Source organism: Molothrus ater, chromosome 2 (genome assembly GCF_012460135.2).
Source record: "Molothrus ater isolate BHLD 08-10-18 breed brown headed cowbird chromosome 2, BPBGC_Mater_1.1, whole genome shotgun sequence".
Taxonomy (NCBI): domain Eukaryota; kingdom Metazoa; phylum Chordata; class Aves; order Passeriformes; family Icteridae; genus Molothrus; species Molothrus ater.
The window spans coordinates 76076178-76147305 of record NC_050479.2 but is presented as its reverse complement, the minus strand read 5'-3'; the positions used below and the strand labels follow the sequence as shown (position 1 = coordinate 76147305).

The 71128-nt window shown below is 41.3% G+C and overlaps 3 protein-coding genes across 3 annotated transcripts; 1 reads left to right on the top strand and 2 right to left on the bottom strand.

Annotated features, from left to right (window-relative positions):
- The first annotated feature begins 17561 nt into the window (after positions 1 to 17561).
- On the top strand, positions 17562 to 27665 carry LOC118687325 (inhibitor of apoptosis protein-like). The gene is made up of 9 exons (XM_036384252.2): positions 17562 to 17658; positions 18982 to 21062; positions 21173 to 21272; positions 22489 to 22567; positions 23121 to 23169; positions 24110 to 24352; positions 25493 to 25747; positions 25901 to 25942; positions 26769 to 27665. Exons 2-9 carry the CDS (start codon positions 20189 to 20191, stop codon positions 26960 to 26962), a joined length of 1836 nt encoding a protein of 611 aa, XP_036240145.1. The 5' UTR covers positions 17562 to 17658; positions 18982 to 20188; the 3' UTR covers positions 26963 to 27665.
- A 3287-nt stretch (positions 27666 to 30952) lies between these two features.
- Positions 30953 to 47430, bottom strand: TMEM123 (transmembrane protein 123). Its single transcript, XM_036392835.1, has 6 exons — positions 47328 to 47430; positions 42407 to 42475; positions 40299 to 40361; positions 35441 to 35635; positions 33886 to 34039; positions 30953 to 32797 (listed from the first exon to the last, which is right to left on the bottom strand). The coding sequence occupies exons 1-6, from the start codon at positions 47389 to 47391 to the stop codon at positions 32773 to 32775; spliced, it is 570 nt and encodes a 189-aa protein (XP_036248728.1). The 5' UTR covers positions 47392 to 47430; the 3' UTR covers positions 30953 to 32772.
- An 11894-nt stretch (positions 47431 to 59324) lies between these two features.
- Positions 59325 to 63867, bottom strand: MMP7 (matrix metallopeptidase 7). Its single transcript, XM_036389021.1, has 6 exons — positions 63760 to 63867; positions 63010 to 63233; positions 62755 to 62903; positions 60964 to 61089; positions 59885 to 60046; positions 59325 to 59347 (listed from the first exon to the last, which is right to left on the bottom strand). Exons 1-6 carry the CDS (start codon positions 63865 to 63867, stop codon positions 59325 to 59327), a joined length of 792 nt encoding a protein of 263 aa, XP_036244914.1.
- Positions 63868 to 71128: the final 7261 nt, after the last annotated feature.

Here is a 71128-nt window from a genome sequence, read left to right as displayed (position 1 = left end):
CCTGGGCCTGGCCTTAGGGCCTTTTGTCACCTCTGTGCAGCCCAGCTGAGGGACAGCTGCTCTTCTCTCCTCACCCAGCAGCAAAGAAGGGAGCACAGACAGCGAGTCTGGCTCTGTACCACTTCTCACTCCTCATCCCCTCTGCAGCATTAGGGGAGAGTGGGCATGACAGATGGCAGAGATGTTTGCCCTGATCCCAAGCTGAGGTGCTCCAATGAGAAGTGCTAATCCATCTCTCTGCTGGAGAATTGAAGCTTTAGACCTAAAAGCCTACAGGTTTTCAGCCAGTGCAGAAGACCCTGCGAGCAAGCAGGAAAAATCACCCATGCCAGTTGGCTTCCAGATTTCTGTTGGAGGTGACCTCAGCTCTGCTCTGGGCTCTGGAATAGACAGGGTAGCTATCACAGAGATGTCTTTCCTCCTCATCCTCCTGCCCACCCTGCACCCCTTGTCCCACCAGTCACCCTGCTTCAGGTGCTGGGCTCTTTGCTAGGCTGGGTCATTAGTAGTTACCATTCCAGTTCCTTGTCTCATCACAGTCTGATTCTCCATGGTTTGTTATCCAAGTGCCTTCTTACCTTGGTACCTCAGCCCCACTTCCCTGCTCACACCCACCTCCAGCCTTGAGCCCCCCAAGGCAGGGGCAGAGGCAGTTCCTGCCCTGCTCAGGGCCTGTGGCTGCACTGGAGGCAGGCATCATCTGTGTCTGCTGGGGACAGTCCTGTGAGGGCCTGGAAATTGGCAGGGGACCCACTGTGCCCTGTGCTGACACAACCCTCTGAAAATTCATCTGCCAAGCTGACAAGTCTCTGCTAAACTACATGACTGGAGACTTTTTGAAAATGCATTTATGACTTGGCTACATCTTCTGGCATCGGGGCGACCTACCCCCATTTTGCCAAATTTCAAGCTCTTGCTCAAATAAACAGTTGCCTAATCTTGCCCTGGAAACTACATAACCATTTTTACTGAAACTGCCTTCCCCTTTCCTCCTCCCAAAAGAAAATGGAAAGAGAAAGAATCAGCCCGAGGCCAAGCCTTGGCAGAAGACATTTCAGCCTGGATGGGTAACATCGAACAACTGAAAGCAGGAGCTCGTAACAAGAACTGCCAGGCAGCGGTAATTGCAAGCACTGCTACCAGCTCTATCTGCAATGTGCAGCACTCAGAAAAGGAGGGAAGTGCATAAATGGTAAAAATAATTTTATATAACCTGAAGAATTGGATGCATGTCTTGGAGTGGCTGGTTCTGATCCTCCTTCATCTATCACTGGCTTCCCTTCATCACTTCCCGCAGCGGTGCTCTTCCTCCTCTGCAGCTCCTTGTACTCTCCTATCAGCTCTCAAATGCCAGCTTTGGGTGGCATTTGTATCTCAGATCTCTTGTCTTTTGCTCTTTTCTCCTCATTCTGCTAATATTCATCTCTGAAAAGATGAAAGATGAAAAAGTTTGCTTAACTCAGCTGAGAATATTTGGGGTTCATTTTAAAAAAGGGTTATGAAAAGGAGGCAAATCTACAAATTCATGTGATCCTGACTACATTAGCAATTATGATACTGAGTTTCATTGGGCAATTTATGTAAAGCTGCTTCCAGATTATGAACTATTATTTAAAGGAAGAAGGCAAAAAATCAGTGAGGAAGCCATGGACATTTTAGATTAGAGTAGCTCTATTTTAATGATGCACTATTAGTAAAATCCAGTTTCTTCCCAAAATCAGAAATATTAATGGATGCTTCATTTCAGTCCCTGCCTATTTTGTAATGATTTTTTAAATTCCTAATGCTGAGAAAAATCTGCATGTGAGAAGCAAGGAAGAAATATTGACTTACAATTTTGCACATGAATGAGCTTCAGATAAAGGCAACTAAAAAACTTGATAGTCTATAACACCCATCGACAGATGCTGTTTGAATCTCTTTTGTATCATCTTCAGATACAAGCTCAAAAATAAGATACAAGTGGCATATTTAGGAGATTTGTTGCTCACCAATGACACAGGATAAACTATCTACAGGACAACTTGGTTAGCCAGCTCTACTTTGGATTCCCAGAGGGTTGAGTCTGCCCAGTCAGTTGTAGAAAGGATTCAGCCATTTCACAGCTGCAAATCCAGGAGACATATTCATTGTTATCTGATCTGATATCTAGCATAACACAGGTGGGGCTTCCCTGGATTGATGTTTACTCAACTAGACCATCATGTTCATGAAAAAGCAACACCCAGGCACTGTTTTATGGTAGCTCTAAGTACTTCTCACACTGAGCCCCAGATATGAGCCCCCAGGTTTTGCATCTATAATGCTCTCAGATTAACTGTGAAGGTAACTTGGGAGTTACCTAAATCATTGATGCCTGCTTAATGGTGATGAATCCTTGTGATGTGGAGCTACCCAGATGCTGGGTAACCCCAGCAGTTTAATCATTGTGGTACAAATGGACATCTCCGTTGGGATGAGGACCTTTCCACCAGCTGCAATGGTGGAACAAGAACGTTTGATTCAAAAATAGCCAATTACATTTCAGTAGCATGTTCCTTTACACTATTTGCTGTTAAACTAATCTTCAGTCTGTGCTAATCAATGCAAGTCCCTGGGTTTTCTGTGAGTGCAAACCTCCTTTCCCACTCACTTGGAGCAAAGGGAGCACACTGCATTGATGATGTGACTGCTTTGCACAGCTGCTGGATCCTGCTCTGAAGATGTTTGCAGACATTGTCAGAAAGGAGACCAAGACAGAAAATCAGAACTGGGTTCTATGATTTCAGCCTCTATTTACATGCTTTGCCTTTCTGGTTTCTTCCTTCACTGTCTTCTGGAAAAGGAGCATGTAATCGGATGGTTTGGTAGGTGGCACCACGGACCAGAGGGATGTGGTGCAGTGTGGCACAGTGTGTGGGGTGTGAGAACTTGTGGCTGGGTTTTGTCCTGTTTCCTTTCCATGTTTGTTTTCTGTTACCCCATTATGGAATGGTGTTTGTGAGAAACAAGCTCAGAATGAGAACGTCAATTGCTTACTGATGCCTCCTGGGGAGGATCAGATGGTCGGGGTGGGCGACAGAGTGAGAAACTGGTTGGTCTCCAGGAAGGGAAGAGGCAGGGAAATGGTGAGTGCTGTTAAGTCAGGCCCAGGTCTCTGGGTTGCATTTCCATGGAAGTTCAGTTGGGAAATAAAACACGTTGCCACAGCTCTGCAGAAAGTGAGAGAGCCTGAGGGTTTGTGCCAGCCACGTGGCAAGAGGGGTAAGAGAGACCTGACTCATATACTCTATCTGTGCTTTTTAAAGCCCTTGTACTCCTAGTGTGAAAATCAGGGCACAAAGTCTTTGCTTTCCAAAGTCATTGCCACAGCTGGGTGAGCAGGAACAATAATGTCATTGTATTCAAATGCATTTGTGGTCCATTCATATCTTTTCCTATTTCTGTGAGGTACCAGGACAGTTGTGAGAGAGCACAATTCCCTCTTTAATCAGCCTCGTTCCAAAGGAGGCCTGGGAACTGCAAGGTCACAGATGCTGGCCTGTGAAACTGCTGAGTGAACCTGGCAGCAGCAGCCCTGTTTACACAGAAAGCTGGTACACAAACAGCTGGGCAGTGCGCGGTGAGGAGAGACAAAATCCAGGCCCTCTGCTCCAGCCAGAACCAAGATCAAGTGTGCTTTCTAAAAAGCTCTATAATAGATCTCCCAGATGTTGAGAGTCAGATGTTTAAGGATCTTCCTATTCCAAACGGAGGTTGGACCCTATGTAGGCACCCACCTTCCCTGTAGGCAACATTTAGGAGGACTCAAATGATCCAAAAATGCCAACATTTAAAGCAAAGCCAAGCAAGAGTAGGGAAGTTTCTTGGAATAAACTGGCAAGAAGTTCTAGGGACACATATTTGTTAAAATACTACCTTTGAGGGATTTCATTGCCTTGTTTTACTTAAGTCCATAGCTCAGAGGCTTCCCTTCAGCCCAGCTCTTTGCAACTTACTTGTTTCAGAAGAGAAAATGTGGTTGATGTTGTCGTGATAGGGGATATTGCACAGGCTCTAATACACTGATTGCCCATCCCTGCTGATTTTGAGTAATTTCAGAGTCCCAGTGTGTTCAGGTCTCCAGCCCCCTGAGTTGTGCAGTGCCCAGGAGCAGGTGAGGACTGGTGCTCTAGTGGCTGCATTTGTGTGCCATCAGCTGAGAGGATGAGCCAGCCCTGGCACCTGGGCCACCAGGCTGAGCCCCCCTGGCCTGGTAGCCTGCTGCACAGCCCATGTGCCCTGGCTGCAGAGGAGCTGCTGTGAATTCCCTCCTTACTCTGAAATGTTAAACGAGTACAACCAACATGTCTGGGTAGCAGATAACTTGCAATAATGCCACGATTTGCCAGTCTTCCTACAGATGCTTCGACTGTCAAGCAGCCAAGGATTATAGAGTGCTGAGGCTGAAGATGTAAATGCCATGTCTGGTATGGTACAGTGGCAGGTAGGTAGGAGGTGGATTTTCTTGCACCAAACTACCTCGACATACAAAATACTAGTCAGAGTCCTCACTTTCTTTAGGCACATGACTAGTTGTCTTTGGCTGCATTGTTTTGGATTCAAGTATTCTGATGTCTTATAAAGAAATCTACCTGACCTGACTGAGCGGTTCACTTGACGCTCAGAGCTGTGTGAGCAGGACAGAGGAGAAGTACATGACACAGATTAGCAAGAACTACAATTTGTACACTTTGAATCCCTGAAGGGGATTTTTTTTCCTCCTTCATTCAAAGCTGAGAGGACCTGAGGCGTCAGCTCAAATGCTTCTATTTTAAGCAGGCGGGCTGTGTGTGATAAGCAAGCAGCAAACGTGCTGTTAAATGTGGAATTTGCAGAAAGGGTGTGTGCAGTATGCCCTGGAGCTGCTGCCAGGAGAGATCTCCTGGCTACAGCACTGAGGTCAAGTACCCCAAAGGATACTCACCAGTCACCAAACTGTTACCCTTTTATAGGATGCATTTTGGGAGCTTTGCAACTCCTTGTCTCCCGCATCAACTTGAAGATCCCCTCTTGGAAAGGAGCCATTTCTGCCTGCTTTCCACCAGCCTGGTGAGGCGGCACAGGGCCAGGGTGGGGGTCCTGCTGCCAGAATGCCCCGTGCTTTCACTTCCTCCCTGGCTCTTGTCAGCCAAAGGTAAGTGCCCCATACAGAGACAGCATGTGCTTTCCTGGAGTGGCACAAAGGGCTCTCTGGGCTGCAGTGTAATCCAAAGAACAGGTCCATAACAGATAAGTCACAGGGCACAGAGCTAGCCAAAGCTTTCGGCAGAAGTGTGCCAGTAAAGCACATGGGATATAGGTGGGAGGGTGAGAGCGCTTTTCCACTTAATTCAACAAACTGTCTTATCTGGTGCCAGGGGAAAGCAGTTCCTACCTGGCTACAGCTGCTACATGTCTTCATATATCTGCTGTGAGCAGCATTCAAAGCTGTCCAAGGCCAGCCACCCACAACAATTACTGTCCAAAAGCCCAGAGAACAGTCAAGGTGTAAGAAGCACTTTGAAACACTACATAAAGCGGGGTTTTTTCCTGTGATTTAAAGGAATTTATCTACCAGGCACAGATTTCAAGGCAGAAACAAAACTGGCAGAAAACACTGGAGAAGTATCTGAGCAATATCTGAGCTATTTCTGAGGTAACTGAAATTCTGAATTAAAAATTATAGTTGTGTTTGTTTTCTATTGCGGTCATATTTATTACAGATACTATGTTTGTATTTGCAAATCTGATGTTTTCTGGGAAGACTTTCCAGACTGTGGGATCACATACAGTGTGACAGAAATGCCTAGTTTGGTGAAGGGATGTGGGAGAACTTCCTGAGATACTTGTCAATCAGAAGAACAGCACAGGTGAGGTTGGAACACTGCTCAGGGCTCCTGCTTCGAGGTGGGACTATTGCCTGCCAGGACACCCATGCATTCAGTCTCAAAAATGAACTTTTTTTCCCTTATTTGTCCACCCGGTGGTGCTAAAACACCACCAGCCCCCTTTTGGCATTTCCTCATCCTGTGGCAGGCAGACTGTCTGTGCTCTGTGTGATGTTCAAGTCACTGCTTTAGCAAGATACCTCTGCAAATCCGAGGTCAGGAAACAAAATTAGCTCCCTGGGTCTCTGCTTTGTACCCGTTGCTACGTTTCCAATGGAACAGAGGTAAGACTTGTCATACCTAATTACATAGGATAAGATTAGCAAATGCATGATATTTTTCTCTAATGTTTATCATAATTTAATTAATTTGGGATTTTGTGTTAATTTTAGAGAGAGTGAATGAAGCATGGTCACTACTTTTGTTTTCAAAAAGAGTTGACAGAGAAGAATTGACTCTGCTAGGCAGAATTGGGGGGATTTTTTTTTCTTTTTCTCCTAACCAACTGATTAAAACAAACAAACAAAAAAATTAAAAACTCCTGAAGTTTAGTCTTTGATACCCAGTTCCCTTCAGGTTCAATTTCTTTTAAACTAACATATAGCTGAGCCAAATCTCAGCATTCAGCAGAGATCCCACTGTGTAGAGTAGCACACTATGAGAAGGATTGGCATTTGAACTGCCAGGAATGTTTCCTCGCCCTAATTTTCAGAGTCAACACTCAAAAAATGGCAAGTGGCTGACAGAGTCAACACTCAAAAAATTTTCAGAGTCAACACTCGAAAAATGGCAAGTAAGAAGGAGAGGATTATCTGAAGTTAAAATTATTGAGGAAAAACCTTTATGGCATGTGATGTGACTATAGAAGGTGGGCTTGGACATTAGGAACAAATTCTTTCCCGTGAGTATGGTGAGACACTGAAACAGGTTGCCCAGAAAAGTTGTGGATGACCCATCCCTGGCAGCATTCAAAGCTGGGTTAGTGGTGGTTGGAGCAACCTGGTCTAGTGGAAGGTGTCCTTCCCCATGGTAGTGGGGCTGAAACTAAATAATCTTTAAGATCCCTTCCAGCCTAAGCCTTTCTATAATTCTATGAAGTCACGTAACAGAGCTCTGTATAGAAAAGTGCAATAGGACCTCTAAACTCTGGTATGATAAAAAAATTCCATGTGTCCTCAGCACTTGGCACACAGAGGTTAAATCCTTGCAGACAATGCTGTACTTTGTTCTTTCTATTTATATTAATTTTTACCTCATTAACTTCCTATGACCAGAAGCAGCCTTGGAGGTTCACTGCCTAAGTCACAGCCTGTGACCTGCTGATTTGCATAGACCTCTTAACCAAATTCTGTGTGAAAAGCCCAAGAACCACCTCCTGCTCCAGGAATGTGGCCACGTGGCAGGACATGACCTGCCCTGGTTGTCCTTTGAACTGGATGCATCTGGGTAACACTGAGTCCGTGCCAGTGTCTGTGCTCTGCCCACACTGGATCTCTTCCAATTCACAGGATGCCCAGGAAGCACAGATTTTACCTGAATCCTGGCTTCTCCTGTGCTGCAAGTCAACAAGGTCCTGTAAGTTCTCTTTGAGGGGCAGAGACAGCTGTTTGCAGCTCCCTTTTGGGGCACAGATGGGGAAGCACAGCCTTGTGGGCTCAGCAGTGGCTGGGTGCAGGAGGTGATGGGGAATGTCAAGGGGGAGGTGAGATAGTTTGGCTGTGTTGCTTCCCTCTCTTCACAACAGCCTTCCTTTGAGGTGTGTGGGCTGCAGCTCTTAGGGTGACTGCAGCTACCCCAAGGAACCTCAGGGATGGACTGTGCCTGCTGCACACACTTCTGCTGGAACGGCAGATATTCACCATAGAAACACTCCAGCCCTGCAGCAGTGATGTGCATCGCTCCTCTGAGTCCTTGGCTCCATGGACTGGGGAATTCCATATTCAATCCATGAACTCTCACATCCCTTCAGACTCAAAGGCAATTCCCACAAATTTTGAGGGTAATGCTGTCAAATATCCTGCCCTCTGGAAAGTTCATTTCCCAGAAACCAATCTGAAACCTCACTGAGGATTCCACTGAAGCCTCTTTGGCAATAAAATACCACTGACACACTGCATGATAGATCACACTCTGGAAAGCACAGCCCTTGGTGGGAGCAGCCAGATAATTCTGATTATCTTGACTACTTGTTTGTGAAATTTGGCCCCATGCCACACTTTGTAAGTATGTCAAAAGTTTCTGTGTGCCTGAACCCGCCTCTGGACTGCTCAGCTTTCCAAAATTCTGATGTGTGAAATGCACTGCTGTGCTCTTTTGCAGGACCACTCTCCCAATTAGCTGTTAATCCTGTGCTCCTCTCTTCTCTCTGGCTGCCCCAGCAGCAGTCACTTCCTGCGTTTTATTTTATCTGCTGAACATACAGAATGAGGATGAGATGGCTGAACTGCTGCAATGTGAAATGCAGCTGCTATGGCTGGTGAGTACCTGGATTTCCATGTTCAAATGTGGCAGTGGGGGCAATGGGACAGTGCCCTTACTGTAGGCCAACCCAAGAGAAGGTGCTTGCTGCTCAGATAAGGCTTTTTGGGACCAGTACAGGTGGCTGCCCAGCCTAGGCCTCCTGGGCTGGTGTTATATGAGCTGAGGCCTGCCAAAGGACACCTGCAGATAGTGTCCTCCTAGGAATACGTTATTGCCATAGCTCGTTATATGTAATTGCACCAGTAAAACAATGACCCTTTCCTGATTAGCTTCTAAAAAACCCCACTCCAAAACAGTGCTTTAAAACAGAAACCAAAAACAAACTAACTCTTGTTCTGATCTCATGCCTCAAAAGGAAGAATTTTAGTTTTGTTTTTCTGCAGTTTTTAATTAAATTCTGTCAGGTGAAAAAAAGTTTTTGAAAAAGTGAAAAAGGGACAGAAACAAAAAGAAAAAGTATCTGAAGAGCTGCTGTCTTTACTCATAATTTCCTGCTATAGAATTTCTTGTATTTTCTGTGGTTCCTAGAAATGACAGCAGATCACAGGTCTGGTTCATGAGAACAACTGTTGGGTTCCTGCCTTTGCTACATAAACCATGCACTAAAAGACATATCTGGAACAACCATTGACTCGTTTATCATTTTCCCTTGTCCTCTGATTTTAGTTATGTTTGCCTCCTAATGATGTTACAAAAATGCAAGACCTTGGAACAACCTCCCTAGTGCCTTAAAACTCTCACCTCCTTAGCAATCAACAGAAAGAAAAATGCACTTTGGGGTGATGCATGTAATCCCTTTGAAATGTCTATTCTAGGATTTAATACAAAAATGCACCCTAAAGGCATGTTCTTCTTTTCGTTTGACTGTAAAGACTGACCAGCTCAGATACAAATATCTATTTTATAGCCCTTACACATTTTACTAGATGATTCTCTCTTGGCAATTGCATCATTGTAACCTTTGTCCCTCTCTTTCCTGACATTCAGATTCTGCACCCTTTTTTGGTGTTTCACCAGAGTTTTGTTGGTCAGCAGATCTTTTTTTTTATCAGAGCTGCTGTGGCATGTCTGCCTTCCCCAGCTCACTGCAGTGCCTGCCATAGTGTTATGTTACATAAGACAAACACACATCACTTTGCAGACACTTGTCTTTTGTTCAACTATTTATTGAACAGAAGAAATTGGTTTGCAATGAATTTTTTTGCTTATTTTTGTCTATGAAAAAGCCATAGTCTTTCTCTCTGAGGCTGGGCAAATACACTGTAATGTGGGAGGCCTGACAACCTGCGAACAATGCAGCTGACAACTTGTCAGCTGAAGAGTGCTTGTATGTAATAACTAAAGGGACAAAACAACGTTTGACAAACAGGATATTGTATAAATGCACTCATTTTCTGTGTGCAGGAGATTAGCATTGAGTAGAAAGGAGTTGACTGGAGGGGGAAAGAGATTTGAAAGGACAAGAAACAAAAGAATAGCGCTCACAAAAACAAAGTACATGTATTCCAGTCTACCAAGTCTTGGCCCACAGGCCTACATGTCTGGATGCAGGATTGAGTAGCTTCGTATGTATAAGCAATGTTTCACTTTAAAACACATACATTTTAAAATTACTCCACAGGAGCCAGCAGAAGGGAAGTCACTGTGGTAACACTGAAGTATGCTGCATCTTTTATAGCGAATGCTGCGTATTGAAAAACACAGCCTCAGAAGCTGTAACCTCATGAACTGCCTAGGCATGAATACCACTATTGTTTCCACATAAGAAAAACAGAAACACAAAAACCAGAAACTCCTACAGTCCTGGGCCAATGCCAAACTTTTGTGTATAATTTCAAAGGAAGATAACCTGCTTAATTTTGGAAATGTTCTCACAGTAGCTTGTTTTGTGCTTATAACTGTGTGGCCAAGTGAAAGAGACAGTGTTCTGGAGACCTACAGTTTGTGTTTGACAAAGTTCAGACACAAAGATGTTCCTAGCTAGATATACATTCAAAACTCTATTAGGAAGAGCTTTGAGACAGGATAAAAAGTAGTTCTCCTTAAAATCAAACTAAGGAAGTCATAAGGAAGTGGCAAGAGGCCAGTATCAAGCCTCAAGACACTGGTACTTTATTCAGACCCTTGCATTTGTATTACTCAACATGCAGGTGATGCTAGAAATTATGCTGTGTGCCTAAGGCTTGAACACATTTGATATTGAGACTTCTTCTGTGCCAGCCCTTAGATGGTAATTTAATCTCCACTAATCCAGAGCCTGAAGGGAGCACAGCACCTTGTGTCTCAGAACTGATGGTCTAGTCTGTTTTAAATATGTACTTTATTCTCAGAGCAGGATAAAATCCATCTCATGTCAACATAAGACATCAATGATTTTTAAAGTAGAGACTTAAAGCCTCAAAGGCTGGAGCTTAATTTTCCAGATGCTGTACAAGCACATTTTATCAGGCTTTTTCTTTTTGTTCAAATAATGTTCTTATTGTTTCGTATTTTAGGAAGGGGTGCTGTTTCTTGAGTCTTGCACAAGAATCTTACCTCTGCCTTTTTCACATTCTTTGATCTCAGTGATTTTTAGGACAGTGCTTTTTCAGAGGAAAAAGGTCTTTCTCGCTAGAAATAACTCAGCAGAGAAACAAAGGACCCTTTGCTTCTCCAAGGCTACTGTACCCTCTGTCTCAGCAACACTGTGGGGTAATGAACACAGAATCTAACTCCTGTTTCTCAAGCCAGCTGTGCTCACTGCCACTCTGAATTCCTGACCCAAGAATGTTTCAATTTGCATTCAAACTTCTTTTTCCCCAAAAAATCTTTGTTCATAAGGACTGGAGTGACCTTTTGGATTATCCCAATTAGTAACATTGACCTTCAGATAATAGGCCCAGATTATTGTACTAAAGGCTGAGACGGTTTTCATTACAGAAAGAGATTAGCTGATACTAGGGACGTCTGGTACTGGCTGGTACTGGGATAGATGGATTTTAGGTCAGTGCAGCCACTGGTTGATGCTGAATTAAGCCCTGTCAGTATACTCTCTGTTTTCTGAGTCTGAGGTGGTCCTTCTGAATAAGTATAACAGGAACAGAGCAGTTTTTCTAGCTAGTCCACTAAAAACCACCAAGTGAGTATTCAGGATGACATCTCATGTCATTTTAGTCTGATTTTGGCATCTCATTTATGAAATCTTTTTTAGTTTTTTTTTTTTTTGTATAAGAAAGTACCTGTCTGTCTGCTCCACCCCAATAACTTTTCAATTCTTTGAACAATTCAACAGCAAATCTGTCAAAATTTGACAGCACATTCCAGCTTCTACAAACCCAGTCTTCTAACCTTGTCATAAATAGCCATTTATATTCACTCAATTGGCACTTGTTCCTCACCCAAATCCCCTCCCTGTTACATGTATCCATGTAACATGATATGTAAGTTCATAATCAATTTGGAGCTACTGGCCAAAAAATACTAGCTTATAAAGCTAGTATCCCTATCAAAATATATCAAATCCCTATCAAATATAAAAATACATCAATATAAAAAAATACCCCTTATCAAAGACACGTCACTCTTTTTCGGTTTTCACTGTTTTTCCTCTAATATATTCTCATGAAAGTATTACAATTTAATGCCGAAAAGAAACTTTTTTTTCAGTAGTGCATGCTACATTGCTTTTAATTTATTTATTCCTGTAAGTCCTAAGAAGTGAAAGTGAAACCATTTTCAGTTCAACTATGATTCCTCTTATTTCTCTTCTGTTCTTTCAAAATGTAGTACTGTGCAGCAGAATACAAAAATGGAAAGCTCAGCTTCTCTCAGGCTGCAGTTTTAGTACCATTTGGCACCAGGATTAACCTAAGCAGCCCCCACTCCTGTCATTTAACCCTGTGTCTGCTTACAACTGCTTGCGCCATTGTTGTTCATAGAGAGCTGATTTATGGCTTGTTCAGTTTGCACACAGGGGCTTGGGGTTTTTTGGTTTTACCGTAAATCACAAATCAGTTCCCCATAAGCTGCACTGGGATCTCAGGCAGACACAGAGATCAGATTTCTGGTTTTGCTTACAGAATTAGGGCCTTATTTTGCATGTTGCAACAGAAGGCTTAAGCTCCTCTTTGTGTGTGGGTTTGTGGGAGTTAGTGTGTTCCCATGTGCTTATATGCCGTTTGAAACGGTGATGTAGATACTTGGGGAAACTTCATCTTGTATCTGTAGCCTCTGAATGGATGATTTGACTTCTGAGGTATTTGGCCTTTTAAACTCTTTGAACTCTTTGTCAAGGCAATCACCCATTGTCTAGGTAAAGTGTGATACAACCACATTTAGCATGACTTAGAAATCACTTGTATCTTCCTGAACCTAACCCCAATCCTGGTAGAAAACCTCCAGTATAAACCTCAAGAAATTAAACAGTGCCACATTTGATTCTCTTTCAGTTGAGGGAATATTGACATAAAAAAATCCCCAAGAACATGAATAGCAACAGTTGGTTCAACTAAAGCAAATTAAACACCTTGGGAAGATTTTAAAATCTGCAGAAAGATAATGACAAATAAATGCGGGAAATCAGATCTAGAGAAATTTTCTTACTCTGACAGCAGGAAGTAACTTGGAGTCAAAGCAGACAACCTGCTGTCTAGAAAGACAATTCCTTTGGAAAAAAACCCTGGAATGTGGGGCTCTCAATTGACACAATTTGAAGCAGTTGAATAGAAGCCTTTTTATTTCCCTGATGTAAAGGCAGTCCTCTTTCCACCTGATTGTGGTTTATTTTAGTCAAGTCATCTCTGCTTTGGCATTCTTCACGTTCCTATCTCCTGCTGAATGTATGTTAGTTATATCACCAGGAGAACAAAATGGTCTTCCCAGAAGCAGACAATAAAACTTTGAAAAGTGAGCAGATTCTCCAATCTAAAAAGAGAATTGAACACAACATTTAGCAAGACCTTCTTGCAATTCATTCTGATTATTTTTTATCTTCCAAGTAAATATTAATGAGAGTTTCTGACTGATTTAAAAGCCTCAGCTTATTCAGTGTGGCTCTGATATGTTCTTGAGACTACTGATGGCTTATGGGAGAATTTATCTGAGCACTAAATGTGAGAAAGCCCACAACTGATTTAGGGAAACCTAAACTTTTGTACTCATGATCCTTTGCGTAGGAGGATGTGAAAAAGAAAACTCTTGTCTGTGTGCAAAGGGAGTGGAAACTTTTCAGACTTTGAGTATACTGACTTTCAGAAAGGGAAGAGCAAGATGGTTTTTTTCCTTGAACATTTAAGGTTATCACAATGAATCATGGATGCCCTAAATATCTGGATATTATATTTGTCCTCCGTGACTTTTTTTTTTTTTTGCTATATGCCCAAATGCAATTTTAAAAGTTTCATTTAAAAAAAGAAAAAAAGTAATCATTATTGCTGGTGTAGATGTAGATGCCCTTGTCACTGAAACTATGGGAAAAACAGAAATTCTACAATTACATCTTTTCAGTGTTAGAGAATCAAGGCATTACTTTATTCTGGCCAGGATGTGCAACAGAAATTATTACATTGACACATGCCCAGGTTGTGCAGTGAAAATCATTCACATGGTTCTTTACCAGACTTTTCATACTTTTCTATATCAAAACCCCAAAGAAGTTCGTGTTCATTGGTCTTAAATGACACAACTCTTAGTATTTGATCTCCTATTGGTTATTGATCTTTGCCTTTGATGCTAATCTGGTCCTCATTCTTTGGTTCTCTCATTGATCTGTTCCCAGACCAGGTATCTCCAGCTACACCAGCGGTAATGTTCCTCAGTGTTCTCTTATCTCCTGTGCATCTTCTGGCTACTCCCAGTCTGTGGATGTTAAACTCATCAGGTCTCTCAGCTGAAGAGAGGTTTTGAGGAGAAACTTCAATTCCCCTCTCCCTGGGCAAAGGCGAACAAACCTGTGACTAAAGTAAAAAAACAAAAAAAAAGGTTGCTGTGTTTAGTCAAAACAAAGTGGGCAGCTGGACCCACATAGACTATCATAACATAGTTTATCTGATCTCATGTTTACAGGATGTTAGAGCTACTCTGCTCTTGGCTTCATTTGTAAATTGAATAGATAATGCAACTTTATCTACAGCTAGTATTTTTTGCCTCAAGTCGGCTTTCCCAAAGTTTTCCTTAATATATATTTTTTTCTTATTTCTCTCATCATTATCTTCCCCTCACGTCCTGAAGGAGTTGAAGAATTCCTTCTAAAATTTTTATGGGACCCTAATCACCATCTTAGGTCAGTTTATAAGAGGAAACCTACTCCTTACTGCTGGAATAAGGGTTGATGGCTGCAGTGAAGCCAACACTACGGAGTTCAGAATAAGCAGGTCATGTCCCATGGTGGTATTTGATACCTTTGTAAAGCTGAAAAATGTGGGCACTACCCAGTGATAACTGGTTTTACTTTTTAATACAGGTTCTACAGGGGGTTTTAGATTTTTGGGAGAGTGGATACAGGAGTCAGTAGCAAGGGAAAGGAAAATAACAATGTGTGTTTTCTCCATCTCTCCTCTTCATAGATGTTTAGAGGTGTGTTACAGAGGCATCATTAAAGCCAGACATTTTAATGTTGTGGAAGATGGCAAACTGGAGAATGCATCAGAGAAGGATGACAGCATGGGGAGACTGACACTCAGCAGGACTTTGAGAGAAGACTTCTGGACTCGCAGCAGCATCAGGTACTTCAAGGGCTGGCTGTGCTACTTGGTGTGATAATGCACTCATGCTGCCAGGTCACTGCCTTCCACCTGCAGAAATTTGCTCTCTCACCTTTGCTACTTCAGTCAACACGACCATGAGGTTTATTTTCATAAATCCTGGTAGTGTGGCAGCAGCATTTTTACTAGCACTTTGACCTCTGTGGTTTCCTTCGGTTGAGGACAGCTTTATCTGAACGATGCCTTCTTCCCCCCTCTCCAGAGCTAAGTCTGCAAAGCTGAGGGTCTTGTTTCACCCACCCACTCACTGTTTTTCAGGTCAAGACTGATCTTGGAAGGTTGCTGCAGTTGGTGAAAGGGCTGGAATAAAGAATGGTCCTAGTCGTATGCCAGAGCCTGAGAGCCAAAGCCCAAATTTAGCTTGGGCAGGGCTTAAGCATCACTGCTGTCCTCTTACTCTGCCTCTGGAGAGTTACCCTGGCCCCAGGCTGAAGCCAGACACAGAACGCTAACACGATAATGCACTGTTCCCAGGACTTCAGTCCTAAGAAGAACCCTTTGGTTACATTCTTACTTCATATCCTTTGGTAAAGGACAGTCCATCATTGCAGCTAAGTGGGGGAAGAGTTCCCTCTTAACTTCATTCTCTGAAAAGCAAAGGAATTACTGAAAATGGGGGGCTGCTACTGTACTGAATGAGGCAAAGCAAGCAGAAAGCATCTGACAGCTCAGGACAGCTGCACCTCTTTTTCTCCTATCACAAGAATTTTAGCCTTTTATTTAGCCTTTAGCTTTTTATTTTATCCCCCTCCCTTCCTCCATTGCGACATGAAGCTGCCAAGCACAAAGGGAGAACCTGAAACCGCTCCCTCAAGCCTGGGAGGGGAGGAAATAGCAGTTTCTATTGCCAGACTAGCAGGAGGCCAAGGGTACAGAGGGGCAAGGGCAGATAGTGGCTGGGTGTGGAGCAGCACAAGGGAGGGAGGGAGGTAGGAGAGTTAAGGAGGAGCACTGGGTTAACTAGTTTTGCAGAATGTACAGTAAAACGTTATAATATCTGTTATAATAGATCAGTATAACTTCATCTGGGTAGTCCTGCTTGAAGCTCCGAAACTGGGGATAATCAAAGTAAATCTTTAAGCACTTGCAATTAAAACCACACAAAAGTACAGAGCTCAGCTCCTTTTGTGACACTGAACAGTTCCCAATGTCAAACAAAACCACACCTCTGCACTCTTCACAGAAGCTATTTGATCAGCTGGCTCCATTTTTGAACCTTCTCTTCCCTGTGTCAGCAGCTTCCTTAAAACAATGTATCAGGGATCTGACAACCATTTTAATCTTTAAAAGAAAGTTTTTAATGTTCTTTTTCTCTGCAACTGCTGCAAAGCAAATGTTTTTGTCTATGATTATATGATATTAAAGTAGGGTTACAGTAGAAGCTGTGCTGTACTAGATGTCACTGCCACCATTCAAATTTGACAGCATTGCTCTATATGATAAATGTCATCACATATGGCAGGAATTTTGAAAGAGTTTTCGAAAATATATGAATGAGTTTCTTGCAAACTCATGTTACTGGAACTCTGATACAGAGAATGACCCACCAGTGTCATAATGCTGTTACACTTCCTTGTTTTAACTCTTCAGTTCTCAGTTGTGTAAACACCCTACTACCAATCTCTCATCACAAAACGGGGCTTTTTAAAATCTCTTATCTGCTGTTTGTTCATAGGAAATGCCAGATCATGACTGTGCTGGGACATTTTGAGCTTTTGGTCAGCGTTCTGATAGGTGCTGTGGAAACTTTTCAGATTTCGATATGCAGAGATACGGTCTTAAACACCTCCAGTGGAAATTTATGGTCTTATTTTGTCTTCCTCTTGTTCTTCCCCAGTGCTTTCAAGTGACCGGTCATGTTGTTTCCCCTCTTACATGCAGCAGAGCTGCCTATATTAGGAAATGCGGCCGAGGCAGCTGTGATGTACGGCGGTGTCAGGGAGCAAGGGTGAAACCGCGGGGCTTGCGGCGAGCCCGGCCCCGGGAGCGGCGCTGCGTGTGCGGCCCGTGCCGTGGGAGCCGCCGGCACCGACGGGCCCGTGCAGCGGGAGCCGCCGGCACCCACAGGCCCGCATGCCCCAGCACGGGCTCCGCGGGCCCGGGCCGCCGCCGCCACCGGCGCTGCCCCCCCGTTCCCGGTTGCTCGCCAGGCCCGCGCCCCTGGCCTGGAAATCCCCGTCCGGGAAGCACACTCGGGTTTCCCCCGCCTGGGAAGCACATTCGGGTTTTCCCCGCCTGAGGAAGAGGGCCGAGGAAAGTACCGAAGCTTCCCGCTGACGGCAGGGCCATCCTCCCCCGCCTAGGCGGAGCCCCGGTGCCCGGGCCCGCCCCGAGCCCTCCTGCCGCCCCATGACGGCGCCCGCGAGCCCGGGGAGAGGGCGGTGCTGTGCCCGCCCCGCCAGGCGGTGCCTGCGCCCGGGCGAGCCCCGAGGCGGAGTTTCGGGGGAGGGCGGTGCCGGCGGGGCTGGCTCCTCTCCCCCGCGCCCTGCCAGGCCCCGCATATAGGCTGGGCCTTGCTGGGGCCCGCTGTGGGGGCTTGTTCGGAGGCTGTGAGTACCGGGCGGGGGTGCTGTGGGTACGACCGGGCTGGGGCGCGGCTGCCGGGGCGGGTGGGGCACCTGTGCTCCGGGCCTGTGCCCGGTCTGGCGTCGCCGGCGGGTGCTGAGGGAGCTGTGGGGCCCCGGGCTGTGACCCCGGCGCTGGTTGGGAGCGCGGCTGCCCCCTGGAACCCACTCGGGGAGCGTGGGAGGAGAGGGAGCGGAGAGCGAGGCCCGGGAACCGGGGCGGGACGTGGAACGCGGGGCTGTCGCTGCCGGGGCTGGGGCCGCGCTCAGGCCCCGCCGTGCGGGGTCTGGTGCTCAGATCTGGTGCCTTAGCGCAGGGGGATATTTCTGCAGTGCTGTGTCATCATGACTGAGTCTTTCCTGGAAAAACTGTTTGAAAACCGATCGACCAGACTGCTAAATATCTAATTTTATATTTATTCATAGCTACGTATATAGAAACCCTTTGAACTTTGTGCTTGCCCTTCCTTGAATTTTTGGGGAAGTTCAGTTTTGCCGATGTCCTCACTTCAAATATAACTGGATTTACCTAAATACGAAAATCTAGTACTCTTTACGTCAGTGTTTTAAAACTGTGCCTTCATTGTTTGGGAATCTACAAGCTTAAACCAATTTAAATGGATACAACTTCTTTAGTATGGGATCCTACCTTTAGTAATACAGCTTGTGATTAAGTAGCCTGATTAATCCATCTGCCAAAAAATTCTGCTTGTGAGTTAAACAGTTTTGCATATGCGTCAATAATAGGGAAATGAAGTGTGTGAAATCACTCCGTGTCACAGCGTGTGAAGGTGACTCCCTGAAACTTTCTAGCTGACGTTAGACTGGCAGAGGAACTTGAGGCTGTTCAGCATGGAGAAGAGAAGGTTGCATGGAGACCTCATAGCAACCTGCCAGTGTCTGAAGGTCTGCCGGGAAGCCAGAGAGGGGCTCTTGGTCAGGAACTGTAGTGACAGGATAAGCAGTAATGGGTACAAACTGAAAGAGAGGAAATTGATGCTAGATATTAGGAAGGAATTCTTTACTGTGAGAGTCATGAGACACTGGAACAGGTTGCCCAGAGAGGTTGTGGACACCCCAATAGTGGCAAAGTTCATGGCCAGGTTGGATGTGGCTCTGAGCAGCCTGGTCTACTAGAAGATGTCCCTGCCCATGGCAAGAGGGTTGGGACTAGATGATCTTTAAGCCATTAACATTCTATAATTGCAAAAAGCTTGTGCTGTTTCAGTTTGTGTAGTTGTTGTTTGCATAGACATTGCATGCACCTCATCATTGTGTATTTTAAAACACTCTTTTTTTTCCTTACAGGTCTTGTTCTGCCATAAAAATTTGAATGATTTAAACTACAGATACTTACAATTTCTTCTTGAGGACAGTCAGTACCAATATGGAGGCGTAGGCACCTTAGAAGGGACTTCAGTCTTACCTCTGGGAGGTAGTTCTGTGCAGAAATAAAGAAACTAAGGCATCAAATACTTTTTTTTTTTAATCTGAGAGTTCTGTTTGCTTCTGTATGTCATAAACATGGCATACAGGCCAAACTTAACTCAACAGTATAAAGCATCAGAATGTCTCAACACAAGGCAATTAATTAATGTTAAATTTGATAACTCTGTTCTTGTAACTAAGGCACCAGGTTAAAACTGAAGTGCTCTGTTAATTCGGTGCTGACTTGTAGACAAACCTGTCCCAGGTTTGTTAATAAAGAGAGTTCATCCTTGTCTGAGACAGTGTGTAGGATTTGTTTCTCTAATACCTGAATATTCTATACGTGTGAAGTTGAGTATAAACTAACTTCTTTAGTCTTAAGACCTTGTTACAACAATATACAGAACTTAAGAGGTGTTTTTTTTTGGAGTTCGGTAGTAGCAAATCTACTAAGATCAGTTTAGTACCATCAGTTCAGGGTCTCTATTTTTTGTATGCCCTTTGAACTTGATAAACCCTTCTTTTCAGCCTCCCAGTGAGGTTTTACAAACTAAAATCTTTGTGTGTGTGTATAAGCTACATTTTTATCAGCTGTCTAGGGTGAAGTCTTGTCCTTAAATCACCTAACATATGTTCTGGATGAGAACACTGTTCTTTTAATTGCCCCCCAATTTAGTTTCTTTATTGACAAAGGATTTTGATAAACCCACTTGTGTTTTTTCCTCTTTTGATCTGACCTCCACGACCCTGACAAATTGTTACTGGTCTCCCAGATATACAGAAGAAGTAAAGGATGTGATGCTTATATTAGTCAATGGAAATTTCTTTTCAACATGCTTTCTTCAATTGTTAAAATGGATGGGAAAGCTTTTGCACTGAAAGCAGTTGCTAGACTAAGGTACAAGAACTTGCCAAATGTTTATAGGCTGCTAAATCATGAGGTCAGTTCTATTCATATGCACATTTGAAGTTACACTTTAAAGTATTTATTGCTTTTGTACACGTGGGGGTTGTTCCAAATTGCCTTTAATGCACACAACTACCTCCCAGAGGAAGACTTGTCCCATTTTTCCCAAAACAGTCCATTATGAACATAGTGGAAGATAGCCCTTTCTTGGCTAGCATCATGAGGCAGAGTGCTCCTTGTGATGAACTGAAGTATGACCTGTCCTGTGAGCTCTACAGAATGTCAACCTTCTCCACCTTCCCCATGAACACGCCGGTGTCTGAGCGCAGCCTTGCCCGGGCTGGGTTTTATTACATGGGTGTGCAAGATAAAGTTAAGTGCTTCAGTTGTGGCTTAACACTGGATAACTGGCAGCCAGGAGATAATGCTATGGAAAAACATAAGCAGCTGTATCCTAGCTGCCCTTTTGTTCAAAGAATGCTTTCAGTTAACAACGTTGGACTGTCATCTCGTTCTGCCTTTCCACACTCAGTTGCAAACAGTCTCCCACCGTCTCTACGTTCCATGGCACTTTCTCCAAGTCTAGAACAGGTTGGGTATTTCAGTGGCTCATTTTCCAGTTTTCCTCAAGACCCAATAACTACTAGGGCAGCTGAAGACCTTCCATTCTTGAGCCCTAAGCTTCACAATCATTCTATGAGGACAGAAGATGCTAGGCTACGCACCTTTCAGTCATGGCCACTGACGTTTCTCTCACCTGCTGATCTGGCAAAGGCTGGACTTTATTACCTGGGGACAGCAGACAAAGTTGCTTGTTTTACCTGTGGTGGTCAGCTGTGTAATTGGGAACCAAAAGATAATGCTGTGTCAGAGCATCGGAGACACTATCCCAACTGCCCTTTTGTGGAAAACCTTATCCGAGACCAGCAGAGTTTCAATGTTTCAAATGTGAGCATGCAGACCCATGAAGCACGTGTTAAAACATTCATAAATTGGCCAACCAGAATTCCAGTTCAGCCTGAACAGCTTGCAGATGCTGGCTTTTACTACGTAGGTAAGAAACCCAGACTTCTCTGGTTTTATTCATACTGCTATGTCAGCATTTACTTTCAAGTAAGTTGTGTCAAGGTTTGCTAGATATTTTGCCTTGTTTTTTTTTTTAAGGTCGCAATGATGATGTGAAGTGTTTTTGCTGTGATGGTGGGTTAAGGTGCTGGGAATCTGGAGATGATCCATGGATTGAGCATGCAAAGTGGTTTCCAAGGTAACTTGCAAAATCTTTATCATAATTTGTTTATATCCCTAAATGTTTTAATTTTGGCAGATATGTACTGCACTTAATAGTTTTGTTTAACTTTATTTGATGTACAGATTCACTCTTTCATTTGGATGTGTGTATTGCATGTATGTCTAAAAGCTCTGAAGTGTGTAGGTGGGTGTAATTAAAACATTTCTTCATTAACCATGGCATATAATGCTTTCCCCTTCATTATTAAAAACTGTCTGCATCCCTAGATCACTAACAGAAAGTGAGACTGCATTGTTAATGAGCACACTTTTCTCTGTAAGAGAAGCAGTCAGTAAGCTGATTGAGGGGAGCAAAGGCTGCTGAGGAATGAAGAAGAAGGAATGTTTAATTCATTGGTTCTGGTTTTGTGCCTATGCTGAATACTCTTGAACCAGTTTTTCTGCTTGTGCAGTTTCGTTTCCTACACGTGGAAGAGCTTGTGAAGAAAGTTTCAGTGGCTCTTTAGTATGTCTCTACTGGAAAAAGGACAGAAATAACTTTTTAATGTCACCTATAATTAAATGGCAATTTCATACCTAATTGCTATCTATGCCCATGGAAATCACCACCTCCATTACAGAAATAGCTGCACTTAATTTCAGGAAAGCTAATAATAGGTCTTCTCATTGTAGATCTCCAGCTAGGCTTTCATGAGCAATTTATCAGCTACTGCTGGACTATATGATGTACGTAGGGCTAAATGTCACTGTTGTTCCTTACTGTGTTAAGCCTGTCAGTAAATGTACATAAGAGATAAACCTGTGTTAGTGAAGTAGATCTGGCTTTGATAATGGTGTTATATTTTGCTAAATTCTTTCTTTTGAATGATTTCAGTAGGAGATAAGAATGGTGAGATGCAAGATAGAAACAGTTTATCACTGCACTTTGTAGTGATTCTGACACAGTGTCGCTTCTCATGACTTGCCATTTTGATCACAAGTGGCAGCAGAATGTAAAGCTGCTGCATTTATATACATAAGCCTACTGACAGCTGGATGTCATGGAAAAACTTTATCTAAGTGTCATTGGACACTAGGCTGCACCAAGCTTCCAATTAAGAGTATTCTTTCTCTTCTGAAGGAGGAGAAATGTATTTAACTAACACTGGGTTTAAACTTGTTCGTTCTTCTATATTTTTTTTTCCTTTGGCAGATAGGAAATATGATTTGATTCACTTTTGTCAATGTTTCAGGTGTGAGTATCTGCTTCGTGTAAAAGGAAGAGAGTTTGTAGATCAAATTCAGGCCAGATTCCCCCATCTCCTTGAACAGGTAAACTTTTACTGTCCTGTAACTTTGGTTTTCCTTTGTTGAACAGTGCTATGTTCTTTCCTTGAGTTCATTCTTGTGCCTTATTCCTGTGTATGTTTCTCCTGGGTTTCTAACTTCATAAAAGCTCTTCATGGCCACATAAAAGAAGCTAGTGCTGAACCATGGCTAATCTTGGACTTGTAGAGTTTAACCTCTACGGATTACTTATGGAGAGTCCTATGAGGCAGTGAGCTCCTTTGTGTTAGCAGAGGGAAATTCTGATTATACACTGAATAGTGCAGATCAGTAGTTGTTATTTCAGAAATCAGGCATAGACAATGTGAATTGTTTCTATTTGTAATTCTTATGGCAAGAGTAGCCAGACTCCATGGAAGTGGTCAGCACTAGCTTTGTGTTGATTATACAGTTGCACAGATTTGCACTTGTGTAACTGCAGGTGAAATATCTAATGGGTAGGAAGCTTAGCAGGATTGGTGACAAACAATATGTTAGAGAGGTACATAGAGGGAAGAGCAATACTTCAGTACCAACATACTTCTCTTGTGTTCTACAGCTCTTGTCAACTTCTGATCCGCCTGTAGATGAAAACCTTGATCCTCCAAGTATGTATATTAAAGCATGTTTTTAAACTCCCTCAGCATTTTGCAAACTTAATGATTGCTAAGTGAGTTAGCTTTGCATAGCCAATTCTTAGATTTGTTTCCTAAAAGTTTAATAATTTTGATGTTGTGTTGACAAGCTCCAAGGAAACACCTCTAAGAGATCTTGTTTTTCATTTTCCTTATTGTCATACTAGCAGCTCATATTGAAATTTTTGGGTTTGCACACTTGGTTGCTGTTTTTTTTCATTTCAGGGTTGGGTTAAGCAAAGCAAATGTTTGAGCTTGGTGGGACAGTTGCTAGAGGGTGTCATGGCTATGCAGTTATGCAGTTCTGTCTCTAGGCACATAAATAGGTAAATGCTCTGAGCTGAGCAGCAGATGTTAAGGAAGAAGGTAGGACACGCTGATACAGTGAAGTCTTTCTAGGCTGGACTCTAGTTATGGTGGAAAAACCCACTCAGCCTCTGGGGGTTTATGCTGTCCTAGTCCCTGCTGACTGAGAACAATGACTCAGAATCCCATGTGTCTGGTGTTTACTAAATTGAATGCAAATTACTGATCAGGAGTTGGAATAGAGCGATTGTTTGTACTATAAACTCTGACTTCCCTCCCCCACCCCTGGCACACCCTCAGGCCATTTTTCAAGGCTGAAGTTAGAAATAACTAAATATAAAAAAAGCTGATAGGACACAATGGAATTCTTCGTGGTTTCTCTGGATTAACATAGGTTTTAACAAAGGCCCGACATGGATTGATGTTTATCTTGGATTCAATCCATGGCTTCCATTTTTAAAACTACTTAAAAAATTCTTCTTAAACACTTGAAACTTTTTACTGCTCAGTGTTCATGTGTGTAGGTAGTGTTGATGTGTCTGACTTCTGGGGTTGTATGGATATTTTATTCTTTATATTATACATGAGGATTTTCCTTCTTGATTAGTTATTCGTTTTGAACCTGGAGAGAGCCATTCAGAAGATGCAATCATGATGAACACACCTGTGGTTAAAGCTGCCTTGGAGATGGGATTCAGTAGAAGGCTAATTAAGCAAACAGTGCAAAGTAAAATCTTGGCCACTGGAGAAAACTACAAGACTGTTAATGATCTTGTGTCTGATCTACTCACGGCTGAAGATGAGAAGATTGAAGAAGAGAAAGAAAAGCAATTGGAAGAAGTGGCATCAGGTAGTCATCAGGCATAAATGAAAGTGAAATCTGAAGCAGTTAGTAATAAATATAGTTTTTATACTTGTTTTTATGCACTAAGTGATTTAATTTAATTGCTGCCAGGATCAACTTCTCTAAAAGCATTGGTCAGGATATCTGTATGGAACCAGCAGTCTGAGAATTGTTTCATTCCCTTTTAGGAGAATGGTTCGTACCAGAAGCCTAGGGTTCAGAATCATCTCTTCTTTCCAATGCCATTTTTTTTTTCATTTGTGTGCCTTTATATTGCTGTTAATGAAACACTTGGTACACTACTATTTTTTATCCAAATTTGCCTGCTCTTTAAACTGCTTGAATCACTAAGTCACCATATCCAACTCCTAAGGATAGGCCATAAAGTTTACAAATTCAGATTTTGTAAGATGGCCAAAGATCTGCTTTTCTGTCTGACTCAGCCCATGTATGTCAGCAGTTTGTTTATTTGATGTGTCTTTAACATTTCCTGTTGTTTCAATGCCACGTAAGTTTTGAAGCCTGAAGAAATCGTTCTGATTTTGAGTCTGTGAAGCATAATGAAACTTCTCAATTATAAATGGAATTAAGGATGCTTCTTTCCTAGTTGTATTTCTCTCAAAAAAACATAGATGGATTCAGAATTATAATCCTACTGGAAATTTTCTTGTTCTTGTTTGTGGTAGAGGATTAAAATAGTCTCCAGAGTCTGGTTGTGCTGTACTTCTGGTTTTCTTGTACGTAATTGTGTTGGACACTTCACAGAAGAGCTTTCTTTTATTTACAGCCTAGCACGGACAAAAGTCAACCTCTGGCATGTCAATGGGTTAGCGTTGCTGTTAGTTTTTTCTTTGCAATCGTCCAGAGAGTGTAAATCTCACTAATACAGAGTTACACAAGATCCTCTCTGATCATTTAACCTAGAGATGGGAGCAGGAAGTGGCTCAGAAGCTGCTTGTATGTGGTTTCCTTAAGCCTGTTCATTACGTGAATACCACTAAAACTTGCTGAGTGTTTTATTAATGATGTGTAACAAGCAAACATTGCAAGTCGAGTTTAAAGAATGTATCAATTATTGTTAAACAGAAGTGCAACTTGGAGTAGTGTATTTCTAATTCTCTTATCTAATTCCCCCTTATGTTCCAGATGATTTGTACTTGATCCAGAAGAATCGAATGGCTTTATTCCAGCGTTTAACATGTGTACTCCCGATCCTTGGCAGTTTACTATCAGCTAAAGTGATAACAGAACTTGAGCATGATGTTATTAAGCAGAAGACTCAGATACCATTGCAGGCAAGGGAACTGATAGATACAATTTTAGTTAAAGGAAATGAAGCAGCCAGCATCTTCAGGAACTGTCTACGAGATTGTGACCCTGTGCTTTACAAGGATTTATTTGGTATGTCTCTCTGGTTTCCTTTTGTTTTTAAAGGATATCCTTTTATAAAAGTCTTACCAGTGCTCTCACAACAGTCTAAAGAAAAAGAAACAAACAGATGCTGTTTGAACATAGATTAGTTAAATGATAAGGATTTTTTTTCTTTTATTCTAGTGGAGAAGACCATCAAGTATGTTCCCACAGAAGATGTTTCAGGTACCTTAAATTCTACCTTCTTATCTTAGACTGTTGTAGAACAAACAGCTAACATAAAAAAGAAAATTACTTTGGTTAAGAAGAAGGTTTGGTGCTTCACCCTCTTTCTAATTCTACTTTAGTAATATAGACTGAAAAAGTTAACCAAAAGTTAAGTGCATGTGCATACTTGCAAGTAAGTCTATCAGCTCTAAGCTCTATCCTGTGCCTTGCTCATGCTTTTGCACATCACAGGATGTAGAGCTTTCTGGAGCTCAACAATTCTAGAAGCGCGTGCTGGACTTGGTCCTGATGGAAGCATTCAGGCGTTTGGTAAAGACTGGAGAATGAATAGTTGGTTAGCATTTCAGAACAGGTATCATCTTTGCTTTTCCAGAGTGGGTATAGGTGTCCTGAGATCTAGCTTGACCAACAGGTGTGTAGATAAAAACTTGTCAGACATGAGATTGAGTTTGCTGTGGTCCTGCAGTTTAATCTGTTAATAAACTGCAGAAAAGTATACAAGCCTGGATAGAGCCTACTTCCACCAGTCAGGCTGTGTTTGTGTCTCTGATATCCAACCAAAAAAAGTATAACATTTGCTAAAATGCAAACACTGGTTGGCCTCCAACCCCTGGGCTGTCCATCATCTCACAGAACTGGCAAGTACAGATTAGTTCCTTGCATGCCACTTTCTGAGCTCTAAAAATGCTCACTGCCATCTATATTTAGTCAATACAGGTAGGGAAATAAAAGGTGAAAAGGGGCATGGTTACACTCTAAATAAATTCACTTTGATCTATTCATATATATTCAGGCTGACAAAAATTTAACTATTTTTTTCCAGGTTTACCTATGGAAGAACAATTAAGAAGATTGCAAGAGGAAAGAACATGTAAAGTTTGCATGGACAAAGAAGTTTCTATTGTTTTTATTCCATGTGGTCACTTAGTGGTGTGCAAAGAATGTGCACCATCCCTTAGGAAATGCCCTATTTGCAGGGGGACAATAAAAGGCACAGTCCGGACATTTCTTTCGTAAAGAGGGAAATTTGCAAAGTCTTTGTTCTGTCATACTCCAGCTGTTGAAGCTTAACACAGCAGTATCTTAAGAATGGAAAATTGTGGTACAGAAGAGGATTAATCAACTACCTAGCAAAGTTTTGTGATAGTAAAGTGTATCCTCATTATGATGTGTGTATGATTATATATATAGTAGGCCTTCGGTGCCAAAGATTCATAGTTCATAAAACTAACTCAATATTAGGGTGAGGTTTTTGTGGCATTCCTTTCTGAGTAGGGAAAGTAGTTTCACTAGTGTCACTTTTATTCAAAGAAGTTTTTGGTTAAGTTCCTATAATGGAGCTTTGCATAACACTTGAGTTTCCTCCATGTGGATGTGAGGAAATGTACTAAAATTTCTATTATTAATAGTTAATGTTAATTAACTTCAGCTACTTCTGGTTTGGCTTTCTTCTCGACTTAAGGAGAAAAGAGGATAACTGTTGCAGGAACAGCAGGAGTTCTAAAAGTTTTTTCATGTCTTGATACTTGTGTAGTAACGTATATTACTAATAATTTTTATGAAGACTGAATTAAAATATTTCTATTTCTCAAACTTGGGTTTGTTTACTCTGTTGCCATTGTTAACTTTTCTCTTTAGACTGTGATGATTAGAATGCTGTCTTTTCCTGACAAAAGTTTGGGGTTGTTTGCCTGTAAAAGTACAATAAAACTTAATTCCATTTGTCTTTCTTTCATTTTTGAACAGAGAAGTGAACTTCTCTGATGTTTAGTGATTTCCTCTTTATTTAAAAACAAATAGTTGCCCCCCAAAACTGCAACAGCATCTGGTACTTCCTTCTGACTTGATTTTTCAAATGGCAGAAATCCTGGTCCTCATGACCTTACGGAAGAGATCGAGAGTAGCTATACAGTCTGTGCTAGGGATTAAATGTAAAAGCTACTTTTCTGTGTTTGGAACTGTATAGGGATTGTGCCGTTAAATAATAGGATCTCTCAGGCACCTCTGAAGTCTTGGATTTTGTTTTGTAAGCTGATACTTTGGGAGCTCCTACTCCCTTACTGGTTGACTCATTACCTTTTTCAGCTTTTTATCCCTCAACTTGCATGGTGGATACCTCCAAAGAGAGGTGTTCATAAATAGTTTGCAAGGATTCATGTCAGTCACTGGAAGAATGCTGCCAGGTTAATGGCAACAGGTCCTGCAGTGGTGGAGTCAGGGTGTCTGGCTCTCATTTAAAGTCAGTCATCTTCAGTCCACAGTTGCCCACACTTAGAGCCTGACTGTGGATAACAGTGTTTGGGGATAATAGGAGTCTTCAGTCCAGACCTGGATTCTTTACCTGTAGATTGGCTTGCTGTAATTCTTTCAAATGCAGACTTTAGTTCAGCTTTATTACATGTACATATCTTCCACTTATTTTTATTACTAAAAAAGTAATTTAATGTTTCAAACCTAGCATGGAGTTTTAAACAGCTTTGATTCATGCGCTTTTCCTTTTCTAGTTTTGAAATGCCTCTAAAAGCTCTTGTCTTGTGCAACAAGTTTTCACAACCTTTGACGTTTTAAGTAAGAAAGCTCAGGATTTGAAATTTCATTAATTTTTTCCAGGTGAGAAATTAGTATTATTAGAACCAAGTCTACTTTCGACAGATTAAGATGAACCTGCAAGGGGAGCTGGGGAGGTCAGGCTCACCTGAAGAGTGTGGAGTTGCTAGAAGGCACACCTTGTTTCTGAGCAGGGAAGAGGATGGGAATAAACATACTGGCAGGCAGACTTTTTAAGCAATGCATTATTCTTTAGAACTGTGCAGGGTGAAAGTTTTTCAGACACTGCAATTAACTACATATAAATCAGATGAGAGGATATTCAGGGCTTTAAAAAGTGCTGTGTCATTTGTGATGCCTTTGTGTATCTATCTCCCTCAGGTCCTGCAACACAGCCCAATACTGAATGTTTGAATATCCGTTCAAATAGCAGCTTCAAACAGCACCGGCTTTCTGCACTAGGCACCTGAATATATTTGAGAAGTGGAAGAACTTGATCTAGAAACTAATGGGTAAAACTCTGTGACCTAGTTTTGGCAGGAAGGCTGATGTAGGTTATGACTCTGCCATGCCCTGCTGTAATGACTGGGTGCCCTGATTGATAATGCTGTGCATGTGAGCACTTACGCTCTCCTTAGGACTAGTCCAAGAAAGCTCTAGCTAGGCTTCTCTGTAGCACATGGCAAACAACCCTGGCAAAAGGTTAAACCATGGGTAACAGCCTAGTGTTTCATTGGGAGAGGGTCAAGTGACTTCTGTCACTTGTGAACCAGCTGACCATGCTCGCACTTCATTCTGCATCAACTTCCTTCTTTTAAAGCTTTTTCCAGAGCTCTGTCTGGGTTAAACAATAAAAAAGCCCCTACCCCCAGCATCCTGTGCAGCTCTGCTGACTGAGCAGCTCAGGTTCTTGGACATCAGTGTTTCAGCCCCATGGCTTGTCATGAGGTGACAGCATGGGTTGCAAGGCTTAGAGGGTGTGGAGGATGTGCATTTCAGGATCGTTGGAGTTTAGTGGTCAGTCTTGCTGTGGGATACAGATAGAAGGAATATTGCATACATCCTGTGTCTGGAGCACAGCAGTATTCCCAGCTGGAGCACAACACTTTTGGAAATAACACAGCAGCTGTGAGGACCACCAGCTGGGACTCCTTCAGTGCTGTCTAGAAAATGCATTTACTTTCTCCACAGGTCCATTCTCATTCCCTCTGCTTCCATATCACAGCTAAATTCTTAACCTCTTGAGTTCTCTAGGCAATTTCCAGTCTCTGATGCCTTCCACTTCGCTTTTGGCAATACTGTCACATTGTTGTTTACATCTTTTTCAACAAAGCATGTTAAGAATGCTACGTAACTTTTCAGGGCAAAAATGGAGTGGCATGAGTAGGTAAGAGCTCTGAACAAAGAAGAAAGGTATGAAATATTTACAAAAGGATAATGTTCAAGTTACTGAATATTATCACAGCAAAATGATCTTGCTTTAACAGCATGGGCTTTTTTATTTTTTTAATAAAAAGACAAGTATAGCACTACATTTCCAGATTGCCTTGAAGCCTTTGATGCAGAGCCCCATCAAACCAATTAAGCTGGAAGTGCTATGATTTGGTACTGGAATACAGGCTAAAGGAGAGCTGCATGAAAAGGAAAGACCTGTGGGATGAAGGCAGAATGCTGCAGCCCTGAGATGTGACTGTAAGGTTGACCTTGATGTGTTTGAAGGGCAAAAGTAACATTTATGAAAGCTAACCTAAACTGGCCATGTTCTGTAGTCAGTGAGTGACTCCCCCAGCCTGTAGTATTAAATAAAAACACTTTAACACGAAGCATAAACCCATGAATATGAGGGGTAAAATATTTGCATAGGGGTTGTGTGAAAGAGCTGCAATAACGAATCAAATGCCGGCTTAAAACGTGATCCTGTAAATGCAATTCCTTGATGTGTCAGCAGAGGGGCTCCTAAGGCAGTCAGAATTAGGAACTGCATTGCTCGGCCACCAGCACTGAAAGAAAACACACGCACAGTGGATGGACTAGAAACGATTGAATCATCTTTACAAGTATTAGTAAACTCAGTTAAGGAAGGGCTGAATGACCATAGCATCAGCTCCCTTTATAAATCAGTAAAAAAGCTGGGATTTCACTTCCTGTTGGAAAGCAAAGATAAAGTAAAATTCATCAATTGCACTGCCCTTTGTCTAGATTCCAAACACCTGAAAGGAGGTCTGGTTTTATGTTTGCACTGACACGTCTGAAGTCTTAAGCAAATACTTTTGCTTTACTAACAGTAATAATTAGATTACAGAATAAATTAAAAATTATTGAACTAGGCAAAAATGAACTAGGTCTGGTATTCTAGCATTTAAAAGTATATATAGTGGATGCTCTTATGAAATGGTTATGACTCTGGAAAGGACTGAGGGAATTATAAAACCAGCTAATAAATTAAAAATTCAACTGAAATTAATGTTGTAACTCCAAAGATTTAATTTTATTTGTCTGTACAGCAGAGGTGAGACATCCCAGTAACTGAGTTGCACTTAACTACCTTAACTTCTACAAAGTAAGGAATTACAGTTCTATGAAAGAATTGTTTCCATAACTCTTCAAGTCAAATCCAGTAATATTCCACCAAACAATACAATTAAGAAAAAATACAAAAGTTGCTTCAAATCACTCTCTCTCCCCCGGCCCTCAAACGCAGTAAAAAAATGAAACAGCCCTGTTACCCCCTTTTAGGTGAGTAGCTACTAAGATGACTCACTAGCCATGGTTTGCTAGAGTTGGCTGTGCCTTAGAAACAGTTTTACTTATTCCATGTGAAAAAGGAAAAACCCCCATATAACCACTTTAACACTGCATCTCAGAATAAACTATTGCTTAAGAAAATAATCTGTTCCAGAGTAGTTACATTTTCCCTGATGAGTTGTTCCCCAGCCCCCAACAGACCTGTGTGCAGTTCCCACTGTGACTTTCCTCACCTGTCACCATCTCCCCTGTGCCCAGCATGAGGGACTGGTGGCAGCAGTAACCAGGACAGTCAAAACTTACACACCAACCCTCTTCAACAGGGATGGGTCTAAAGTGAAGCCTGAGCACGACTGAACAATCATTCAGTGGCTTAAAGAGATGCAGGCCTGTGTTTCCTGATCCTTGTTCTAGTTTTTCTTACAGCAGTGGAAGTCAGGAGCCTATCTGCTGAAGTCAGCAGGTTTACCTGAGTGGTGACAGATTTACCTGCAGAAGTGACATGGGAACAGCACCAGCCATCCTGCACAGGACCCCCGGAGCATTTGAGCCTTCAGCTAAAGGTATGCTCAGAGATGCCCCAGTGCCTTCAGCTGGGCTTTTGACCAGACCTCTGTTCATCTGTGCAGCAGGACCAAGTTCTGAAAACAGCTGTAAAAATGCAGTTTATAGTCTGCTAAAATGCTGTCTTATAGGTTTTCCCTTCTTTATATAACTTTGAATTATTATCAAATGCTGCTAAAACACTGCAGACAGCTTCATAACAATAAAAACCAAGAGCCAAGTGATTGCTACCTTCAACTTAAAAGCCAATTTTAGAATTTTTTTATATTTATAATGGCAAAATTACTTTTCTCCATTTGCATTAAATCTTCAATTGTGCAAGCTTCATTAGGACATGCTAGAAAAAAAAGAAGCTTTTAGAGAAAAGGGTTATGGATGGATACTTCCACTCTGTCCATGTTTCCTGTGGCTACTCTCCTTATACAGCCTATTAAGGAAAGTGTCTGCAGCTCACTGGCGAGCTAATGACTGACATTTAGGAGTAATCATTATCATCTTCTATACAGTTATCTAACCACACCTCCTTTGAAGCCTATTAAAAAATTAAGTGAGTTGTTCAAAACCTGAAATTTCTAAACTAACATTCACATCAAACTTCAAAATAAATACAATTTAATACAAAATTTTAGAAAAAAAACCCTGAACTTAGAATCACATGGATGCAATTGCCTGTGCTAGTAATTAGCTATTTCAGAGAGCTCTGTGTGTACCTTAAAATGACTCAATATGTGATTTTCTCTAAATCTGGTTACAAGTACTGGAAAAAGAAAATACTGTCTCTACAAAGTGCTGAGTTCCTCTTACAAGAGCCAATGTAAAAATCAGGATGTTTAAAAGCTTCTCAACATTTTGCAGGATAACACCCAAGACAGGTTTAGAGACTGTGATAATCTTCATGAAAGAAACTCTTTCAGTAGTCAGAACAGCTGTGACAGGATGGGTTTCCAACACTGTCTTCTCTGAAGTCTCCTTTAAATGATGGCATCATGTTCATCACTGTAACAGAAACACGGTAATTAACGTTCTGCACTACAAGCAACAGTCCACATGAGAAAGAGCCACCCAGATGCTGCTGAGAAGGTTATTTTGTGAGCACAGGATGCCTTGCTAGGAAGGAGTAAGGACACACTAATCTGGGAGTTACAGTCCTCTCTGAGCCAAGCCTGAATTTAGCTGAACAGTTTTGTTTTGTCAACACTCCTCCAGCTTCACTGGCCTCATTAACACCTTGTCTTTCACATGTCATTCATGCATTCTTACATCAGCTGTTGCTCAGGCGTGTTTATCCTATCTGTCTTACCTATACCAGTAGTAAAGTTAATCAAAGCTACTGCACAAGCTCAGCAGCAGGTTCCCTTTGTTTTGAAGATGCTGTTGACGTGAATTTTACAATACCCATTCACGAACACCACTTTGGGTAAAGGTGCAGCAGGGACTGGCTTCATTCCATGACCAGTAAGGAGGAGTTAAGATGGAGTGAAAAAAAGGCCTGAACACCAGTATCCCAACACTGTAACAACATCACCTCACTTAGAACAAGCTTCTTGACTGAGATGGATGACACTGAAGAGGAAAAGTAAAGCAACCTAGTTCTTATACTAAATCTGGGTGAGTCCTGAAGCCTGGAGTAGAGCCGAACATAAGTAATAGCAAGTGAGATGGTAAGATAAGAAATTGGTAAGGATAAGAAACTTTGATTAGAATTCACTATACATTAATGGCAAGGGGGACAAAACCACCAAAGAACGAATAGACAGAGTCCAGGAGAAAGAAGAAATCTTGCAAACTGCAGGAAGTTTCAGTGAAATGTTAACTATTCATGGACTAGCTAAAAGACAAGGATCCTTCTAAAAAGAATAGAATTATTTTATATAATAGATGAGAGAAAAGAAAAACACACAGAATACAGGCATATGAAGAATGGCAAAAGTGGTGAAAGACAAAACATCAGAGTTAAATCTCTTAATGATACTAATATAATGTACATTAAACAAATGTAACAGAGTTCATTCTACCCATTTGGTTTTTCTTTTCCTCCTCAAGAAAGTAATAAATGGCCAAGGGACAACCCCTGGGGAACTTACATGGTTCTGTACTGAATACCTCTTCTGGAGTGGTAAGTTTTGCATCCGATGTAGAGAATGACTAGGACTCCAAGAGTCAGCACAATGCCACCTACAAAACTGCCCACATCAAATCTGGAGGTTTTGACTATGACAGCCTCTGATTTTGATGTGGCTGAAAAGAAGAAAACAAAAGGCACATTTTACAGAGCTTGCAAAATTGTGTTTGGAGGGACTACTCTACATCCTGCCCTCACCATTGATTTATCACCTAAAGACCCACTTAGACAAATTTAACCAAGATCAACTGACAAGACACAAGCCAAGCACACACACGTAGGGCTCTGGTTTTAAGTGCCATCTTCTGGTGACATGGGCACAGCTAATCCAGCTGCTTGCCGTCTCTGCAAGACCAACTGCTCCTTCTCTCCACCTCCCTTCTTCCCCCTGCCTTTTCTCTCCCCCACTCTCCCCTCCTTCTACACATGGAGCTCCTGCTCTTCTTAGGCGAGTTCTAGTGTTTTTCATACCCTCCATGAGCCAATTTAACTCACTAAGGTGGCCTGAGATGAACCCAAGCATAAAAGGAAGCTGCTTTCATTCAGATGAACATAACTGAGTCATCCTGCAAGAGGGGGTCCAACAGCCTCCAAGTCAGTCAGCACAGTGGGAGCAGAACACTTGGTGGCAATGAGCTGTTGGGATTGCTTTACCTTGTCTCATGGAATTGTACCTTCACAGTCCCAAGTGAGATCAGCCCTGCAGCCCAACACAAATATTGACACAGACAACATGGCCTCAGATAAGCCACAGCTAGAATTGGTTACATCTGCTACAAACTCGCACCAGTCTGTGCCTGGTTCTATTTGTACTTGCTACATACAGAGAGAGTTACATGATCAACCTCAAGTTCTTCTGGTGACACCTTCACTCACCCAATGACGCTTCACTGATATGTGAGCACTCCTGATGTGTTCAGAAGTGCAAGCATGAAGTGATGGGAACACAGCCAAGTGCAAGGTAATACTGAATTCTGCACTCACTACTTTTGTATTACCAGGTACAGTTAAACTGTATTTGACAACTTTTACATACTGGGTGACCCATGCACAGTCATGCTTTATTCTCGGTTAGGGTAACATTCATTACATTGCTAACAGAACTCAGTATTTTTACCAAGCCAGTAGACAAATTCTGAGATACAGGTCAGCTGCGAAAAAGGAAGTATTAAGAGATGAGTTCAAATAAACTGCAGAAAGGAGAGCTGACCAAACAGAAGCTGTATTCAAAATTGAGGCTTTCTCCTTTGCATTGCTGATCTCCTTGCTGGTGGCTGCTGGATAAGACCACTTGCACTTTTTTTTCTTTTCCCTAAATCTGTCAAGTCTCTCACTAAGCGGAGTACTCAGAGCAACATTTTCCAGGTTAGTAATGAATTCCCACTTTACTCTTGCTTTTTAGCATGGAAATGCCTTCTTTCTTCTTTTCTTTTTTACACTGCTGTAGAATGAACTGTTCTACAACCCATGTGAATGTGCATCCAAGCCTTTATGAGCTTGCTGAAATGCGAACTCACCTGTTACAGAAGTGGAGGAAGTCTTAGAAGTGGTCACCACTGTAATGTTGCCTTGTGGCGATGTGACTGGCGAGGCTGTGGTGGGTGTCACTGTCTGGCTGGTTCTGGTGGGCTGAGTTGTCAGGACCACAGATGTGGGGGTGGTGGTGTTGGGCTGACTGCTACTGGTCACGTGAGTAGTACTGCTGGACACTCCTGGAAATTTTTGTGATACCACGCAGAAAAATTAATCAAAATAAACAACTGTACACTCATTGAGTAAGACCACATTTATCATGGCCAAAGAGAACGACAGAGTAACAATGAAAATGCCACTGCATGGTGTCCAGGCTTGCATACAGACTCTCCTTTGGGAAGATCTGATTTCTGGGCCTCAAGGTCAAGAATTATTTAAAGGAAAGGCTATAAAGAAAACCTGGATAATATGGATAATATATGATGGGTTTTAGGTGAGTCAGCTTTTTTTTTTTTGGTAACACCAAGTTCCATAGAATCATGACAAACTTACAAGATGTTAAAATGCAATAAAATTCAAGAGTTACTTTTGATTTGAAGTGCCTACATTTTCAACAAAGCTTTTCTGGTAAGAACAGGGTTTGCACAAAAACACTACCCCCCAATTTAAGTAATGATTTAATCTTTCATTTGCTTTTGAATGAAACACTAGCATTACTAGGGTTCCATATACATTAAAATATACCACAGAGAATTCTGAATTTATGTGGTAGGGATAAAACATGATAAAATTTCTATTAAAGTAAATGTACTGCTTAAGTAATTTATTTAGTCTTGCCAAGGTTAAAACAAAGGTGGGAATGCTTTTTCTCAAGTTTCATTGATGCAGTGTCTTTTACTTCTGCCTTACACTTCCCCTTCCCTCCTCAGAAAACACTAATGAACTGTTCAGAATAAAAATACCATTATACAAAACTCAAGAATAATAGAAATTGCTACTTATAGCAAAATCCTTAGAACTTTCATGGAAGGCAGCCAAACAGAATGATTGTAAGACAATTACTTATTTTTCTAAGAAGGAACTAACAAGAAACATGAGTCTGTTATGCAACTAAACATTTCTCTAGGCAGAGAGTAGTATGCAAATAGCTTTTACGTATGAAAGAATTCTAGAGAGAAACAGCTCCTTTGCAGCTGTCTACTGTTGTAGATACTGTCTATTGTTTCTATAGCTCCACACAAGCTGGGCTCATTTTACACCCCTTGAAAACTTTTCAACATGGAATTTCAAATATCTAATCATATCTAATTATCGATTACCTAATCTATTCTATTATCTATCTAGATCTATTATCTAATTATATCCATGTTTTCTTGAAATTGTCTAAAAATAGAAAAATTGGAGGATAGTTTCATCTCAATTCTAGAGTAACCGTGATGCTGGATTTCTGCCTTTTTTTATACAGCATTTAAAATGCTTCTGTAGAATAAAATTCTTGTTTGTGTAAAACATGAAGAACTATACAAAACTGTCTTTGCTAAGATTTAAGTATCACAGCTTCCAGTGCTGATATGAGTATCAAAAACTTAAAAAACTCATCAATATAACAATGTAAACATGCAGCAAGTAACTAGCCTACACAATGCTTCTGAGACATTTAGCATTAAAACTACTGAAATACCAAAATAGAGACTCCTTTGTAAATGTTATTTGTTTTCCTGTTCTTTAATGTTATAACTGTATTGTGCCATAAACCCAGAAAACCCTCTGAAATAAGTATCCATTGAGGTGGAACAACTGGAACACTATATTAATTTGCTTACCTTGTTACCATTATGAAAATTCAGTTCCTCTGTGAAGCATGCATAAAATACATCAGATATAAAATTCAGGGCACGTTTTAATACTGACAGGTAAAACTCCCCAAAGGCACAATGATCCATAAATATCAAATGGTTCCTCATTGCAGGCAGCAAGCAAGGAAATGTCTACGTGGAAACCAGACCTGGTATGTACATGACACCACACCTGGTATGTACATGACATGAAACCACACCTGGTATGTACATTCCTAACATAAGCGATACCAAAAAAGGGCAATCTGGATGCAAGTGTCAAGCAGTTTTCTCTGGGTTGTTTTTGAGCCGAGATTTCTGAGTGTCAAAGAGCCTTCTGTTTCTGAGCAATACAATGGCTAACTGTTAGATGTGTAACATTATAAAATAATGTTACACCAAGCTGGTACTCATTCCATGGGTACTAAATTACCCTACGGAACACCTGAGCCATGATGAAAAAAATCCAAACATCTATGAGGGATTTCAGCACATTTGCACATTACTTTTCCCCCCTCTCTTTTCTAGTAGCAAGCCTTCTTTTTTTTTACTTAATCAAGATTACAGCCCTTGGTGATGTAACTTTAACAGTAAAATCTGTCTAATCTCTAGACCTATCTTTCATAATGTATTTAGCATCAATCATTTCAAAACATCATTGGGAGGCCATCTGAGGCAGCTGGAGAATTTGGGAAGCTGACATGAATCAGGCACGAATCTGTTCTTCTCCATCTTTGAAAAATCTTACCTGTACTATTTTACAAACAGAGTGAAGATGAAAGAATATTTGCTAGCAAGATCTGTCCTTTTATCCTTTATTTCCCTAATTACTTTTCCCCCAAAAGATCAGCTGGGCATCATAAAACACTGCACTAAACAAACCCTGACTGCCTGAGTTGGATGCATGCCAGTAATATAGTTCAGGTTTATGATGCTTTGTTTTTAAGTGACAAGTATTTTACATAGTTTGCTACCTGTGTTTAACTATTAAATAGCTATGTTATAATCATCAACTTAAAAAAAATATATACATAGCATATAGATTAGAATCCTTAGAGCACTAAAGGAGTCGCAGCATGTGCTGCTAACTCAACAAGAATGAGCACAAAACTTAAATTGTGTAAGCACTGTGCTAACATGCAAGATTATTATGGAATGCCCTTCCTAACATAAATACTTTCTCTTGCATGGAAAATGACTGAATGAAACAGACTTTTGCTTCCTTCATGAAGAGCTTCCTTCCTCCCCCCCTTAAAAAATAACAGCAGAGACTTTAAGCAAAATTAAGTACATATACCCACTAGTCTTTATTGTGAAGAGGTTGAGACAGATAACCAAAATACATGAATACTGCATTAAAATCTACTACATTTCTAATGAGGGAAAAAAAGACAGAAGAAGGGGAATCACAAAACCTTGCAAAGCAAGGCACAGCTGTTAGGTTTATCCTGTCTAGCAGTAAAGGGCTCAGGCTTCTTTTTAGTGTTGTTATCCAAAACTAGTAAAACTCAGAGCTCTCCAAGAAACCTGCAAGGGCTGGAGCAGAAGTCAGAAGGAGCACAGGGTGGCTGAAACACTGTGGCTTCACACACTTAGGGGATGGCCATAAGGCAACAAGGAGATTACAGAAATCCCTGGACTTTCCAAGTCAGACATGCTTGAACTGCTACACTGCAGGCAATGGAATGAGACACTGTACCACTTGCTTCCTATTAAAAGGAAGGTCTTTGCAAAGACCTTTGTAAAGACCTTTGGGGTTTTTTTATTTCCAGTGACTATTTTATACTTAAATGAAAAAAACAAGCATCTTCTGAGTGTGCTAGCTCAGAGCTTATCTGGAAATTACAGAAACAAAATATAAGAGTTGTACTAGAAATGAAATTACATACCTGGGCCTTTAGGATCAGCATAAAACTCCACAAATACACAAAGCATCTTAAGCAGACAAAACATTTCTGTCCTGCTTTCACATGGCTCAGCACAAAGGAGCCCCAGATTCTAGCTTCTCTCAGATGCAATATTCTATCTGTGCACCACAGCCTGAACAACTGCATGACATTAACTTATATCCAGTCCTTACTAATGCAGTGAAATCTCTCTGCAAGTTCTTCCAGGAGATGAATGTTTTAACTCCCTTTTTTAACTTACTTACAGTTATTTTGGCAGGTTGTGAAGAAATACAGTAGTGCTAGAACAATGAAAACACACTCATGACAAATTGTTCCACTTGACTGATACTGGCTTAAATGGCGCTATTTTGTGCTATGAGCTCTCTCTAAGGATTATTTTCTGAGGTATATTAGGTGCCCTGAGGTTGTAGTGAGGTGAGCATCGGTCTCTTCAACCATGTATCAAATGAAAGGACAAGAGGAAATGACTTCAAGTTGTGCCAGGGGATTTTAGAAAAAAAAATCACTGAAAGAATGGTTAGGCATTGGAGAATAAGTTGCCTTATGGGAGCTGGTGGAGTCACCATCTCTGGAAGTGTCCAAGAGAAGCCTGGATGTGGCACATGGGGATATGGTTTAGGAGTGATTATGGCAGTGCATAACTGATGGCTGGACAGATGATCTTGAAGCTCTCCTCCAACCTTGATGATCCTGTGATTCTGTGAGTCTTACGTTAAAGGAAATGGAGTCCTACTCTTGAAACTCAAGCTCCCAGGATTTCATTATACCCTAAATCTGTTTATTGTGAAATAACATTAAACAGATATGCACTGTTTGCATAACAACCTATTCATCTTCATGAAAATGGAAGAAGCTTGCTTAAAGATGAAGAATAAACATTTAAAAAACCCAACTTCTCGCAATTCTTCCTCAAAGTTAAATTTTGATTCCTGTGTTTAAATGGCAACAGAAATATAATTATTAACGAAGTATGGTACCTAAATTTGAGAAACAATATAGCTTCTTTTCAGAGTTGTTTTACATGTTGCTTCCCAGCCTTAAAATGGTAACACCTATCTCAAATACCCACTTTTGATGGCCTGTTCTTTAGAATTTGGTATGATCAGGGTTAGGTTTGGAACTAACTTCTAGGTTCACAGTAATGAACAGATACATACCTCCTGTAGATGTTGCTGTAGTTTGTGTGGATGATGCAGTGGCATTGGGTGAACTGCTATTGTCTTCAAGGAAAAAAAAAGGCAACAAGAAAATCAGTATCATTCATTTTAATTTTAACATACTATATTTAAGGTACCCACAACACAATACTGTCCTCAGGGTATCTGTGCTTGGAGACTACAGTTGGGAATACAGCAGAGAGTAGCCCATCCCAAAGCAGATGGTTTTTATCCCTCTGAAAAATGCTTCCAGATCTCAGTGCAGCAAGAACAGAGTATGCACAGCAGTGCCCAAATGGCTTGCATCTGATTCTTTACACATCCTCTGTTTGTTGTCTTTCACTTCTATGTCATGTTTTATTCTGTTTCCTGCAAAATAGCCATACTGTCACTAATTTTCTTAACCTACTTATGCACTATGAGGGAAGACAGCTTTTTATTTTTATTCCTCTATTTCAGTTCCATTTTCCGTCTCTTGATCTTTTCTTTCATTTTGTTGCATCTCTGCTGCAAACTGGGATGATACTGGGAATATACTGCAGTCAAGTAGGGGCAGACAGATACTCTGAGAAACATCTTACTGCATACCTAAGTTCCCTACACAAAAAAGTCCCAAGAATGTACCAGTTTCCACTGGTAAAATGCAACCCAGTCCTAGTGGGTTTGCCTTTCTCTCCTTTGTTTCACTTCTCCTTTTCCTGTTCTCTTTTTCTTGTCCCTCCTTCCTCCTTATAGTCCTCCTTCCTGCTTCTAGGCTTCTCAGGCACCCCCCCCCCCCCCCTCATTTCTCTCCACATTGCTGCATCTCTCTTCAGAGATTAAGTGTCCCTTCCTCCTGGCAAAGATCTACTGGGCTGTTCCTGGGAGTGTCACTGCCCATACCTTCCTCCCTTCATTCTGCACTGTTGTGAATGCCAATTCAGTGACCATTCTTTCCTCTGAAGTAAGTCATCTTTTACAGCACCCTCCAACACTGGCAGGGCTATGTGCCTTGCAACAGCTCTGCTGCTTTTCAGCATGGCTGAAGAACAAAGTATAACCTCAGAGATTAAGAGGAGAGCAACAGAGTTATTGCAATCAAGAAGTAGACCTACACCTATTTCCTCTGAATGGATCTGCGGTTCTTACCGCTGGAAAACTCTAGTCTAAAATTCTACATTATAAGCAAGGTCAGGTGAAGAATAAATGCACCAAATTTACATCTTCATACCAAAAAATGGTAGGAGGGGTGGAAATTACAGAGGGCATTATTTTGCTTTTTGTTTGGTATAATCACAGCCAAGTAGCCCCCCACACTGTGTACTGCACAATCAACCCTTACACTGACATAACTGGGACATTAAGTTGCAGATTTAACTGCCTTTGAGAAAGGGTCTATGATTGTACAATTACAAGCACATTCTTTCTTGCATATGTTGACTTTTATTCCAGCATAAGCCATGGATATGCCTGGGGTTAAATTTTTTCCACACAGGCCCAACACTGTAACCAGAACACATCTTTCAGTTTTCCCCAGGTTCTAAGTGCTTACTTTGACAACCCTGCGACAGCTCTGGATGGGGACTGCATGTTCATACAGGTAAAAAGGAGCCACATCTACTGCCTGGAATTTGGGTGTGAGTCAGTATTGCAATTGACACCAGAGTGCGTTAATGAGCAGAGTATTGTTGGCCAACAGCAAATGAGATGACTGAAGTAATACTGGGCAAAAATTACTCAAATGAAAAAATGCCTTGCCTTTACATGAAGATCACTGAATTCTAATCTAGCACAATTCTTGGTTCTCCTTTTAACTGTAAATTCACGTTGCCAGGTGTTTCTAGTTCTATACACAATATTTTCCCATTTTACTTCTCCTCTCTCTGTTGCTCTGGGGTACCCAAGGATATGAGAATTGAATTGGGTTTTACCGTTCCCCTTAAATATCTTTAATTGTGCCAGAATAGATGTGGCAATCAGAGCACCTCCCTTCTGCCCTACAGCTGCTCACAATTCAGTAAAATAAAATAAAGGGCAAATTATTACAAGACAGTTTAAAGAACACAACAATGCATATTGCTTTTCTTGATGCTACTGAGGAACAGCAACAGAAATGTCAAAAGTATTACCTGGCAACCTACTGCCTGGAACTGGAGTAGTGCTGTTCACATCTTTAGTGCTGTTTGTCTCTTCATTACCTACATTAAAAAACACAGGAATAATAAGATTGTTTTAGGTGGAAGAAGAAAAATAGGTATAGCATCTGCCACTTGCTTTGGGCATATAAATGACTAATTTACCATGGACAGGAGTCAGTCATAATGATGATATAGAAGCATGTTAGCACAACAGCCTGCTCTGAGTGCATTAAAAGTGACATCATTTATACTACCCAACCACCAAATTAAACTCCTCCTATCCTTTATCTTCTCCATCATCCCCATCCCAAGTTTTCATCTTCCTTAAGATGAAATGAGACCAAAAGAGGAAAAAATCAGGCACATTCCTTCAGTAATAGCATCTGACCTAAATCACCTACAGCAGAAGAGAAAGAATTTCTCACTTCTATCTTTTCCTGTGAAGCTTGCCAGGCCTTTTCAGGCAGATAGGTGCTTCTCTGGCCCTAAACGGACAACATGATAACACAATGAGCTCCACTAAGAAGTTACATTATTCAGTTTGGGACTAAGGGCATGTTAATGCATCCACTGAGCATTTGGCAGGTGGGAAATGGGACTGAGAATGATCACACCTCCAAAGAAGTGATAAAATTTAAAGATAAACCACAGAGAATGAATAGATTGACATTATCCCACATGCAAGAGGATCAGTCGTGGATTCTGCCTTCGACAACCAGTTTAGTTCTGATCACTTAATATCGTGTAAAAGACAAGCAAATAACCTGAACTGAGTATCACAGAAATAGGGCATTTTCTCCATGCTTACAAAACCTTAGTCAAGGTCTCAAAATGGTGAAGTTTGCAAATACAAATGGCAAAATAACTCATTGTATCTCATCCCTACAATATCAAGACCGAGGGCAGCACTGCCAAGTATGTAACACTGTTTAATTAGGGAGATTAGGGGAAAACAAACAAACAAAGGATGGGACACTGCTAAACTAAGCTTCCCCAGAGAGGACCCAATCCTGCAAAAACTGTTCTATATCCCCACATTAAACAATGATCTGATTGGGAAAGCTAAGCCACCACAAAACTGACACTACATCCTTCTTTAACAGCACACAATGTTTTTTTCTGCAGAGAAATTTTTTAACCAGTAGAAAGGGCTCAGTATATTACTGGTTGAAAGAGACAGGCAGGGAATAGAGGTGGAAGTAAAGGCAGGTCTGTCTCAGGTTAGTTCAGATCAGCTTGGACTGCACATGTTGAAATATGTCAAGGACCTTATCCAGTTTAAAAGATGATTATTTTTTTCCTTCTTAAACAAACCAAAACACTGGTAAGTTTCTTAGTTTGAATAACATGCACTGGCTCCAGAATATAAATACTCCTTAAATGGGGTTTTGCATAAGCATATTCCACATTGGAACACATCGCAGTGAATGGGACAAGGGAGATAAAAGAACACCTTAAAATGATACTATTCCCAAAGTGTTCTCTAGCCTGAGACTGTACCCTTGAATTTGAAGCTGCATGAATCACTGCAGTGGCAAGTAGGAGACTTCAACGGAGGCAGAAGGGACTCCTGGGTTAAGCAAAGCAAAAAGCACCACAGCTTTTATGCAGTGTTGGCTCTGACAAGTAGAACCTCTCATCCCAGACCACAGGCTTCACAGTTCAACTGTCCCAAAGCAAAACAGGGAGGGGTTCTGGCCTTCTCCAGGAAGCAGAAGTGCAGGGGTTAAAAATCCACACTGGCCCAGGTGTAGACACACATGGGCTTGCACAGGAAGGAAGGGGAGAGAGCCAGCAGCCAGCTGCAGCATCCTGTGCATGAGCAGAAGCAGAGCTCTTGGGGCCACAGCATCAGCTGCAACATCAGGCTTATGAATCTTAAGCAGAGAAACTCTGTGCTGAGGTTTACTCTCCCTGTGACCCAGAAGAGAGAGGACAGAAAGAAAGGATCTCCTGCTTTCATTTTTCACAACTAAAACACAAGGATATACCAAACTGAGAACTGGATCAGAGCACCACATACCAGAAAAGGACAGAGATGAGGGATCAACATGATTTTTGTCCAACAACCCTGTTTTGCTCTGTTTAAGGTCAGCACAGATACAGCTAAAAAAACCACAGAACTGAGGCTGGCTGGGGTGTATCTGAAGGCAAGTGTGCTTCCTGTGAAAGCCCCTGTCAGAGTCTGGCATTTCAAGTGCTTTCAGGGCCTCTTGTGGTTTTGTTGCTCTAGTGCGTCAGAAGTCGTGAAGCGGAGACAATTTGGATATGCAAACTTTCAAAAGGGCAAAAATCAGCCCAGTTATTCCAGTTTCATAGCTGGAATTGGGATTTTTGAAGTGGCAGAGACTGAAGATTTGTTCTTGTGTGTTAAACAAATACATACAGGGTGAGTGATAGGGATAGCTCTGATACCTGCTAAAAATGAAAAGGACAGGATGTTAAATGGATTTGATTTTGCCAGGTCCTGCAAAAATCAACACAGTGGATAACAGTCATTTGGAATCTGTAGTCTCCATCTTAGCCACATAGCAAATTACTATGGCTGATCCCTGGTAGACGGAACCTACACAAATGAAAGCCGATAGTCAGTCAACTACCTGCATGTGACAAAGGTCAATTTGTTCACTCCAACCGTTACATAAAAGACAAACTCATTTCTAAGGACTCACACACTTTATGTCTAGTGTAGCTAAACTTTATGCTGGAGAAAATGTTGGTATATGAACTCCCAATTTTACTAAGCACAGCTTTACATACTCATTTTGGGGACATACTCATTTTGGGGACATGGCAAAAGTCATATTTAGAACTCTCTCTGGGCATTTTCTCTTTTCAAGATTAATGCATAACAGGCACAGAGGGGAGTTTTATGCCCAAGTCATTCTGCTGTTGTTGGTTTAAAACCCCAAAAGCAGAAGCACTGATAATGTGCAGTCCATCAGAAAGGTCACCCACTTGCTCAGTAATCTCTAAGAAATCCAAATGAGGAAGAGCTGAGGTACTGGAATGGTTAAAGCACATACCTTAGAGCAATATGAATATAAACTCTTCTAAGAGGATACACTAAAATCAAAATATCATGCCTGTTTTCAGGCCTGAAGGCTGCTGCTGCTGCTGATGATTTTTTTACTGTGAGCAGCTTTGTACACAAGTAAGCTCTTGGAAGATGTCACTAGCTATCTTTTCTCAACACAACAGGAAGGGGGTGGGGGCCACTTCCTGCCTGGGAGAGGGGATTTTCCTTACTCAGGTACCAGGAAGCCAGATGGATTTTACATAACAGTGGGAAGGATTTTTTCTAAACCATATTATTTTAAAAAAACATTTTTTTCCACTGGCTTGACTGACACATAAAAATAAAACTGTCCAGCAGAGTAAAAGAGCAGCATTATATTGAAATAGCCAGTCTGCACAAAAATATTAACTGGAGTGAGACACATCTGCCACTTTCACTTTTTGCATATTGGAGTATTTGATGAGGTTCACACTTCCTCCTGTAGTGTTGATTAGATAATCACAAATGTCTGCTGAAATCAACACAATCTCAACAGTACTTTCTGGAAGTTTCTAAGTGGACAAAGGGAAAAAAAAAAGCTATTTCAACAGATACATTAAACTGAGCCTTAAAAGGGCACAATTTCTTTCAACATATCACAACTGAGCTCCAGAGGAAGCTCACATACAGAGGAAGGACTACAACTGAGTTTGAGGAGTTACACGAGAGCACCCCTGCCCCAGGAGACTGCAGTGACTGTATTTTGAGTTAAATCACCACATGCACTCAGGAAACTCAGGAAGCAGCATGACAGAAGACAGATCAGTGCAATCTTATATCACATGAAATGACGGGCTATTGTTGTTAAATGGAGGCCATAAGATCTTAGCAAAGCAATAAACAAGTTACCTGCTAGCTCCTTTTAAAAAGAACTTGCCCTTCTTTTTAGAAGGGTAATTATAAAGCTGTTTACATTCCTCATTCTATTTTTTAAAAATCAATTTATATTACAACTTCACAGATTAAAGAACAGCATATTAACACTGCTGGACTGAGATTTCTCAGCAGTATTTACAGCAGGTTAATTCCAGTACCCATCATCTTTTGGCTTCTTACTTTGGAAAATTGTGTGGCACCGTATGGGACACTTCAGTCTTCTGAAAAGGCAACTCCGGCAGCTCAGACCTCTACGTTTCTCGGTTTATTTCATGCCTGTCAAGGCTGATCCCCTGACTGCGGTGTTCTGAGCCCGGGCACAAGGCTGTGCATTTGCCAGAACCGGCCACTACAACGGGGCACTGCTGCGAGCCCCTGCCAGGAGCGCGACAAAGCGCGGCGGCTGCGCCATCCGCACCGCCACTTGAGCCCGCAGCCCCTCGCCCCAAGCACAGCCCCAGAGACGGCAGGGATCGGCCCTGCCCGGCCCTGCCCCGGCCGGACTCTGCCGGGACGCTCCGGCTCCCGGGGGCGGAGCCGCGCCCGCGCATCCCTGCGGGCTCCCTGCGCTCCCCCAGCCCAAAGGCTGCTCGGGGGATCTTCTACCGTTGTTGTTTCTACTTAACAAACACCCCGAATGTTTCCAGCTCCTCCCCGTTTCTGTCACAGCTCCCAGCACGCCGGCTGGGCCCCCTCGGCTCCTGCTGGGGAGCAGAGCGCCAGTGACCGCCGGCCCGTCCCGTCCCGTCCCGTCCCGTCCCATCCCGCTGCCGCGCCCCGGGGCGCTCGGGGGCAGCCAGGGCGCAGCCCCAGCCCCGGCCCCGGCCCCGCTCCGGCCACCTGCGGCGGGACGAGGCCTGAGTGGGCCCAGCGGAGTTGTGGCAGCAGCCGCCAGGCAGAGCGGCTGCGAGGGGCGCAGGGCCAGCCCGTCCGCCCGCCCGGCTCGGCCCGGCCCGTCCCCCCGCGGGCGCTACTCACAGGAGCCGCGGGCGAGCAGCAGCAGCGCCCACAGGGCGCAGGAGGCGCCGCCGAGGAGCCACATGGCCGCGGAGGGGCCGCCGGAGCTCGCCGGGCGCGGTCTGCGCGGTGCCGGGTGAGGGGCGGGCCGGGGCGGGACCGCGGGGCGGGGGCCGGGCTGGGCATGGGCGCGGCGAGGGGGACTCCTCTCTCTTTTCTCCCAGTATTTTCCGGCAGGCTGAGTGGCCGTAAGGGGAGGGTAGCAAGCGGAGAGATGTGTGCCTCACCAGGTGCTACAAAGGTGACACCTGAGTGGCGCTCTGGCGGTCTGTGAGCACCTGTGGAAGCAGGGCCGAGCTCCAGGAGCGCCGCCTGCGAACAGCGCTCACGGCTGGTGATGTCGGGCTGTTTTCCAAATACCATTCAACATCTGCCAGCAGAGCCTCAACTCCGTGGATTTATCTTCCTTGTTAATCATATCCACCTAACCAACACCTGGATTCACTGCACACGCCTTCCCGAGGTGCCTGAAATTTCTCGATATGCTTGGAAAATTGTGAAACAGACTACAAAGGCGATGGGGAAAAGTGAAAGGGAACAATCGTGTTGTTCAGTTCTTTCAAATTTTTCCTGAGAACTTCTAACATAAACGTGGTGATGGGAATTTATTTTTCAAAGGGAATTTGTCACTAGGTTCTTAAGAGTGAAAACAACTTGAAAAAGTATTTATCAGAGGAAAGACCTATTTTTAATGTGGATAATTAAGGATCAACAGCAAAGCCACAGTAGAATATTTTGCATGTACTACTACACTTATATTCGCTGCAGCACAACGGTGTTCCCATGTTTAGCCACCATTCTGAGCCAGAGAGGGTGAAGTGTCTCACTGAGAGCTCACAGGCAGGTTGTGAAGCTGTACTCGGGTACTGTGTGAAACGTAGCTCACTTCCCTGCAGGCAGATGTGTATTTACACTGTAAGTCTCACCAAGAAAGTGGTGAATAGATATTTTATTCCTTTTTAATTCTAGCCTATTTAGGCCCCTCAGTCTGCATTCAGAGAAAATAGCTGCATGCATTATACTTCCAGCATTCTCTTATGCCTTTGTTCTGCAGAGCTTCCTGTGTGGTTTTCATGACTAAGGTACCCAAGGATCAATATGCACCTTTTTACTGTGGATTTTCTGAGATGATCCTGCAAAGCTTTTCTTTATGATGGCTGTAGGACTAGTATCTCCAGCTAGCCTAATTCCAGAAAAGCTTAGAAATACTAGTAATCCATATGTTACTAAGTATAAGGGCTTATGGTTACAGAGGCAAAACTTACAGTGAGAAAAACAATAGTAATTTATTAAACTAACGTACATTTAGAGGATATATCTCTCCATATAAGATATATCCGTATCTTTAACATATCTAGATCTTTCAGCTCTTGCACAACTCCAGTGACCACCAGGCTTAACCAGACTGGGAACAATTTATTTGGGAGCATCCTAATTAACATTGCTTAATTTAACTGCAGGAAAAGAGCAGTTAAGATAGATGGAACAAAGAGCACTCATGGGATTGTGGGAGATAGGAGTATAGCTAACCTAGAAGTGATGAGTTAGCAGGCACTGAGGCACAGTTGCACAATTGCACAGAATCTTTGCTGTGTAAAGGCAGAAGTGCTGGAAGTTCTTGTGTTGATTGCTTTGCGTAGTCTTGTTTCATTTTGGTGTTTGCTGTTCTGTGGGAGGTGAATTTCAAAGTGTTGGGGTAGCTGGAGTTTTTCCTACACTGTGAAGGAAGCATTGTGAGAAAACTTAGTAGGAGTAATCGTACACTTTTGGTACATGGTGTAAATAATGATTTCCCATACAGATTCCCACATGAAGATACAAATGGTGAGAGGACTCTTTCCCGCCCAGTTTTGTATGATATCCAATGGCAGGGAGCAGTGAGCATGAGTGCTGAGGGTAACCACAGGAGCTCACCTGGTGCACTTCCACAGGAGCTAAGCAGGGCAGGATGGTGATAGTGACAGGGTCCAACAGTAGCCCCAGGTGAGCTGATGAGCCTGATCCTGGGAGTCCAGTTGGGAAGGAACTGCAGGAGAGGGTTTAGAAACAAGGCTGTGTCATAAATCTAATGTCATTCCAAGGGACATGATATAAGGCTACCACTTTTGTCAGTCTGGAGTCCTTTTAGCAAAATCAGGACAGTTGGGGACAGGCACAGCTGTGCTGCAGCTCAGGCATGGGCTGAAGGCTCAGGCAAGAGCTGAAATAGACCTGCTGGGAGAATGATCATAAACATGTGCATGGAGGTCACAGGTGAGGTTGATCAGGGCTTGTTATGACCAGTTTAGGCTTGCCAGAGCAGTCAGAGCCCTGACAGGAACTGCCTGAAGGCAGTTATTTCAGAGGTACAATCTGACCTCTTAGAGGAATGTCCTTGATTGGTGAGAGTTGTTCTTGTGTTGTTGAGGTAGATATGTAACTCTTAGGACATTCACACAAGGATTATAAATTAAAGCCTCACAACAGAATTATCAAAAACCTAAACATCTTAAACATAAACATCTCAGATCCATTTTATTCATGAGATGATAAAATGGCTTTGGAGAGATGGCGAAGGTGAAACAAAACAGGCCCAGCAGAGGGTTAACTCACTAGGATGATCAGTGAAAAACCAGAAAAACTCAGCTTGAAGAAGGAAAGCTTTTTATTCACATGGTGAAACTTGGTCCTCAGGAAAGACCTACAAAGGCAAACCTGGGAACCTAAGATAACAGTTCCAGTCAGTATTCAAAACTGTGGCCTCAGTATTTGATCAGTAAAAGTTTTATGAGCACTGTAGTTTTCTGTACATCCCATCAGCTAGTAACCATTGTTGTGCCGTGGAAGTTCACTTCTGTAATCTCTCATCTCTCGTAGCTGACATACTTGATGAGCTGTCTTGTTCTCTTAAGGAATGTTAATTTAAGTTACAACCAGAGCAGTCACTCCCAGGCTGTACTTGGCTTGGTGTCTGCTCTGTACAGATCCCACTTTTAAATTAGTTTTTATTCTCCACCCCTAAATGCCTTATTCCAAACATAATAGATGACACCTTGCTTCACATCCCATGTAATATTTATATTCTTAGATGTTGGAGTTAGAGCAATACTGCTAGCTTACAGCAAAGTAATTCAATCAGGAAAAGACAGAAACATGCAACATGTTTTGCTGAAATACTAGCAAGGGCAGCTTTAATCCTTGCTTCTTTGCAACGCAGATTTAACACTCGAGCTTTGTAGGAGAGATAACAACATAGGCTGATCAAGGTGTCAATCTCCTTAATCAAAACCGTTAGCAAATCTGGGTTTCTTCATGCAATTTTTTTTTAAGTAAGGAATTAAGTTCTAAATTATATTGACACAAACATGATTAGCCATATTTTTTAAGAAGCAGTGGCCACATGAAGCATCAGCAACTTACAGTGTTCATTGCTAAAACTATCCTGATTTTCTTACCGATCTGTTGTTTTGCCTTTGCATTGTTACAATTTCATCAGCTCAAAAGAGCCTGAGCCCTAATTCTGGCCATTGCAGGTCATGCATGACTGCTGCTGTTGCAAGGAGTATTTAGCTCTCTTGTATTTTTACTGGAGCCGAGGCTGGCTTGTGCTCACTGATTTTTTAAATTTTTTTGTTTCTTCTTTTGTGTTTGGGAAGGAGTAGGATCCTACTGCTCTCCTGGTTTCCATTACTCATTCATCCATACCTGTTAGGAACATATTGCTGTGTTAATTTTTGTGAAAAAAATGTTCCACACACTGATCTGGCCTCATTACAAACCTACTAGAAAATTAATGACATCAAGGCCATTTACTGAGAAAAAAAAAAAAAATCAAAAATTAGACAGAAAGTGGTTTCAAATAGGGGCTAGAAGAGTCTGCAGAAGACAAGTCAATAAAAATTTTGCTTCCTTTATATTTCTGTTTCTAGTATATTCTGGACAATAATACTTGTCCTTTTTTCCCCAGCTGAATATTGTGTTGATATTGGGGAGGATTTCTACTTTTCATTTCTTGAGCAAACACACAGATTGAGGGGACAGTAGATAGAATAAGAAAACTTATTAGTTTGTATTATAAGAACTAATAACAAAGTAATATTAAATTATGTTATTTAAAAAGAAGTGGGGCAAGCAGCTTTTGCTGATCTTGTCAGAGTCGAGAGGAGCTGGATAATGCAAATGGGTACACTGCACTGACAGGGTGGCCAGGTAAACTCTTAGCTTTTGGATGGATGCTCTTAGTGGAATAAGATGAAGAAGCTACTGCTTCTGGCCTCTATTTTCACTGATCCTGATAATGAAAGTCCTGAATCCAGACTGATTAGGTGTGGTGCAATTGTTAAGCTTACTAGGAGCTGGAGTACGTGTCATCTCACAGGTTGGCATGCCCTTGCAACAAAAAAGGTAAAAAGCAATTACAGAGTGTGGTTTGGAAACATGACTAATATTTATCTGACAGATCTTTTTGCAATAGTCCTTCTATGTTTTATCTCTTCTCTCAACACTTTGAGTGACATGAGGGTGTCACAAGTGGCTTTGAAAAACATGATTTTTATGCAGTTTTTTTTCTATGCAGTGACATTTCTGGGAGAGGTGTGCCTTGAAAAATCATAGCAGAGGGCAAGGAAAGAAAACAACAGATGGTTACATTCCCAGTGTAAGTCTGTAAGTCTCCTTTAGACAGTATTCTCTTTCTTTGCATTACTTGCATTGTATTATCTAATTAGCAGTCTCTTTTATTCAAATATTTCTGTTATTCTTTTTATTCAAATAAAAATTAAAATAATCATAGAAAGATGGCAAATAATATTCGACTAAGCAGGAGTTAAAAGAGTGCTGTGCCAGTTCTCATGACATAATCTACTGCAGAGACACCTGAATCATAAAAAATTGTCTTCCATGCCATGTCAAAACTTAGATTGTACCATGACTTTGGGAAGTTACCAATATATTTTTATAAAATACCAGTATTGTCTTGTTGACATTGACTTAGATTAATTAGTTTCTGAGAATTCTAGGGGGTTAAAATAGATATAATGAAATATTAAAGAAAAACTATTTAACTGTTGAAAAAAGTCTGCCCTGGATTTCGTGCACTATATGGTAATGTTGCAATTGATAAATCCAGAATAGCAGCCATATGCATCTTCAGATGAATCTATAGGGAATTCCATGCCCAGTAGGTGTTTTCTAGGAGAAAAAATGTAAGGCAGTGAAATGTTTTCCTTTAACAGCCTTAGGTGAAATCCTACAGAGACAGAGAAGAAAACATCCCAGCTGTGGGCTTGAAATGAAGTGACCCTGTACTGAGGTCTGCATGGAGCCCATGTGCCACAGGTTGAACTCTGCCTCCTGCTTTATCCCATTGACCCAAAGACATGGCTCATGGCCCTTACCAACATTCTGCCCACTGTGACCCAGCCACCTCAGCACTGGGGGAGCCAGGGCTGATGGAAGGCCCAGAAAATTACAAAATTTCTTTTACAAAACAGCTACATTAAACTCCACAGTTAAAGCACTCAAAAATTCCCAAGATGAGGTTTTCTCTGCCAAGCCTGGCTTATTCTATCTGATCTTCACTACCATCCCAGTCTCTAACATTCAGACTTCTCGTTTTCTATTTGAAAAAAAATCATTATATAATTTTACTACCAATACATTGTTCACAGTCTTATCTAATAAGCTTCCTTTGCAGTCCTTTTGCTTCCTTTAAAAGTGTCTGCTGATGTAATTGTAAAAGATGTAATTGTTTTTATTTTTAAATAGCTAAGCTTTCTAGATCAGCTGCAAAGAATTCTCAACTTCAGACTATATTAATTCAGAGCCTAGCACTCTGTGACAGTGTATTGCAAGGAAAGCAGCATTGAGCAGTCTACTTCAACTACAGGGCTGCCAAGTTTTTCCTTTTTTTCCTAATTTTTTAATTTTAATGTTATTGAATATCCTGAAATAAGATGAAATTTCTATATATATGTTCTTGTTTGTTCTTATTTCTGTTGAGGAAAACAGTTGAGAAAATTAATCAGTCTTGGTGTATAAAGCACAGACCAAACTCTTTCTGAAAGCAAGAGTTTGTGATTTAGCAGCTGAAAAAATCTGTAAATTATGTCTGTCATAGAATTCCTTGTTTTCATAGTGGGAACTATGGTACTCTCAGAATGGATGAGTAGATTGCTCTGCAATATATTTAATTCAAATAGATATAGTGGCAACATTTTACATGTGAAGTGCAGAAGCTACAGGTGCCTGGAGTTGACAAAAATACTCTAGACATGGGATCCTTTTTAAAAGCAAGTTCCTTGCTTTCAGAATTGATAGTCTTAAAATGCTTTCATCCACATTAACTGATCCTTTTTTCCAGATAGTAATTATGACTGATATTTAAGCAAGGACTGCAGATATGTCTGTTGTTGCTATGAAAATGCAAGTGAACTAGGTCATTCCTGCAATATGCTGCAACGTGAGTCTTCATTTTGTAAATGTTTTAGATTCCAGAGGATTTACTTCTGTTTCTGCTCAAATCTACCATAAAAGTAAGACGAAATATTTATACTGGAGTTAGTTTGGTTAGACCATCATTTTGTTTGCAGATTGGGTCACCTTTAGGGGAATTAACAGTTTATGAGCTGCAAACTTGTTTGGGGTTTTGATACACTGCCCATTGAGTACCAGGATACTGGCACACATGGGCTAATGCTGTAGCAATGACACAATGTAGCTGGAAAGCACATTCTCCTCAACCAGCCAGGGTGAAGTATCAGACTTTGGTCCTGAACGGAAAAAATGTGCTGCAGGACTCAAGAAGGCAAAAACCAGTATCACAAGAAAATGTTTTCCATCAGTAACTCTTGGTGCTTTGAGACAGCTTTTCCAAATATCTGAACTTCTCACTGTGGTTGCCTGTACATCCAGCAGAACATATCTCAAAGCATCTATGGTAGTGATTGTGGAAGGGATTGTGGCCGATGCTGAAGCAGGTACACTTTGAAACATCTGTGGCTGTGGATGGTGCACATCAGCTTGCGAATGCACAGTTTATATCATCTGATACCTGAAATTAAATTTGAAGTAATTACAAAGATGGTACTTTTTCCTGTGCTTTATAGACATAACCTAGAAATGAAGTGCCAACAGGCAATAATGTAACTTTCACAGTTTGAATTTCTCTGGTAGCACAAATTACCAGGTGATGCTTCTTTTTCAACTCTTTAAATTACTGCTTAAAATAAATAATGCATTTAGGCACTTAAGGCTTGATTTATAAAACTTCTGGTTACTTTCATGTGGGTTCAGTGCATTGTTTGCTTGGTAAAATAGAACTTTATCTCATGAGTAATAAATGGGATTGAAGATGTGAAAAAACTGTGATATTCTCAGAACGGATGAGTAGATTGCACTGCAATATATTTTATTCAGAGATGTAGTGGCAATATTTTACATGTGAAGTGCAGAAGCTACAGGTGCCTGGAGGAATGTCAATCAGGTTGACAAAAATACTCTGGACAGAGGATCCTTTTAAGATCAATGTGTTTGTGTTAGGCACTTCTGGGGTATTCACACTGATATTCTTGCCAGGTGATTTTTTAAATTGTTAAATAAACTAGTGCCAATGTACTACTTCTAGCATGTAATTAATTTGTGGGAAAGGGGTGAATATTATTTTTTATTGCTTCCTCTTGTGTAATAACAAGGAGGCCAAACAAACAGAACAGAGGGCAAATCATTTTAGGTACCATATAAACATGATGAAAGCACAGCTAACAACTGAAAGATTTACAACAGAAATTAGAACTAAGAGATAGCAGGGTAATAAAAATTTCAGGATAACAGTGTGCAAAGGTTAGGATTAGTCCATTTAGTGATAGGTATGCTGGATTCCTAAGCACCTTTTTATTGAAACCCAGTGTTAAACCAGAATATGAAGATGGGCAGTGTAATGGGGGGTGGAATTTGCATGGGCTTTCCTAAAGGTTGTATGAGAGAACATGGAGAAATTATTGAGCTGATCTGGCAAGCAGCTTAGATCTGCACAGCTGGCAGACACTTCCAAATAGGTGATCTTATTCCTCATTTTATATACAGGGAGTGTGTATAGACCATCCCACATCCACATTTCTGTACTGTAGACATCATATTGTGGGAGCTCACTGGAAGATACTGACCATTAATTATCCATCCTCTTTTGATGATGGTTTGCGATGTGTATGAACTCTGAGGTGTTGGAACTATGGAAGTAGCCTGATAGTGATATGATACAAACATTCTGCTTCATAGCCATAGCAAACATGAATAAGAAAAGTGATTTTTTCCTTGATCATATTTCTTATTATCAGAAAGTATTCTATTCACTGCTAAATTTAAATTATATGTTTTTGAATAAGGACTGGATGATCACCTAATGTTTTGGAAAATTATCTCAATTATCTCTTAGTGGTTTTGTTTTATTTACAAAGTTAAGGCACACTTAAAAGAATATTGTGCCAATATTAGAGTAGTGCCAGCATTTTGACTTCTTCTCAAATTATTACCTAATTTTTTGCTCCCAGGAGGTAAAAGTCTTAATATTTTTATGCAAAGAATCAATCCTCATTCCTATTTCTGGCAATGAAGGTAGGAATGAAGAAAATAACACAACCAGAGAGAAAAAGTTAAATTCAGCTCATTATAATTCTTTCCCACCTCTTCTACTGTTCTTTCCATCCATATTTGGAACCCCTAGAAAATATTGCAAGAACTTTGAGGCAAAAATGTCTCTGCTAAGCCAAATTACCAACAACAGCACCATTATTATATACTTTTCTACTTCAAAGCAATGTCAGTTCATACTGCATATGCCCCCAAATATTCAAAATTAGAGCAACATTGGAAGCATTAAAGTAACACTAGGAAATCTTTTAGTGTATTTTGCAATACATTTCCCTTTCATCCTTAACTGCTGTGAGTTGTAACCATCCTGAGAAAGAAAGGCTCTGTTAGGCATAAATACTATGATTATAATAAGACTGATTCCCTTTAAGGAAAGATGAGACAGTACTGATTCAGGCTGTTCCTGATCCTATGTCCAGTCACAAATGACAAGAACATTATTCTTGATCTTTTACAAATCTCATTTTTGTAATGCACAAATTGATTTTTAATTGGGGAACCATTTATTTCAGAGTACTGGTTGAACTTGGAATGAATTAATTGTCTAAAGCAGTCTGCATTCAGGAGCACTACCATGCTGTCCAGTAATTGAAAATAAAAGATATTTAACATTAGAGATTCAATTTTACCTTCAGGATTTTTGCTCAGCATTAATGGAAAGGCATTCCCATGCTCTTGGCATTCCTGTGAGTATGCTTACTCATACTGTATTCTGTAACTCATGCCTGAGCTGTGTCTATTGGTGTTGAATGCAAACTGCTTTTTTGGCACCACCTTACTTAGCTCCTGGATATCTCTACTTTGAGGCAAGAATTCATCTAGAGAAAGCCCACAGTAGTACCACAGATCCCTTTCAGCCTCATTATGGCCTTTAGAACAGGGTGGTGTGCCTTGCTGTTGGGACAGTGGTTCTGTCCCAAGTGATTTCCAAGAAAAGAACTTGAAATCTTGGTACATAAGTAGATCCATGTGATCTTCTAATGTGAGACAGTCACTGAAATGTTCGATGCACTCCTTAACCAGCCTTTGTAGACAAGGTGCTTCCTTTTCCCTGTAAAAGACTTGCAATGTTAGCACAACTGGGTCAATTTAGATGGATCCTACCTTTGTTATTCAGCAAAACAGTGAGACTCTACTTCCCACCATCCCCTCATGCTTAGTAGCTGTTATGCTACAAAAAATATATCTAAACCTTCCAAATTCCATTTATGAATTTGGGTCACCACTGTCATTGAATACTCTGTGTTAATGAATTCCATAACTGAATTGCTTGCTGTGTAAAAATGTACCTCCTTCTTCTTTTAAAATCTTCCATAGCATTTAATTGGGAGTGTGTTGCTTTTTGAGATTCAAGAAATAGTGACTCTCTCACTGCCCACAGTACAGCAGCTCTGTCAGATCATTTCATGTGGCCAAGTAGAAGACCTCTAATGTTTTCTCTTTTCCTGATATGGATAGACTTCCATATTTTTCTATATACCTGAGCAGCCTGCTGCTTCTCTCTATAATTTTTGTTTTATTGTCTGTACACTTTAGGGCTGACAGAAAACAGTAACAATTTTCACCCCTTAATAATTTTCCTCAGCCTTGTCCAACAAAGAGTGATTACCTGTAGCTCTCTGGCTTGTGGTGGCTCCTGGTGTAAAAATAGCCAAACCAGATAATATTTTCTTTAGTGCTTTGCTAACATTTTTACTCTAATAGATGAATCCCAAATAATTCCATTGATGTCAATGGTGCTACTTCATGGCGGCATTTTTGAGACTGAAAACATCATAATGATGCCATGAAGAGCATCCTGTCTAAGGCAGATTTTGTTGAAGATGTAATTTTATAAAAAGCAAAAAATAAAAATATATATTAATATGCTTTAAATTTGATGATTAAAGATTTGGGATTACATTTTCAGTTAACACTGTGAAGAAAAATTCAAGAGGACATCACTGGGGCAGGGCATACTTACACTTTTTGTCGCTCCTCTGGTCTTTCCCATCACGTATCTGTGAACATTTATGTGTTCTTAATATGCATTAATATGCGTTAATATGTGTTCTTAATATGCATTGCTAAGGCTGCTGATATAATTAATTTTATTTTTCTGAGCTCTTATTCCCTTCTTCATATTCTTTCTTCATTCTTCCTCTTGTGTCTGTTGTTTCTTGTTATTTCTGCTTCGTTTTCTGTCTTATTGAATTGCCTTTGTCTCCACCCCTTTATTTTACCTTTTTTTCAGCATTTATCTCCCCATCCCACTGAGGGGTGCATAGTGAGTGTGGTGTTTGGTTACCTGTTGGGTTGAACACTGTCAGTCCTTTTTGGCAACTACAGGAGGCAGAGATAGCAGCAGATCTGACCAGAGCATGTTAAACCAAGTTTGTTATAAGTATCCACAGTATTAGTTAAATAGTCACTGGTCAGAGTGTTGATCTATTTGCTCTCTGAGTTGCGCTGTGTAAGCACCACGTTCCCTGCTGTGCTGTGTCACCTCTGGGGGCTGGCTTAAGGTCGTTCCTTGTACTGGGTAACACTGGTTTAGGAGACAGGGAAGATGCTGGCAGTGACACTGATCTGGTGTTTGTGCTCCTCATGTCTGTGCACAGGGAGCCATCTGTCGGAAACTATTAATAAATACATCTTCTACCTTGCATATTTGGAAGATTTTGAATGTCCTTGGGAGAATCCCTGTGGTGTTTATTCCTTGTTTCTTTTTTTTTTTTTTTTAATAAATTTAAAAATACCCAAGGGAGCTTGACTATCACAGGGGACAATGGGAATCCCAGTCCACTGCTTCTCTGGAAAGCCAGGGAGGACATGATAATGAAAAACTATTCCCTTTGAGAAAATGTCCCAGGCCAGACTGAAGGAAGCACTGTGGAGACCTCCTCTATGTGTGAGCTGTATGGGAAGCACACTGATTCTGAGGAGTCAATACTGTGAAGTGGCAGGACATGCATGGGAATTTAAAGCAAGGCACTGATGTAAGAACGAACCCTGTTCTGTTCTGACATCAGTTGACGCACACGGGCCCCTTAGGTGCCTATAACCCTATTAACAAAGATATTGTATGACTGTCCGTCATGCATGCAGGAGTAACTTAATGCCTCAGTGAAATGCCAGAAGAAAAAAGAAAACCCTAGAAAACAGAGTATACATTTTTTATTTATTATTTTTGTTAGGTGAAATAGTGTAAAGTGCAAATAAATCAACATAAAAATTCAGGGAGAGAAAGTGCAGCCCAGGAGTTTACCATCTTAATTAACCGGAGGATTAAAAGTGTTTTGGAAGACCAAAACAACAAGATGTGAATTCTTTGCTCTTCGTTAAGCACTTTCTTCAAGAGTTTGATGGCTTTTTCCCTGTGGAAAAGAAGCAAAAAGCATAGAGACCTACTGAAAATTGTCAATGCAGACAACTGTTTTCTTCCTAGTGTTCCTTTAGCATGCCCTGAGAAAGGGTGGTGCCTAAAGAAAAGCAAACCTGACAAATTCTGTCCTGTGGGGTCAATTCTAGTTATGTTCCCCTGTTGCTGAGGAGTTTCTGCCTTTACTGAACTTGGTGAGTGGCACAGTACTTCTCCTTTCCTGCCAGGAGCACCACTCACTAGAGGAGCTCATTTGCAGAGCAAAGGCCATAGGAATGCTTGGCAGAACGCAGGAGTGTGGGAGGACAGAGCAGCAGGCCATGCACTGCTGCTTTGTCACCTCTGGGTTGCAGTGGGAGCAGGCTACAGAGGCAACATAGTGAGTGGACAGAGTAAGCAGGAGTTGATTTTTCCCAAGTCTGTTCACTTTCTTTCTTTTTGGTAACATGATGAGGCCCTTGCAATCAGGGGGAGTGAAGGCTGTACCCCTAGTAGGTTTTTGTCTTGAAAATCAAATTTCATCATGGTTTACCATATAACTTCTGAATTCCTCTCCTGTCATCTGCTGGAAGTCTGAAGGTTTGTGGGTTCTGATATGAGTAGAGAGGGTACATCAGAGCTCCACGGACATTGGAGTGAGCAAGTCCCAAAGAATGGCCAAATTCATGAGCAGCAACGAGGAACAAATTGACATCTGCAAAATAGAAGCACATAAATGGATATTAAAGGTATGGCATTTCTTTTTGAAATTCAATTAATTGAAAGTGTAGGAGAATTTGTATCTTTCGATCCATCTTGAAATGAAACCCCAGGCTTCTGATCCATTATTGCTGAGCTTCCTTTTATTACTGCAATATTTTATAAAAAATCTACTGATTCCTTGCATATGCATCTAGAGACACCGAGGCTCTTTTGGACTCTGCTTTTGGTCGACCGCATTCCTAGAAGCAAGTCAATTTACCTGTTCACAATTTATGTAGGAATCAAGGGCTCACAGTCCTTGTTTAGCCTGCAAAAAGTGCTTTAAATGATGGACAGAACAGGCATTATGTAGGTGCTCATGGTAACGAAGCCCTAGTAGTTATAATGGTAGTTGAAAAGGATAGAAATGTTAGTACTGAAGTAGCACTCAAGGATGAAGAGGAATAGAAAGAGTTCCTGTGATGGTGTTTGCAGGCGTCTTAGGATGAGGGAAGAGACGAGAATGTTGACTCCATGTTTCAGAAGGCTTGATTTATTATTTTATGATATATATTATATTAAAACTATACTAAAAGACTAGAAGAAAGGATTTCATCAGAAGGCTAGCTAAGAATAGAAAAGGAATGATAACAAAGGTTTGTGAACTGAGACAATCCAGACAGCTGGACTGTGATTGGCCATTAATTAGAAACAACCACATGAGACCAATCACAGATCCACCTGTTGCATTCCACAGCAGCAGATAACCATTGTTTACATTTTGTTCCTGAGGCCTCTCAGCTTCTCAGGAGAAAAAATCCTAAGGAAAGGATTTTTCATAAAACATGTCTGTGACAAGTTCCTGTGGCTGTGTTCTTCCAACATGTACAATATTTGCCTTTCCCTTTCATCTACACATGTGAGATTTACCTTGATTGACATCTGACCATTTTTCATCATCATCAAAATGAGCATCTCCACCAATCCCATCTCCAGGTGCGAATGCATGGGCCAGTGTGCCACCTCTTCCATCAAAAGGAGATCCATCACCATGCTCTGCATTTGAAATAAATCAATGTAATCAGATGAGATCAGTTGTCATATTTAACTTCAGCAAGTAGAAGCATGCTGTTGGTTTGTGGTAGTTTTGCTGGCTGACAATCCTTAAAAACATCTTACAATGGCAGCAAGGTTGTGAAAATGAGAAGTGAGGCTTAGGGAAACACTCTCCAAATTCCTGACTTAAGTTCAAATCTTGTATTTGATAGTTTGGTCTGCTGCATGTTTCAGGAAGAGCTGAATATTTTTTCCCTGAGTTTTTGTCAGAAGTGTGATCCTGAGGCTGCAATCAGGGATGATTTCAGAATAAATACTTAATGCTTGACAACACTGTTATTAATATCTAAATGTGTTTCATATTGAAAAGTGCTGGACAATATTAGCTGTAGACATTCTCACTTGCACTGATTTTAGTGTGGATGGTGATTTTGTATAGTTAACCATGTTTCTGTAGAGATAAAGTAATTTATTCCCAGCCTTGAGGTCTGGTCTGTTATCTACTTCTGTCATAGTGCAGGTGGAATATTGCTGTTTCCTACCTCAAGTGCAAGAGCTGGATCAGAGTTGAACCAACTGGGAAAATTTCCCTCTCCCTCCTAGTGAGTCTCTGAATTTACTGAGAAGTAGTTGGGAAATGAGATGCCATCCTGTGTCCTTTCTCCCAGACCATGTGGATGGCCCTTAGGACATGACTAACACAGGCAGTAGAGACTTAATCCTAGTGTGTGACATGGAATTAAAACCCATTCCAGCTTGAAGTATCAGTTCTGCCTTTGACTGGGACATGAGGTCACCTATTTATGGCACCCTAATGTTCTTGCCATCAGTGACACACAGGCTTTGGACATTTCTGTGCTCATCTGCTTGCAGACCACATGCTGATCTGCACTACCAGTCAATGGAGCTTTAGTGAATATTGTCAATGGATCTAGACAGCAAGCCAGACAATCTTAAAGTAGGCATTTAGTTAGTCTAAGCTGTCAGTTTACATGCCAGGCACATGTTCAAGGCAGAGCTACGTCCATAGACTACTCCAGATCACAGATGGATTTCTGAAGTGACTTCTGTTCACCCCACTTACCATGATTTGGCTGCTGCACCTTGGTGCAATCTTGGGGTGCAACATGGTAATTCCTTCTGGAAACAAATCAACCAGAAGAGACGTTCTATGGCCAAAAAAAAATGCACCCCAGCTGCCAAAGGGTACTTATTCTAGGAGCCAGGCTAGGTCTAGGCCTAAGTAAACCTGCCTTAAGCTGCTTGAATGCAGCCTATGGAGGCTGGATCTTCAGAACCCTTTGATTTGCTCTACAGAGCTCTTCTTAGTATTTTGCACATTTTATCAAGGCAAAAACACCTTGAACCTCTACGTTTACATGTCTCATTCTGGGGCCAGATTCTCCCTTCATTTCACAGCTGTGACTCTGAAAGGATTTTTCTAACTCTCTTATAGGAGTAAAATTGAAGAATGGCATAGAAAGTTGGTGGCATGATATAAAGTAGATAAAATTTGTGGAGACTGATTTAATTCCCAACTCTTTGTTCTTTCTTAAAGCTATGGCTATAAAAATACATGCTTTCAGTAACATATGGAGCATTGTATGTTAAAAAGGACAGTTCAGAAACATGGCATTGTATGTTAAAAAGGACAGGTATTCTCACCACGACGTGCAAATTTAATCTCAATGTCTGCTGTGCCCTTGTCAGCTCTTTGGAATTGCAGTGGAGTCACATCACTCCATACCATCAAGGCCCTTCTAATTGCATCATCCACTTTCCGTTTGGGTAGGTCCTGGGTATAACTGAGAATCCTGTCAGGAAAGAAAAACAGGTTAATTTCATTCAGGCTGTGAAGGAAACCCACCTAGTCAAATACAGAGCAATCCCCTTCCCCAGAAAACCTGAGATATCACTTACTTGTAAGTTAAATGTGTCTTTTTCCATCTTGGAGTTCCAGGAAATGTTTGGTATTCTGCTACATCAGGCATACCACATCTGGGCATTGTCATTATTCCTTCTGTTTCTTTGTCTAGTTTGCCAGTTACAGTCAGGTGGAAAAACTTCTGCATTTCTTTAATCCTTTCTTCTATGCTTAGGTTTTGTGTTTTTGACAAAATTGGAAAGAATTTATCAAGATATCTCTGGAAGAAGAGAGGGAAAATAAAGATTAATACATATATCTGTGATATTTTGGTAATTGCATTTTACATTTGTTTGAATTGTTTCATCATTCTGCATCATCCATTTCTAATTTTATTTGTGTCTTTCCATTTCAATTTACCAAATTCTACTCTCTCAGTAGTAGAGATCAGCATATATAAAAAGAATTGTAACAGCAATGAGACACTGTAAGTAAGAAATCCTGTCAAGTTACCACAATTTACTGAGCATTCAAATCTACAGCCTTCTAAAACAGTACACATAAAATTTTGGACTTATTTGTAAAATGCTCCCCTTTATTTACCAGTTGTAACTTGGTCTCTTTTTAAAGTGAGCCTTAAGAGGTTTAAGCTAGTCAGCAAGTTTAAACTGTTTTATATCACGTCTGCAAAAACTGTTGTTGTAATGTAAGACAAGGATAATACAGACAGGTAGGAAAGGAATGTAGAAATTGAATCAAAATCAGATTATTCATAATGTAGTTTTGTTTCCCCCAATGTAACCTACCTTTACTTTCTCAAGGTCTATGATGCTCCATGGTTCTGGTCTTGGTTGCAGTGGAAAAGCAGGAGTCTCAGGCAGGAAGATGAGAGCACAAAGCAGGAGGTAGTGCATGGTGCCCATCTTGATGAGGAGCCTTGCTCCAGCAGAAAGAGTTTGACTTTCTGTCTCCAAAGACCAGAGCTAAAACCCTTATATAGATCCTGATAGCTCCAAGCAGCAATTACACATGTGACTCACTTTTTGGTTCTGTTAGTGTAATGTCATCAATGCTTTAAGAAGTAAATGAAATCACCTTAAACAAATCTTTCCTGTAACTTCCCTGTTGATGTCACGTCACAGCTAGCAGCCAGCTTTGTCTCTCTCTTTTCATATTATTCCAGTAGTGAAACCACAGGGTCATAGGGAAATTCACTTTCTGTAACTTTATCGGTACAGTTACTGTGTAATCACTTCAGACTGCTTTTCCCATGTTCCTTATACACAAAGGCATTTTGCAAGAGCCTTTTGGCTGACTGCCTGTATCAGTCTTTGTAGAGGCAGAGAGGAGATGGGTGCAAGCAGTGTCTCACTGAAACCACTGACATTACAGCACTGCCCACTTAAGTAAACTTGCAGAGGCTCCTGCAGTTCAGGAGACAGCTCTTTAAAAGCACCCTATAGAACTAGGAGAACATCAGGTGCCTTTGTCCCTTTCCTTCGAAATGGGATGCCCTATCAGAAGAATCTCTTCACATTTGAGAACTTCTTAGAGAATACAGCTTGCAAGAGTAGGTGAAACCTCTCAGGGGTAAGAGAGGAGCTTTCCCTAAGAAATATGGAGCTATATTAGACCTCCTGCTGTACCAGTGCAACCTGAGAAAGCTGCATGAAGCACTGACAGAGCAGGGCAGCTGTAACCTCCCTAGCCCTCTGATACCAACACTGGTCCCAGCTTCACTCTGCTAAATTCCACTGGATAGCTTTGGGGCCTGGAAACACCAGTCCACAGACTGATTTATGATTTTTATCTCAGGGTGTGCAGTTTTGTGACCATATTACCTCTAATCTGAAAGGAAATGTGCATAAATAGGAAAATAAGGTTGATATTTCTCATACTCTGAGAGCTCTTTATGGCTATAGCTTAATGTGTATGGAAGTGTTTGTGGGTTATTAGCTTGTATCCAATGTACTTCTGACTGATGACCAGAAAGAATTTCATTTCAGAGAAAGATGATCTATACCTCACACAGCTGAATTATGCAGGAGAGGACTGCAGTACACAGTAATGTCTGAAACAGCTGCTAAAGGAATGACGCTGTCACCTATTATTGAAAACAGCCTAGTTACTGACGTGATCATTTCTGTGCGTTTTTGTACCTTACAGAAAATCAATCCATGTCCAAATGTTTAGGCTTGATTAAAAAAATCTAAACACTTTATTGCTAGGAGTAGGTTCACCTCCTTCTTCCTCAACAGCTCCCTTTATGTATGACTGTGTTAATAAAGTTGGATCTGGACCAGGTTCTGGGTTGCAGGAGATGAGGATGTGTTTAAAACACTTTGAACTCCATGACTCCAGTGTGTGGGACTGATTATTTCCTCATAGACACAAGAGGAATCTGAGGGCTTGGGAGCTGATGGACTGTTGAGCAACTTACATATATCTTTGACTGGGCTATGGGCAAAACCAAAAAGGAGAGTTTAAACACAAGAGCCTGATGAAAAAGGACAAGCTCTATGCTGTATTTAATTTTCTGCTGGAAGTTTGCCATCTCTAGTATTTTTTTTCTCAAAAAAGTGAGAAGATTTTGAAGAACTTTAGGCTTCAATGGAAATGGAAATTCAAAATGAAAATCAAAAAAGAACAGATTCTGTTTCTTTAGATTTAGCTGTGTGAATTTTGCAGACTTTATTGCTTTGTCTTGGTCTTGAATAATAAAAAATATTATGGGTCAGGAAAAATAATTTCCTGCACAAACATCATAGTCGTGTGACTTGTATTCAGCAGAGAACCTGTCTGTGTTGGAGTGTATGACCTTTGTAAACAAAGGTCAAGGAGATCCAAAGTAATACTGTAGAGATATTTAATAAAAGAAATTGCTGTAAATTCCATTAAGAAGACTTACAACATTGCCATGGAAAAGTTTATACTTTTTTTTGAGTCACATTTTTGAGGATAGTAACCCTGCTGTGATCAAGAATGCTGCATAAAACTATGTCCTATGTGGAACTCATTGATAGACACCAGATCTTTTGAGTTATAGAGAAAAATACTTCAGTATAAAGTTATACCAGAGTCTCCTTTGAGCATGATTAGGATGAAAAAGTGAAGTAGAAATGAATGATTCAGTAGTGAATGATCACTGTCTTGGTCATTTGACTTGGGCAGAAGGCACAGCTGAATTCTGCCCAATCTGAATGCAGACAAGAGTTCATAGAAGTCAAGAAGTGTTCAAAAATCTTTATTGGTGTTATGGATCTATCTGGGATAGATTAAATTTATTAATAGCAGCATGTAGAGTGCTCTATCCCCATGCTCTGGGTATTGGTGAAGGGTGTTCCCACAATGTGATGACTTTCTCTGCTCACACTTAGCTCTCACACTGTATGGAAGAGGCTGGGTGGAAAAGTGGCTGGGAAGGGGCACATCAAGGACAATTCACCTGAGTTCTCCAAAGGAATATTCCATATGATATAATGTCATGTTCATCAATAAAACTGAGCTAGCATAAGAAGGAGGTGAGTGAGGGTTGTCTTCCAAGGTGGTTATTGCCTGGAGGCTGGTTGGACATCAATCTGTTTGCAGCAGGTGCTGAGCCTGTGCAGCACTTCCCTCCACTGCCACCTCATCCTTTCATTTATTAAACTATCTGCACTTCCTAACTCTCCCGCTGTGCACGGGGAGCAAGCAAGTGGCTGCATGGGTGATTAGATGTTGGCTGGTTTCTACCCCCTATAGTGAATATCAAGCAAAAAAGTATTGCCAAAAATTCCTGAGAAATGTTTCGTTTGGTTCACTTGTGAATTATGCAATATTGTATTTAAAGTCCTACCAAACAGGATAGACCTGTTTTCTTAGGATCTGCAGGACACATGATTGGTTTTGTTCTGTTATCTGGTTATTCAATTTGACTAACTAAAAATAAAATTCAAACATGGCAAATATCTTTGCAGAGCAAAAATGTTTTGTTTTCTGCATTGCAATTTCTGAAGCTAAGTCCTGCAAGGCGCAATCTGATTCAGAATCTTCCTAGCTTCTGCAGTCCGTTTCCATAGATTTTACCCAAGGTGTCTCTCTGCAAAGGAGTACCCTGGCACCTGTGATACAGGGTTGTGTATCATTTTTTCATGCTGTTTGATGGTAAAACCCTCCAGTCATTCCTGCCTGAGCACCAAGGTCAAGCCAGGGCCCCTCGGCGTTGCGTCAGCTCATCTCAGAAGAAAGACAAACCAGTTCTTCTCTCCTGTTTGGCTGGATCAAGCATCATTGAGATATTTCTCAGCAAGATCCCACTGCTTTAGGGAAGGAAAGGCCTGAGGAAGGGATTAGATGTTCAGATTCAGCACAAACAATGTGATGACAACTAGCACATCTATGTCACTAATAGTTAAGCAATCAAACTTAACACATCTCAACTTGTGGATTTACCATCTTCTCACAGTGTCTAGAATTGCTTTGCTTTGTTTCTCTAATTACTTTGTATTTACAACAATTTAATTGGGACATCTGGTGGGAAAAGATTAAAGTATAGAGATAAGTCTTTACAATAATAATCTTGAGCAACAAACCACAATGGAAATAGCTTTCCTGTAAGTGTAACCTACCTGTGTGACCTTCAGGCACCCTCAATTCTTTGATTTGTTTTATCCTTTGGTCAATGATAAGGAGTCTCTTTCCTCCAGCTAACAGACATGTGGATCTCTCAAAAATGTCTACATAATAATTGAATTTACTCCATTTAAGTAGAAGTCATAACCTTTAGCTGTATGCAGTCATTCTGTCTTCCAGAAGTAGTGCACAGGACATGGGCAAGGGAAGAGGGCCAGAAGTCAGCCAGCTGCATTTCACTGCAGCGTGATTTGAAACCTTCCTGGGTAGGAAATGTTACATAACCTCCCGTAGTCATCTTTCATTCATGAATTCACTTTTTGTAGTTGGCTAGCCCCATCCATTTGTATGTCTGTCTCAATACTTTCAATGACTGAAACAAGATGTAAACTAGAACACTGTCTACATCTTGGCTTGACAAAACCATATTACTTTGTGTAGGAACCCCCTAACTTAACATTTCCACTAAGGCAACCTCAGACTGCCTGTAATCCTGCAGCAGAACCCTGTGAATGAGCTGCAGAGTCCTACCTAAAACAGACTGAGCTTGTAGTGGTCTTCTCTGTCTGCAAGGACAGGCAGAGAAGCTGTGGCAGCATGGGAGGCATGCTGGGCTCGACCTGTCCACACTGACTGTAACCCAAACTGAGGAGCAGCCGATGTCCGCAGCTCCTCCTGACTCATCCTGATGATCTGCAAGGGTCTGTACGTGCTGGGACAGCATGGTGAGTTTGGGCTTTGGTGATTGTGGAGAACAGGGTTTGAGAGACAGGATAGACACTGCAGAACTTGACATGTGCTGAGCCTCATAGACTTGTATAAGTCTTTGGAAAATGTACTGGGAGTATAGATGACATCAACCAAAATTTTGCTTTTAGTCTGATTTGAAAAATCTTACTTCTATACAAAAATTCAATGGCCCTGAAATACCAAAGAGTTGATACAAGATTTCATTGCAAATTGACATGCAGTAAAGCAATTCCAGAGGAATTACAGGCTTACCTCCGTGGTGTTATACTCTGGTATAGAAGGTGCGAGATTGAATTTGAATGTAGTCAATATAAGATCAGTGCAGAAGTTTGATTTATCTCATGTGTATTGGAACTGAGATTCAGCCATGAGAATTGCAAAAGACCACAACCAGATGTATGTGAACACAAGTGAAAAAATTTGTACACCATTTCCCTGGAAGTTTTCAGGTTTCATCATGCTATTGTCACTATTCAAATGATTCCTGATTCCCAGCACTGATTCATGTCTGGAAGCTGTTTGCTGCTCACCACTTCAGGTGTGGGACGGGTCCTTTTCTGTTGCCCTGTCTAGTTTCCAGTAACTGAGTAAAAAGACAATAACATCGCTTTATTGGTAAAACTGGTTATATCACCGAGGTTCTCTTCCACCAAAAATTTCCTTCCTTGCACAGACTTGCAGCCTCTGTGTCCTACAAATCACGTTACATTGAGTTTTTCAACATGGTGGATTTTGACTTTGGCACCATTAAAAAGCAATCCAACCGTTAAAAAGTGCACAACCAAATAAGGACTGTTAGCACTGGGATGGTGAGGAGTGAGTCACAAAGAAGCCTTGCTGATTTTAGAAAACTTTTTCGTGCAGCTGCTCAGTAGCCTGAGTGATTGCCTAACCAAACCCCATTTGAGTGAACCAAAGTCTCTGTCTGTTCCAAGGAGTTAAATGGCTGTAGAGGGTGAAACAGCGAGTGCTGAGGCCTGGGTGCCTGTGTGGGAGGGGAATGTCCCAGACCAGCTCAGGTCTGGTCCAGCAGGCTGAGCATCCCCAGTGGATTGCTCAGCACCATCCCAGGGATGCAGTTGGCTCATGCCCAGCTGATCCTGGTGTGAGCCCAAGTGCAACAAGTGCAGATGGTTACACGGCTGGAAACACACACCTGGTCCGGTGTGGAACACTCCTGGAGGCACACCCAGCACCCTGGCCCTTTAAAATCTAACTGACATCATTACATTTTCTCCAGAAGCAATTTTCACTGCCAGGTGACTATGGCTGATCACAGGTCAGGAACAATAGGCTTTTGTGTATGTTAATCCTTAATTATCCATTACATTAATGTGTAACAACAGGAGATTGCACCTTGCAAGAGGACTCACTCCAGTCCTCATTCTATGTCCCAGAAATTTACTGTAAATCAAGTTTGCATTTTTACATAATGCAAGTTTAAATTTTTATGAAAGGAGGAAACTAGCCTACTTGCCTATGTTTTTGGGGGTGTGTGTGTTTATTTGTTTATTTGGTTTTGGTTTATTTTCTTTTTTTCTTCCTACAAATGAGCAGCACCTTTGCAGGCAGAATTAATTTGCCCCAGCCTGCTGCCTTGCTCTGGAGGTTGTTGTCAATTACTGTTCTGCAGAGGGTGGAAGGAGTTTCACTCCATCACACTAATAAGAGATCCATGGCTGTACCATGACAAGGAGGGGGGGAAAAAGCAAATCCAGGATGCTTTACACAGTTGCAATAGGGCTGGTTTTCTGTAGTTTAGAGTTAGTTGAAGTTCGTCTCTTGTGTACAGCGAAACCAGCAGTGTTGCCCTAGGGATGTGCTCTCTGTCCAGGTCAGAGCAGGACACTAGACTGTATAGGCTGTTCTACCTGTTGTGCTGTGGATTCTGACAGCTTCCCAATTCCTGAGAAGAAATATATAATAATTTCAAAAATGTGAATGTTTTTGGCAAGCAAGGGTGACTTTTCTCCCACTTAATATAGACAAAAGTGACAGATCTTTAAAGAGCAATTGCATCATGTGCTTGGTGATACCAGTATTTGTAGAATTAATAGACTTAATTTCTTGCCTTATTATCATTGTTCCTTGTGAAGAAATAAAAATTTTTACTGTTCTGATTTCACTCAGGACATCTGACCTAAAACACTGAGGGCAGTTACATTAATTGCAAGAGAGAAGTGGGCTTCTGGAGAGCTCTGCCATGGTTTGCAGCACCTGCCCCCAGGCTTCAAAAAGCCCCTAAACCATATGTGCCAATCAAAACCTGCAGCTGATAATAAAACAGCTCTAGAGATGCCTAACAAGCCAAAGCTGTGAGCATGGTTGCATGAAAACAAAGTTCATATGTTTGTACCAGAGTCTTCAGGATGTAAATTTGGTTTAATGTTTGAGCAACTGTTTTTATGGTTATTGACAGCTTTTTCTGTTGGACCTGATATATAGCTGGCCTGTTCTCTGGCTGATAGTGCCTTCTTTACCTCTACAAAATTTGGCTCTGTTGCAGTCAGATATTTCTCATTATTCTTAGTTTCTACATAATATTTTTATGAATTTATGTGTGCCTTATTTCTTTGCAACTTTGTCTTGTAATAAGAGCTTGAACTGGGGAGAAACATGTGAAATTAGAAGATATGGTTATTTACTTATTTTTTATATAGTGCATATATGGTAGCAGGCTGTTTACACCATGTAATTCTATAGTGGCACAACCCTATCTTGCAAGCCAAGTGCAAGAGAAGAATACAGAAAGAGGTTCTGTCATTAAGGACTCTATACATAAGTGCAAATCAAATGAGTAGATTTTAATGCTAT

What these genes read in the sequence shown, in the direction of transcription:
- LOC118687325 (XM_036384252.2), top strand. Translation starts at nt 20,189, where the DNA reads ATGAACATAGTGGAAGATAGCCCTTTCTTGGCTAGCATCATGAGGCAG. An exon ending in ATTGGAAGAAGTGGCATCAG is followed by an intron (nt 24,353 to 25,492) that starts GTAGTCATCAGG and finishes CTTATGTTCCAG; the next exon opens with ATGATTTGTACTTGATCCAG. An exon ending in GCTTTACAAGGATTTATTTG is followed by an intron (nt 25,748 to 25,900) that starts GTATGTCTCTCT and finishes CTTTTATTCTAG; the next exon opens with TGGAGAAGACCATCAAGTAT.
- TMEM123 (XM_036392835.1), bottom strand. Translation starts at nt 47,391, where the DNA reads ATGTGGCTCCTCGGCGGCGCCTCCTGCGCCCTGTGGGCGCTGCTGCTG. An exon ending in GCTGCTCGCCCGCGGCTCCT is followed by an intron (nt 42,476 to 47,327) that starts GTGAGTAGCGCC and finishes TTTTTAATGTAG; the next exon opens with GTAATGAAGAGACAAACAGC. An exon ending in TCCAGGCAGTAGGTTGCCAG is followed by an intron (nt 40,362 to 42,406) that starts GTAATACTTTTG and finishes TTTTCCTTGAAG; the next exon opens with ACAATAGCAGTTCACCCAAT.
- MMP7 (XM_036389021.1), bottom strand. Translation starts at nt 63,867, where the DNA reads ATGCACTACCTCCTGCTTTGTGCTCTCATCTTCCTGCCTGAGACTCCT. An exon ending in TAGACCTTGAGAAAGTAAAG is followed by an intron (nt 63,234 to 63,759) that starts GTAGGTTACATT and finishes CTCTTCTTCCAG; the next exon opens with AGATATCTTGATAAATTCTT. An exon ending in AAGACACATTTAACTTACAA is followed by an intron (nt 62,904 to 63,009) that starts GTAAGTGATATC and finishes CTTTCCTGACAG; the next exon opens with GATTCTCAGTTATACCCAGG.